A 72,089-nucleotide genomic window follows, 5' to 3' on the forward strand; every position below is an offset into this window, starting at 1 on the left:
AATTTCTTTTTATATTGTGACATTAATGTACATTATTTTCCAATTTTTATCATAACTACCTCATTTTTCTTTCCCTTGCCTTTAGTTTGACTCTTACAAAATCATAAAATGTGAAAAACAATGAAAAATGTAAAAAAAAATCAAACACAATATTAAAAGAAAAACATTAAGATTATTTGAAAGAATATTTGAATAGTCATTAATAACTCATTATAAAACATTTATAAAATATTCACAAGGAGATAGAACTAGGCTACTTACTGAAGATACAGAAATAAAATACTTATTTTCTACCCTCAAAGTACCCAAGTCTAATTGGGAATTATTATAATACAAGCTGAGGCTTTTCTCTCACTAGTCACTACATAATACTCACTTCTATTAATAGACCTAGCTTCTTAATTCCTCTCAGAAATTACATAATTTCTATGTTAACTATTTTATTGTTTTTCTCCTCTCTTAGAGTATAAAACAAATGAAGGCAGGAATTTCATAACCTCCTGTTTCCTCAAAGTCTTTAAGAGTATCTTGAACTCAGTAAAATTTAATAGAATTGATAAAACCTCAATTATAAGAATATTCAGATATTATTTTAACCTATAGAAGGAGCATGTGGCCAAGACTACAGAAAGGTAATTTCATAAGAGAATGACGTATAAGAGTAAGACGGGTTTTAACTAAAGAATAAATAAAGTTGTTTCAGAGGCAACAGCAGAGTAAGTTTCACTTAGAGGCTCACTGTGGCTGATAAGACACCTTCAGAGAACTGCAAACACTTGGAAATTCATAAGGGAGAAAAGCAATGGTGAAAGTTAGGTAGAGAAGTGGGCATGAATGACCTTTTATGGCTTGAGAAGTGGATTAATTTGAGATCAACAGAAAGATATTGAATAATTTTAAACATGAAGAAGCACAATTATCTAATTAATCTTTTAGAAAAATTATTCTAGGAAAAATACAGGGGATGAATTAAAAGCAGAGTGACCATACATCCCAGCTTGCATAAGAGAATTCTAGTTTATCATGTTACTCAATTAAAAGTGTCAAAATATTCAAGTGTAAAACATAAAATAAATTAAACGTGATATATTTATGAGAGGTGGTAAACACGAAAATAAGTTAGTTAGAAATTCAATGCACAAATTCACGTAAGTATTAAAAGCTGACTGAAACATGGGCATTAGTTGTAAAATAAAGTGTGGCATATTGAGTATAATAAAAAAAAATTCTATATGATTGGACCATTAAGTATTGGAAGGGACGAAAGGATGAGGCTGCTGATGTAGGTAGAAACCCAGTCATTGGAGGTTTTGCAAATCAAATGAAAGCATTTAGATTTTAGCTAAGGAAAATGTGAAACCACAAATGGATTTTGAGAATTAGGGGAACATTGTTATGTGTGTGCTTAAAACTAAACACTCAAGTTTCAGTATGGGGGATACATTTATGAGATTAAGACTAGAGTCAGAGAAAATACAGACTTTTGTAGTAAAATATTAAAGTAATTTGGCCGGGCGCGGTGGCCCACGCCTGTAATCCCAGCACTTTGACCGAGGCGGGCAGATCACGAGGTCAGGAGATAGAGACCGTGCTGGCTAACACGGTGAAACCCCGTCACTACTAAAAATACAAAAAATTAGCCGGGCGTAGTGGCGGGCGCCTGTAGTCCCAGCCACTCGGGAGGCTGAGGCAGGAGAATGGCGTGAACCCGGGAGGCGGAGCTTGCAGTGAGCCAAGATCGCGCCACTGCACTCCAGCCTGGGCGACAGAGCGAGACTCCGTCTCAGAAATAAATAAATAAATAAAAATAAATAAATAAATAAATAAAAGTAATTCAGAAAAAAAGGATAATAGACTAATGTTGAAAGAATGGAAACAGAAAGATTTATTCAAATATTTCTTATGAAGTGGAAACACAATGCAGCTTAGTGACAAACTTGAAATCAAATATGAGGGGAGAAGAGGAAATTTCAGATTATCCTTAGAATTCTATTTTGATTAACTAAAGTTTTGTTGAATCATTTAAGGTGGAAACCCTGGAGAAGAATAAATTTTGGGAATAGTTGATAACCTCTGCTTTGATATATGGTATTTAAGATATCTATAAGACATGAACATATATGTATAGAGACAACTGGATATAGAAGTACAGAATTCAGGAGAAAAGTAATGAATAAATATACAGTTTTAAAAAGTTACCAGCATGTGGATTAATACAGAAGTTATATGAATGAAAGAAATTGCTAAATCATGTTTCAAGTGGCACATATTCAATGATAACTGTTTATCATATAAATGACCTGCTAAGATAGACTTAATGTGAAACTCACCAAGTTATTTTACTAAAGTGTGTGTTTACATAAGGTATTCTCAACAAACGGAATTACAGCAACCTGGTTAATAGCCATTCCATGAGTGTATAATCTATGACAGCTCCCACTATACATTATACACTGCTGGTGGAGAATGAAAAATGGCTCCTACAACATTATACAGCCTTATAATGTATAATGTTTCCACCAACAGTGTATAATGGCTCTAATTGCCCCATTTTCTCACTGATATATATCAGTGAGAATATATCAGCCACCCTAACAGTTGTGGGGTAATATCTCATTGCAGCTTTGAATAGCATTTCTCTGATGCTTAGTGATATTGAGCACCTTTTAACAATTCTGATGATGATTTATAGGTCTTCTTTGGAAAAAAAAGTCTATCTATTTTTTGTTGGATTATTTGTTTTTGCTGAAGGAAATTGAAGATCTAAATAACTGGAAATACACTCCATGTCATGGATAGGAGATTAATATTGTAAAGACAGAAATAGTCACCGAAGTGATCTACAGATTCAGTGAAATCTCCAGTAGAATCTCAGCCAAGTTCATTGAAAAAATTGGTGAATGAATTCTAAAATTCATATGGAAATTCAAAGGGTACAGAATAGACAAAAACATCTTGAAAAAGAACAAAAGAGGAATATTCAGTCTTTCTAATTTCAAAACGTACTACAAAGCTGCAGTGTGTGACAGTGTGAAACTGGTATAAAGATAGATATAAAAATCATGTAATAGAATTGAGAGTCTAGAAATAAATTCTTACACTTAGGCAAACTGATATTCTACAAGGGTGTCAAGAAAATATAATCAGAAAAGAACAGTCTTTTCAACAAATGGTGGTGAAACAACTGGAAAGCCATATGCAAAAGAGTGAAGTTGAACCCCTACTTTAAAACATATGTAAAAATTAACTCAAAATGTATCCTATAGGCTTAAATATATGGGTTAAATCTACAAAATTATTAGAAGATACATTGGAGAAAGTATTTGCCTTAGATTAGGCAAAAGCTTCTTATACAACAAAAGCAATAATGACAAAAGAAAAAAATAAATGAATTGCAATTTTTCATTAGGAAAACCTTTTTTGTTACAAAAATTCCATCAAAAAATGTGAAAATATAACCCATCAAATGGGATACAATTCATGTATCTGACAAGACACTTGTATCCACAACGGATAAAGAACTCTTTCAACTCAAAAACAATAAAAAATAAATAGACAAAATGAAAAATGTGCAAAGGATTTGAATAAGTGTTTCTCTAAAAGGGACATATAAATGGCCATGTGCATAAAAAGATGTTCAGCATTATTAGTTATTAGGGAACTGTAAAGCAAAAACATGATTAGGTGTCATTTCATATCCATTAGGATGACTAAAATCAGAACCATCAACAGTAAGAAGGGTCAGTAAAGATGCAAATAAATTGGAAGCCTCAGGTACACTGATGATGGTATTTTAAAGTGGTGCAGGTATTTTGGAAAGCACTTTGGAAGTTTCCTGAAATGTTAAACATGAAGTCATATGATCTAGCCTTTCTACTTCTAGATATAAATCCAAAAAAATTGCAAACATATATTCACCAAAAGATCTATACACAAATGTTTATAGCAGCATTATTCAAAATAACCAAAAGATGGAGAAGAAAAACCTAAATATCCACCACCTGATGGCTGAATAAAAAAAGTCTATCCATACAATAGAATACTTTTTTTTAACAATAAAAAGAATGAAGTAGTGATTCATGCTACAACACAGATGAACCTTAAACACATTATGGTAAATAAAAAAAGCTAGACACAAAAGACCATGTATTTTATTATTTTATTTATTTGAAATATCCAGAATAAGAAAATTCATGAAGACAGATAATAGTAGTTTTGGGGCTGAAGAAGGGGAGAAATGGAGAGTGACTTCTAATGTCTATGAGTCTATGGGGCTTCTTTTTTGGTTGATGAAAATATTTTGGTATGAGAGAGTGATGATGGTTGCACAACACTGAAAGCCCTAAAAACTACATTTGCACTTTAAATGGTAAATTTAATTGTATGTGAGTTATATTTTAATAAAACTGTTTTCTAAATAAAAAATGAAACACTAAAAGTTATTACTGTCTTAACGGAGTCTCCAAATCATCTTTTTTTTTTTTTGACAGGGCCTTGCTCTGTCACAGACCACAGCGGCACAATCATGGCTTACTGCAGCTTTGACTTCCAGGGCTCAAAGGAGCCTCCCACCTCAGCCTCCAAAGTAGCTGGGACTACAGGCATGCACCACCATACCCAAACAATATTTTTAACAACTTTGTAGAGACAGAGTCGTACTGTGATCCCCAGGCTGGTCTCAAATTCCTGGACTCAAGTAATCCTCCTGCCTCAGCCTCCTAACGTGCTGGAATTACAGTCACTGTGCTATGCCACCAAATTATTCCTATGTTCTAACTCTTCAGCTATGCCATCAAATGAATCAGAATAATACAGGATACATATAAAGGTGAAAAACACATGAGTGATGCCTCATATTGACATAATACACATATACTTTCAATTCAAGAAAATGAGATTTACCTGCATTTCCTGAAGCATGAGATTTGTGTTAAAGATTAAGGATCAATAAGTCAATACATATCTCTTTATGCCAGATTATGGGGGACTTTAAATGAAGTTGATCATGTATTAAAATTATTGAATATAGGTGATGGGTACAGGTAATGATACTATTCTGTTTTCATCACCCATTTGAAATTGTCATAATGAAAACTAAAAAGTGTATATTTTTAAACTACTGCTAGACAATGGAGAATATAAAAATAAATAAGCATGTCTTTGGCCCTTAATGAGTTGGGAATTTAACGGAGAAATACCGTACTACATACCCAAAAAGAATTATTTAAAAAGAAAAATTAATCAAAGGATTGTGGTTAAAGAGAGAGAGGTGGGTAGAGAAAGATGGCATCATGCCAAAGTGTTATAAGGAAATGGTATTTAAGCTACGATTTCAATAGACAGAGTTGGGAGTGAAAAGCTGAGAAGACAAAAGGTGACAGGGTAGTTTCATGTTCAGAGCAGAGATTTGCTCTGGAGATAGCCTGAAGAATTTGTCTGAGTGGTAGGAATTACAGAGAAGAAAACCAGCTATAAGGCAATTGCAGTATATCTATAACTGCAATACATAGGGCTGAATAAAGGTGATAGCAGTTTTAAAAAAATAAGCCAGTTTATTAAAATATATTAGAAAGAATACATTCTTAAATAGCAAATGCTTTTGTTTTTCAGTAATAACAATAACAACCACCATCTTGTAATGTAAAGGACCACTAGAAGTCATTTAACCACATACTCATTTTAGGGATAAAACATTAATTTTTGTTCAGTGTGAGCAACTGCTTTGATAAGAACATCAATACTTCCTGTGTTTGTCTATTCCATTCTTAGACACTCTCCTTCAGAACTAAGAAAGCTCACTGAGTCTTAGTTATTCCCTCAGAAATCACAGAATAAACCTTAGCCTCCTCCACATTACTTTCCTTCAATATTTTAGGATGGTCTTCATGTTTGTCATGCTTCACTCTAGAATAAACACCCCCAGTTGCATACAGTTTTCAAATTTAAGTTGAGTATTTATGGCTTACTAAAGGATACTGATACATTCAATCATGTAATCATTTTAGACATTAAGCAAAGGACCTAATAAAATAAACAATAAAAAATGTCCTCTGCAGCTGTAGCCACACTGTATCCATGTGTACTGTGAATGCCATAGTGCTTATTCCAGTAGTGCACAGAATTCACACAAAGAGTTTTGGAAAACATGACTTCATCAATGATACCTTAGAGAAAACATACTGATGTTAAAGGATGTCTTTTTACTTATGTATAAGAAGTGAACCAAAAGATATTTTCATTTTCAGTCATATTGTTTCCTATGACAGAAATTACAAATATCATTTTCTATTTCAATTTATTAAGAGAATAATAATAAAAATATAAATACTAAAAGTAAATATGGCCCTAAGAAATTATTTAATCGAGGCTCTTAGTGCTAAAGCTAATTTCTTTTATTTTCACAGTTGAAATTTTAATGGCCCAGGAAATTGGAGAGACATGATTAAGATTATATCATTAATGAGTTTGGAGGTACCAGGGATCAATTGGGTGAACATGTAGGACCATCGTGTCCCATTTACAATAATTAAATTGTAGCCATGTTTCAATGTTTATTATTATTATTTTTACTTCAGTTCTTAGAAATCCTGTTTTAATTTTAAGTGTTATGATCCTCATTCTATCACTCACCCCTTTACAGTTTTCTTCCCTCCTCTTCCATCTGTGCAGTGGGAAGCCTCTAATATAACACTGAGCTGGAAAATCAGTAGTAGGAAGAAAGAAAAAGATGTCTTCTCTCTTATCCTGCACACTCATGTTCTACTTCAAAGTGAAAAGGCAAGAATATCTTTTAATAGTTTTATTGGCTAAAAAGCATTGTAATGAATCATGTAATTGTATTGCCTCAACATATGCTAAGTATTGCTAAATTTTGCTGTATCGAGTAATCATCTGTAAATGTTAAATATAAGTTGACGTCTAAAGCTGCAGATAACTAATAAATTGATGTAAATTAGCAGTCTTGGTTTGAAAGGTGTTTACAGGAGCGTATTAGTCAGGCTTCTCCAGAGAGACAAAACCAATGGGATATATAGACAGATAATATGAGAGGGGATTTACTAGTGGAATTGGCTGACATAATCACGTATACTGAGAAGTCCCACAACAGGGCAACTGCAGTTGGAGACCCTGGGATTATCATAGTGTGGCTCAGTCTAAGTCCGAAGGCCTGAGAACCAGGGAAGTCAATGGTGTTATTCTAAGGCCAAAGGCCTGAGAACCCAGAGGGCAACTGGTATAAGTCCTGGAGCACCAAGGCCACAGAGCCTGGGGTCCTGATGTCCAAAGTCAGGAAGAGAAGAGTGTCCCAGATCCAGAAGAAAAAGAGAGAGAGAGAGTAAGGCAATGTTTTTCTCTTTTTTCTTCTGTCTGAGCCCCTAGGCAATGGAATGGTGCCTGACCACATTGAAGGTGGATCTTCCCCAGTCAGTTCATTGACTCACACACCAATCTCTTCCGAAAACACCCTCAGAGACACAACCAGAAGTAATGCTTTACCAACTCTCTAGGTGTTACTTAGTCCAGTCAAACTGACACCTAAAATAAACCAAGTCAAGGAGTGACTTGGAAAAATATTCCCTGGTTATATATGTTTGTGAAAATATACAGAGTGCCTACTTCTTGGAGATTCTCAGATCATATTGTTACCATAGCAAAGTTAAAACATTTGACAAACATTTTTCTCTAAAGCATCCTCTTCATTCTTTTTGAAAACATGTCAGTGTGTATATGTGTATGTGTGTGTGTGTGTTTGCATGTGTGTGCATGTAAGATGTGTTGGTTTGTTTGTATGTATGTTTTGTCTGGATTTTTGTTCTATTTTCCCCACATACAAATAACACATAAACATAGGTAAATATGCATGATTAAATAATAACTCATTGACTTTTTAAGAGTTCATAGTATTTGGCTTACCATATGCTTATGCGATTTATTATTATTCTCTCTTTTGACAGTGGCTATATAATATCTAACCTTCAGCTAAGGTACAATTATTTCTCAGATACTTTTGTTTGAATTCAGACATTGTACTTGAAACCAGGAAAACTGCCTTTCAAAAGTAAAGCAAATGATCCATATACTTAGTTATCAAGGAAGGGCAACACCCTATTTAACAATTACTGTTAAAGTGTAATCTGCTAGTCATGTCTAATTTAAGCTTAAAGTCTTTTTATATCTTAAATATTTTTGATAAAAATGTATATAAAATGTATTAAATAATTCTTTATCTCACTAAGGATACAACATAGTTTTATAATTACTTTATGAAAAATTGATAATTTCTAGACATTGGTATAACACAATAGTATCTTCAGAAATAATTGAAATATAAGTATGATTGAATTCAACAAATTTATATTGATAATGACTAAGTTTCTCTTAGCCACTTTGTCTTTATACATGTTTGCTCTTTATATTTTATCAATTTATTTTTATTTAAATGCAACTAAAAATGATAAAAACAGAATATTTAAATTAATGTAGGTGTTACGTTATAGCTGTTTTACCCTAACCACAGAAGCATATAGAAATGTAACAATGGAACAGTTCTGAAATATAGCTCATTAGATGTTTGTCTAATATTAGATTGAAAATACTTGAAATAAAGAATTAGGGAGCTCTCCTATGCATAGGCTATATGCAATACTTAATAACCAATATGGTGTGTGTACTGCCTAATGAACTTGAGCACCAGACACAGCACGGAAGCAGGATTCTGAAACTCTCCATCTGTATATCCTTTGGGTGCAGCATTATTAAGAGGACTGAGGCTTTTGGAGTATAGGCCAAGGGCAGCTGCAACTCTGAAAAGTATTTGAAACCATTTGGAATTCATTCAATAAATTAACAACTACTGTGTTCAAACCATTGTGTACTGGCTGAATATTAAGCCTTTTCCTACAAACGTTAGCATGGGGAATGAGGTTAGTGACATGTATTTTAACTGCTCAAATACACACACACATACACACACACACACACACACACACACATAAACTGCATATATGTGTGTATTAAATGTACATATATTTAATTTTCTTGGCTGGTTCCAGGTGAATTTTGGATTGTACATGTGATGGATAAGAGTTCTTCAGTTATTTTTGCATTTCGAACATCATTTTTAGTATTTAATTTCAAAGAGAAATTCCTGAAAGTTACTCTCTTATTTAATAATTATAATATTGAAAAACATGATTATATCTAGATTATCTTTGAGAGGCAAGAAAGCCTTTATAATTATCTGAACAACTCTTTAATAGTAAGAATTTTCAAAATACTACCTAGGATAAGAAAAATTAGACACATATATTATAATTGAAATAATTATTTAAAATTGTGCTTTGTACAGGGAGGAAATTTATAATAATTAGATAACCATGATTGCCAGTTATTCAGATGAAAATTTTCTACATGATCACTTAGGAGGAGTAAAAGGTAGATAGTTCAAACTGTTGTTATTAAATTCTTTCCTTCTATCTTAAGAAAAGCTTGACACTTTTTTAATATCCCAAAAAGAAGGAATATTCTTTAAGAGTGCCATAGCTTCAAAAGTTGACTAGTTTCTCAGTAGATCACATTGTTCTCTTAGAGATTTTAGTGTCACACTCAACATTGTAACCAGAGTCAAGAAATAAATGGCACAGACTACAAGAACTGTAAGACGTATCTTGCTTTCAAGCCTTGAAGTTAATGAAAAAACACCATCTGTGACTATTCATTAGCATGAACATAATAAATAACTATGATAACAAACAAAAGGTTTTATTTGAATTCCTGTTATCCTGTTTCTACTCTACAGTCTTGCTCACATGCATAAGGAAAAGCTGTCTTGAAAAATATCTCAACCATATTTTATGTATAACCTGTTGACTTAAACTATACAGTTATGAAATTAGTAGAGCTCCAGGGATACAAATTGTCTTGATTTTTAAGAATAGAATTTTTGTTGAGGTTTTAGGTGGTAATATATCAAGCTTTGTCTTTGAAATATACATTTATACATATAGCTCACAGACAGCTCAAATATTTCTCCTCTCTAGTACAAAATATCTAAAACTCAAATTATAAAAATTGTCTAAATAAATATTTAATTTCTATTCATATTTTTTGTCAATGAATGGGCAGTATTTTGCTGATACAAGTATAAACTTCTCATGATCAGATGCTACTTTTTTTCCTCACAAACTTGTTTCACTACATTTTATTATACAACTATTTAATGGTTTTGTTTTTTCTTTTTAAAAATGTAACCTTGGAAACCAATATTTTTGGCTTTTTTTCCCCACAGTTGCCTTGAAACACATAAATCACCAATGTCTTTAAAAAACAGATCAGGAAGAATTCATGTATTTGAAATGAATGCCTATGTGAGGCCTTAATAAATCAATGTAAGTAGAAAAAATAGTTCATTTGTGTGCTTCAAATCTCTTAGACTACTTCTGTGATTGATTTAATGTTACTTATTGAAACCAACAGGTTAATACAATTAAAATGTTATAATCCATTAATGAAGTTTCATAAAAAAACTATAATTTTTAATTACTTGAATGAATAAATTTAGTTTTTATAAATTTAGTACTAATATTTTCATTATATTCTTAAAAACTAAAGCAAAATGTTAAGTTATTTAATTATCATTGCCTAATTTTAAAAAGCATACAATTACAGAAAGAAAAACCTTTTTCCTAATATTGTAATCTAGACCATTTAAATGCATAGCTTGTCATATAAAAGATAGTTACTAATCTACTCGACAATACATTTTACCACAGTTTTACAAAGGACACAAAAATATTCAAGGAAAAATCCTTAGATTATCCTGCCAAAGAATCTGTTTGTAATAAGAAAGAACTCACTGATGCTCTCTGTGAAACCAAAGATGATACTGTCACAAAAGGTATTTTCTAAGGATCAAACCAGACAACTGCTATAGAAGTAAAACAAACAAAATTTAGAAAATATGTTTGAAATACCACATTATTACTCAAGTATCAAATGTTTCAGATGAACTTCTGGCATATTCTAAACTTACACATTAATCCCAACCACATAACCTTGATTTTGCCGACACAATTGAATTCACTATATCCCACTCTCTCTGCTACTCCACATCACTAGAAGATGAGTCTAACTCAAAATGAAAATGTAGAAAGCTGATGTCAGTAAGATGGTAGGATAGGAATCTCTAGATCCCCTTCCCCTCCAACAGAGATACTGATCCAACAATACACAGATTAATTTTCTTTGTGAGAAACAGTGAAAACAGTTAAAAGTCTCCTGAACCCTAGGTGAATGCAAAATCAGCTGCATCAAAGCTGGTAAAAAAATAAATAAATAAAAATAAAATAAAAAACTGTGGCACTCACTCATTAGAGCCCTACCTGCTAGCTCAGTAAAGTCCAATTGAGAAGGAACTTCCAGTTTCTGTCTTCTCCCTGGAAAGGGAAATAAAAGACTGAAACATATGTCCAAAGTCAACACTTTGCAGGGGCCTGCTAGATGAACTAGTTTCTGTTTTGTCTGAATCTAAGCACTCACAAAAAAGGTTTTAGTATGGACAGTCTCTGAGAACAAAGACAAATGTTTAGACTACATAAACTCTCTTGCCAAAGTCTTCCTCATTTCAACTCAGTGCTGAAGGGGTGAGAGAAAATCCTCAACTTGTACCTTCTTCATGGAGAGGGAAAGAGGTAGAATGTATGTCCAACATTCTGGTTTTTTGGAGAGTAGCCCTAGGGACCGGTTTCTGTCTCATCTGTGTCAAAGTGCTGACAGGACCCAGCGTATTCTAGATGTCTGAAGGCCCTTGAGAAGCAAAGAGCACTGAGCTGCCTGCTGCTGCTGCAGAGGATTTGGAATAAGCAGATGGAGGCTGAAACAACTTGATGGGCTCTCTCTCAGTGGGTAAAGAGAAGAATGAAGTGTTTATCCAACTTTCTGACTTTTGCGGACACTGTTTGGGGGACTGTTTGTGTCTCACCTAACTCAGAGTCCTGACAGGACCCAGCATACTCTAGGATCCTGGAAGCTGTTGAGAACAAATGAAAGCTGTGTGGTTTGTGGCAGCTACAAAGAATCCTCAGTGTCATGGGCAAACACCAGAAAGAGCAAGTGATTACAAGGTCCTGAAAAAGAAACTGGCAAACTCCTCTAATTGGGAATTTATACACAGATGTTCAAGGAAGATGCATCTACAGAAAATGTTGGAGAAACCCTCAGAATCTCTAGCTTGGCTGATTGACAAAGGTCTTACCTGTATGATGTCAATCCTCAAAGATGGGGAGAAGTGGTTGTTTTTCAAATGAATGAATTCCAACAAAAAGTTACAAGATGCATGGTAAAAGAATAAAACGTGGTCCATTCCAAACTAAAACTCTAGAAACTGGTCATAAAGAAGTGAAAGTATATAGATTACCTGTGAAAAAATTTAAAATGACAGTCATTAAGGTGTTCAGTGAGCTCAGGAAAATGATACATAATCAAAATGAGAATATCAGCAAAGAGAAATTATAAAATGTGGCCGACTGCCACTACTACTACTTGAGACCGTCATTACAGCAGTTACTACTGTTACTGCTTGAGACTGTCATTACAAGACTGAATGAACGGACGAACGTAGAAATGATAACAGAAAACAAAAGTAACTATTTTAAGGAAAGGCTAGCATGAGGAAGAAGAGAGCTCCCTGTTTCTAGTGAGGAAAGGCAGCCCCTGAGCTTCCACAACCCTTCTTATTGGGTAACAAGAGCAAGAAGGAGGAAGTAAGGATTGGTCAGATGCTTAATTGACCACAGGTTCATATTGTTACTGACAGGCTTCAATTATGCCTCATTATAAGAAACATTTGTGCGGTCTCCAACAGCTGCAAACAGTCAACAAAATGCAAAGGAAGAGAGCAAGAAAAGAAAAGGACTAAAGAGCTACAAGACAGAAACAACTAAGAAAAGGCAATTGTAAGTACTCACTTATCAGTAATCAATTTAAATGTAAATGGTTGAACTCTTTGATCAAGAGAAATAGAATGGCTAAATATATTTAAAAAATAAAAATAAGATTCAACTATGCACTCTCTACAAGAGACCCACGTTATATTTAAAGAAACACATAGGCTGAAAGGGAAAGGAATGGAAAAGGTATTCTATGTAAATGATAATACAAAAGTAGAAATGGCCAAACTTAGACAAAATATACTTTGAATCAAAAAATGTCACAAAAGCAAAGATATCATAGAATAACAAAAAGTCAAATTACTAGGAAGATATAACACATACATTTACTCAGCTTCAGAAAACTCACTTATATATGACAAACACCGACTTAATGGAAGGCAGAAATAAAATGTAACACAATAATACTAGGGGAGTTTCAACCCCGCTTTCAAAAACGGATGGAGCATCCAGACAGAAAATCAACAAGGAAATAGCAGATATGAAAACACTGTAGACCAATGGTACCTAACAGACATATACGGAACATTCCCCTAACAGCAGCAGAACAGGCATCCCTCTCAAGCACACTCAAAGCATTATCCAGGATAAATCACATGTCAGACACAAAAATCAGAACAAATTTAAAAAGCTTTAATCATTCCAGTAATCTTCTCTAATCAAAATAGAATGAGCCAAACAATAAATGCTTGAGGGGATGGAAACCCCATTCTCCATGATGTGCTTATTTCACATTACATAACTGTATCAAAACATCTCAGGTACCCCATAAATATACACACTAGGTACCCATGAAAATTTAATAAAAAAACTAATTTGAAAAGAAATAAATATTGAAAGAAAAACTGAAATTTCACAAATATCTGTTAATTAAATAATACATTTGACCCAAGGAATCACAGAAGATGTCAAAAGGGAAATTAGAAAATATCTTGAAACAAATCATAACAACAAACTTAAGGGTGCAGCGCACCAGCATGGCACATGTATACATATGTAACTTACCTGCACATTGCGCACATGTACCATAAAACCTAAAGTATAATAATAATAATAATAATAATAAAAGAAAAAAAAAAGAAAAAAAAAAAAAAAAAGAATGCAGCAAAAGCGGTACTAAGTGGAAAGTTTATAACAGTATACGGCTATGTTAAAAAATATATATCAGCCGGTCACAGTGGCTCACGCCTGTAATCCCAGAACTTTGGGAGGCCGAGGCTGGCAGATCATGAGGTCAAGAGTTCAAGACCAGCCTGGCCAACATAGTGAAACCTCGTCTCAACTAAAAATACAAAAAAATTAGCCAGGTGTGGTGGTAGGCACCTGTAACCCTAGCTACTCAAGAGGCTGGGACAGGAGAATCCCTTGAACATGGGAGGTGGAGGTTGCAGTGAGCCGAGATTGCGCCACTGCACACCAGCCTGGACGATAGTGCGAGACTTCATCTCAAAACAAACAAACAAACAATCAAAATACTTATCTCAAATAAGTAACCTAATTTTCTATATCATGGAACTAGAAAATGAAGAACGAACTAAGCCGAAAGTTAGCAGAAGGAAGGAAATAATAAAGGTCAGAGAAGAAATAAATGAAATCAAGACTAGAAAACTTAATATAGAAAAATTAATAAAACTATGAGTAGGCTTTTTGGAGAATTTCTTTTAATTGACAAATCTTTAGCTTAAGAAAAGAGAAAGAAGACTTAGATAAATAAAATTATTAGTGAAAGATGCTACAGACATAAAAAGGATTAGTGAAAGATGCTACAGACATAAAAAGGATTATAGAAGCTGTTATTAACAATTATACACCAACAACCTGAACAACTTAGAAATATTACCAATAATAAATCATGAAAAAATAGAAAGTTCTAACAGACCTACAAACAACAAGGAGGTTGAATCATAGTCAAAAGCCTCCCAACAATGAAAAATCCAGGACCAGATTACTTTATTGGAGAATTCTACCAAACATTTAAAGAACTCATACTAATCCTTCTTAAACGCTTCCAGAAAAAAAAGAAGAAGAGGAACATTCCCAAACCCATTTTATTCATCATTACTCTAATACCACAGCCAGCCAAAGACACTATGAGAAAAGAAAACTATAGGCAAATATCCCTGATAAACATAGATGCACACGAAAAGGATCATGCACCATGATCAAGTAAAATAGTTACAGAGATCTGCTGTACAACAATGTTCATCTATTACAGTACATACAGTACAGTACTGTATTGAATAGTTAAAATTGCTAAGGAGGTAGATGTTGTGTTATGTGTTTTCTAACCAAAATAATAATAATAATAATAATAATAATAATAACACCGAAAAGCAAAGAAAAAATGGAGTTGGGGAGGGATTGCTAGGCATTTTTCGTTTAAATAAACAGTAACCTTACCAAAATTTTAAAGCTTGACTTCCACCACTATCAGGAAGCTTTTGGAATTTGACAAATATGCTACATGGTGATTTGGATTTTTAATTCATTAGCATTATACACAATTTCAAGAAGAAAATAATAAAAACATATTAGGTTGTTTTACTTTGAGGAATTACTCAATTTTTAATAAAATACTGTGGTTAAAATCTGATTTGTTTGAGTATGGCTTTATGTATTTCTTCAGTGAGCTGCAAAAGGGAACAGATTTTTGTGCTTTTTCCAGTAATGTATCTTTAAAACAACCAGAATGTGCATATTTACAAGACACAAAACAACTTTTATAGCTGACGGTTTAGCTATAAAATAACTCAACAAATTAGTAAAAAAAGAATCAACTTATTGATACTATTTTATCTATGGTGAGTCTGTAATGTACAGTAGAAAAAACAAGGGCTTTGTTGCAAGACAGACCTAGGGACATCCTGATTAAATATGATCAATTGCAAATTAAGCTTTCCTGAGTTTCAATGTAGAAGGTAACTTTTAGATTGTCTTTAAACTCATTACTACCACTGTCTGAAAAGTACCACTACACACAGGGAAAATCGAAACAGCTATGTGTGTACTGCCTGAACCCGACTTCTTGACCACCATTGTTTGAAATAAAGGTACCTTGGATATTTAGGATTTAATTCATAGAGTTTGAGTACATAAAGAATGTCTGTTTGGAACCGATGTTTTACCATAGATCAGCATAACAGATAAAGTCAGCCAGACACACACAAACAGGTCAAGTGAGGACCCTGAGGATCCTGATAGTTTTCCAGATCTCTCCTGAGATCTCGGACTCTTGTTTTATTTCTGCATAATAAACTTTCTAATTTTCTGCCTCTAATAGATCTTACCCTTCAGTTTCCCAAAACATAAAGAAATAAAAATGTTGCCTTACTACCTTGCAGGGTCAGGCAGTCTTCAGTGCAGTTAGCAGGGGCTCAATAAATGTTAGCTATCATTTTTTTACTTAGGAAGCTAATCAGGTAAAATCAGAACTTGGCTCAAAGCATTTAACACCAGAAGGAATCTTAAAGCTATGAATCTGAGAAGGCTAGAGATAATCTCTTATGCATTATGTATTTCTATAAATAATCACATTTTCTTTGAAAAATATTCTATAATTATAATCTTATCCTCATTCAAAGACAATTTCTGTTAAAGGAAATACAGTTGGCCCTCTATATGCATAGGTATGAATCTATGAATTCAATCAATTGGAGATAAAAAATATTTGGCAAAATAAATTAATGAAAAATAAAAATACAATAAAATAATACAAATAAAATATAGTATGATAACTATTTACATAGCATTTTCATTATATTAGGTATTATAAGTAATCTAGATATTATTTAAAGTATATGGAATAATGAGTGTGGGTTACATGCAAATAATATGCCATTTTACATAAGGAATTGAGCAGTCATGGATTTTGATATCTATCTAGTTCCTAGAACCAATCCCCCACAGATACCAAGGGACAATTGCATACTTCATTTGTTAAAGGATTTTCATCTTTAACTGCTTAATTTTCATCAATATGGGATAGTAAAGGATCACATGTCACTGGAAATTAGGTTTTAACCATTAAAAGAACAAGAATGTGGACTGCGACTTAATTGAGCAATACAATTGACCATCTTTCATTGTATCATCCAGGTACTTGCAACGTAATTCTTATGAAATCTATTTTTCAAAGTGTTAATAGCAGTAATCTCTTTAATGATTCAGTTATGGGTGATTTTATTTTCTTCCTTATCTTTATACTTTGTAACTTATCTTAAAATATAAATGAATATATATTATTTTTGCAATAAAAACATACAATAAAATGAAATGGATAGCTAGGAAGCTGGTAGGTACTCTGGTATAATTAATATTAGAAAGAACTGCTCAATATTAATAATACTAAGATCAAAATATTTGTTCATGGCAAACATTTTTCATGCTCAATGCATAATACTAAATAATCCTAACCAAGAACTCTATTTATTCAATTTTTATGTAAATGAATCAGATGTACCAATTGTCATTTCTTCCATTTATTCTCCAGATATTTATTGCATCCTTGCTGCACACAAAGTATCGATCTAGACCCTCTTTTATTAGTTTCTGCTTTATTTTTTATAGTTTTTAAAATTCGCTATGCTCTAATAATCTTTTCTATATTTTTAACAGTGTCATGATACACAAGAGTGTGAGTATCCATCCATCCGAGTAAAACAAAAATTAAAAATCACAGTAAAATACAAACTCTTGCATGTTATTGATCTATTTTTGTAATTAGAGCAGATCAAAGCTAACATATATAATAATATTATTCTCAATAATGTGTTGATGAAAATCATGTATTTCAGAGTGAGAAGCATGAGTCTGAGTCTCAGCTCTGTCAGTAACTAGTTATGTGACCTTGGACATGTTACTGACCTTTCTGTATGCCTCAGCTTTATCATACCTTAAAAAAGCCATAGGGTTGTTAAGAAGATTAAAATAAATGAGAGTGTAGCTCAGTAAATGTAAAATAACGAATAGGATATGTAATATATACTAAGCACCATATAATAGAAACTATTTTATTATTTTCACCCACTATGGGACTGAGTATTGCCTGAAATGTTAGCAATCTTGGTCATATAAATCATTTGGAAAATGATGAGAATTGTTATTTTCAGACATAGAAATCTAACTTAAGTACTTGTGTAAATCTAAATCTATTACAAATAATTCTAACTCACTTCCCTGTGTATGTGTCATATATAGAATCTCCAAACCTCATGGATGTGAATTTTCAGCTTTATCCTCTGCATAGATGTTAACTCATAAGGATAACTTTCGAACTGATGAATGAAGCCAGGCTGGACAGGAGATACCGTTATTTTTACAATGAGATTAATTATGTATATGAAAGCGTGGTAAAACCCACTGATATTTTTTTTTTTCAAAATTGGCTGGCACAGTACCACTGATAAATGCTATGTGCGGACAGAGGAACATAAACCTGCAAAACACTTTGCCTTTCATTCCTTATCATAACATAAAACTATTTGGAAAATAGGAAAGAACATTTTTATTCTTATAGAAATTTTGATACAGCATCAAGGAAACTATTGTTAAGCATTGTCCTTTATTTAGCTATCCATGAGCAACACAATTCAGTATGTTCGTAACAGAAATCATTCTGCTATCCCAAATCCTGCCCTCACCATGTGTAATCAACCACTTACCCAAGACAGAACTTTGGAAGTAATCCTTGATTCATCTTTCTCAAGCAATATTCCACCTGAATTTAGTCAATTACTCACAAATCCAAAAGGTTTACATTTCTCATGTTCATCCCTTCCATAACCTTTACTTAACCCATATCTCTCCAAGTTCAAAGTCTTTTCCTCCTAATTTACTCTAAAAACCCTCCAGTTGATCTCCCTGACTCTAGTTTTGTCTTTTTCAAATCAATCCTTTATGTGTTTGCCAGAAAAATTTATTTAAAATGTGCTTCATTTATTTGAAACATTTCAACTATTTTCTGCTGTCTACAATACCCTGACCAATTTCATCAATGAAGAAAATAAACCTTTCACCATTTGACACAGACTTTTTAAATCTCCTCAAACAGAAAACTCATTTATAGCCAATGTTGCCTTTCCTGAACCTGCTTCTCCTATGCCTTCCACCAACTACTCTTTCAACATCCAGCTTTATCCCCCAGCTCCCAACTTAATGGGGTACCAATTCTATCTAGTCCAAATATACCTGTGGAAAATCACTATTGCTGCACTAATTAAACTGCATTATGATTATCTGTCTCTCTGTAAACCTAGGTGGTTAACTTTTGTAAAGGGAGTAATATAGGATTAGAGTAAGAACTTTGAGATTAAACAAGCCTTTGTCAAATTTTGGTCAGCAATTTACCACTACATAATGTTGGGCATATATTTAATCTCTCTGTACATCAAATTCTATATTCAAAAAATGAGTTCTTGAGACATATAAGTGAATGTAATATCTGTCATTAATTTTGAAATCTTTCAATATGTACATGATATTTAAATTTGATCAGAAATACACGCCCACCACAGAATGGTAAATTAATATTTGAAATATTCTAGTCAAATGTTCGCATCAGACCTGCAGCTACTCCAATGTTTTCGACCACCTTTGTCTGTGCTAAATATAAAAAGATTCATTATTTACCATTATAAATTATTTAAATGTTATTTAAATAATTTCTTTGCTTGTTTAATAAGATGTTCACTATCTATATGTTAGAAAGATGTTCACTGCCTATACATTAGTTTATTAGTCTGTTTTCATGCTGCTGATAAAGATATATCCAAGACTGGGCAATTTACAAAAAAAAAAAGAGGTTTAATGGACTTTCAGTTCTACATGGCTGAGGAGGACTCACAATCATAGCAGAAGGCGAGGAGGAGCAAGTCACATTTTACGTGGATGGCAGCAGGTAAAGAGAGGACTTATGCAGGGAAACTCTCATTTTTAAAAGCATCAGATCTCATGAGACTCATTCACTATCATGAGAACAGCGTGGAAAAGACCCATCCCATGATTCAATCATCTCCCACCGAGTCCCTACCACAACACGTGGGAATTATGGGAGCTAAAAGATGAGATTTGGGTAGGAACACAGAGCCAAACCATATCATTTAGCCCCGGCCCCTCCTAAATCTCATGTCTTCACATTTGAAAACCAACCATGCCTTCCCAATGGTCCCCCTAAGTCTCAAATCAATTCAGCATTAACTCAACAGTCCATAGTCCAAAGTCTCATCTGACACAAGGCAAGTCATTTCTGCCTATGAGCCTGTAAAATCAAAAGCAAATTAGCTACTTGCTAGATATAGTGGGGCTACAGACACTGGGTAAATGCAACCATTCCAAATTTAGAAATTGGCCAGAACAAAGGGACTACAGGGCCCCTGAAAGTCCAGCGGGGCAGTCAGACTTTGCAGCTCCAAAATGATATCCTTTGACTCCTTGTCTCACATCTGGGTCATGCTGATGTAAGAGGTGGGTTCCCATGGTCTTGGGAAGCCCTACCCTTGTGGTTTTGCAGAATATAGTCTCCCTTTCAGCTGCCTTCATGGGCTGGTGTTGAGTGTCTGTAGCATTTCTGGGTGCACGGTGCAAGCTATCAGTGGATCTACCATTCTGGGGTCTGGAGTACAGTGCCCCTATTCTCACAGTTCCACTAGGCAGTGTCCCAGTAGGGACTCTGTGTGGGGGCTCCCACTCCACATTTCACTTCTGCACTGCCCTAGCAGAGGTTCTCCAAGAGGACCCTACCACAACAGCAAACTTCTGCCTGGGCATCCAGGCATTTTCACACATATTCTGAAATCTAGGCAGAGGTTCCCAAACCTTAATTCTTGACTTCTGTGCACTTGCAGAGTCAACACCACATGGAGGCTGCCAAGGTTTGAGGCTTGCACTCTCTGCAGCCACAGCCCAAGCTCTATGTTGGCACCTTTCAGCCAGGGTTAGAGTGGCTGGGATGCATGTCACCAAATCCCTAGGCTGCATACAGCATAGGGACCCTGGGCCTAGCCCAGGAAACCACTTTTTCCTCCTAGGCCTCCAGGCCTGTGATGGGAAGGGCTGTCATGAAGACCTCTGACATGCCCTGGCCACATTTTCCTCATTGTCTTGGGGATTAACATCTGACTCCTCCTTACTTATTCAAATTTCTGCAGCCTGATTGAATTTCTCCTCAGAAAATGGGATTTTATTTTCTATCACATTGTCAGGCTGCAAAGTTTTTGAACTTTTGTGCTCTGTTTTCCTTTTAAAACTGAATGCCTTTAGCAGCACCCGAGTCACCTCTTGAATGCTTTGCTGCTTAGAAACTTCTTCTGCCAGATACCCTAAATCATCTCTCTCAAGTTCAAAGTTCCACAAATCTCTAGGGCAGGGACAAATGCCACCAGTCTCTTTGCTAAAACATAACAAGTCACCTTTGCTCCAGTTCCCAGCAAGTTATTCATCTCCATCTGATACCACCTCAGCCTAGATTTCATTGTCCATATCATTATTGGCATTTTGGTCAAAGCTATTCAACAACTGTCTAGGGAGTTCCAAACTTTCCCATATTTTCCTGTCTTCTTCTGAGTCCTCCAAACTGTTCCAACATCTGCCTGTTACCCAGTTCCAAAGTTGCCTCTACATTTTTGGGTTTCTTTTCAGCAATGCCCTACTCTACTGGTACTAATTTACTGTATCAGTCCATTTTCACATTGCTGATAAAGATATTCCCAAGACTGGGTAATTTACAAAGAAAGAGGTTTAATGGATTTACATTTCAATGTGGCTGGGGAAGCCATGCAATCATGGCAGAAGGCAAAGAGGAGCAAGTCATATCTTATATGGATGTCAGCAGGCAAAGAGAGGACTTGTGCAGAGAAACTCCCGCTTTTAAAACCATCAGATCTCATGAGATCCATTCAGTATCACATGAACAGCATGGGAAAGACCCACCCCCTGTGATTCAATTATCTCCCACCAAGTCCCTCCCACAACATGTGGGAATTATGGGAGCTACAAGATAAGATTTGGGTGGGGACAGATAGCCAAACTATATCAGTTAGCAAGAATTTTTTTTTTAAGGAATTCTACTTTGTATGTATCAGACAAAAGAACCCAGCGAAACCAGTAACTTATACACTTTAGAAATGCATCCCAAACTTAGGAGTCCAATCATACCTATAATCAAACCTGACAGGAGAGCTTGTTGATATTTCTGCTAGAATATCGTTTCACCTACCAGGAGAAGCATTTTGTGCACAGTGCTGATGAAAGCACGTCAAGGACAGAAAACTAGTTCTTCCTAGAGCTTAGAGAACATGAGGAAGCTTATCACTGGGTTTGCTTGCCAAAAAGATTTTATGTGGACAAACTCTTGTCTGAGACTTGCATTCAATGGAAACATACTTAGTAGCAATGTCATGGGTAAAGAGATATAAAACCTTGTCCATCACTAAGGCTACTGATCTCTTCCAAAGAAATTATATCATAGTGAGTGAAAATATTTCTTAAATAAATGTACATTAATGAAATAACTTTGATTATTCAAAACTATAGAACTTAGTATGTGCAGGCATATCTTGGAGATATGGATTTGATTCCAGACCATCACAATCCAAGGAATACCCCAACAAGGTGAGTTAAAAGAATCTTATGGTTTCTCACTGCATATGAGAGTTATGTTAGCCAGGCGCAGTGGTTCATACCTGTAATCCCAGCAATTTAGGAGGCTGAAGCAGGAGAATTGCTTGAGCTCAGGGGTTTCAGACCAGCCTGGGCAACATGGGAAAATCCCGTCTCTACAAAAAATACAAAAAAAACCAAAAAAAATTAGCTGGGTGTTGTGGTTCATGCCTATATTCCCAGCTACTTGGGAGGCTGAGGTGGGAGGATTGCTTGAGCCCACAAGTCAAGGCTGCAGTGAATCATCATCATGGCACTATACTCCAGCCTGGACAACAGAGCTAGATCTTGTCTCAAAAAAAAAAGAGTTATGTTTAAAGTATACTATAGTCTATTAAGTGTGCAATAGAATTATGTCTAAAAATGTATTACATACTTTAATTTAAAAATACTTTATTGCTAAAAATGCTAATAATTAACTGAGCATTCAGCAAATCCTAATCTTTTTGCTGATGGAAGGTCTTACATCTATGTTGATGACTGCTGACTGTTCAGGGTGATGTTGCTGAAAGTTGAAGTGGCTGTGGAAATTTCTTAAACTAAGACAATTCAGTTTTCCAAATTGACTCTTCCTTTCACAAAAGATCTCTCTGTAGCATGTGATGTGCTTCTTGACAGCATTTTATTCACAGTATAACTTCTTTCAAAATTAGAGTCAATCTTCTCAAGTTCTGCCACAGTTATAAACTAAGTTTATGTATCAACTAAATACTTTGTTATCATTCTGACAATGTTTACAGCATCTTCACCAGAAGCAGATTTCATCTCTGAAGCCCTTTCCTTTGCTCATCCATAGGAAGAAACTTGTCGTTGGTTCAAATGTTACCATGATATTGCAGCAATTCAGTTACATCTTCAGGCTCCAATTCTAATTCTACCTATCTTGCTCTTTCTACCACTTCTGTAGCTCCTTCTTCCATTGAAGACTTGAAGCCCTTAAAGTCATCTAGGAGGATTAGAATCAACTTCTTATAAACTCCTATTCATGTTGCTATTTGACCTCCTATAACTCAGAAATTTTCTTAATGGCATCTAGAATGGTGAAACCCTTCCAGAAAGTTTTCAATTTACTTTAATCCTATCTATCAGAGGAATCACTCTCTATGGCAGCTATATCTGTACAAAATGTATTTATTAAATAATAAAACCCGCCTCGGCCTCCCAAAATGCTGGGATTACAGGTGTGAGCCACCACGCTCAGCCTATCATTTCCAGTTTTTAATTTAACCTAAGAGACAAGCAACTCTTTCATTTGAACATTTAGAGTCCATTGTTGGGCAATGAATTAGTGTACTTTCAATATTGTGTGTCTTAAGGAATAGGAACGTTTGAGGAGGAGAGAGATAGAAGAATGGCTAGTTAGTATTGCAGTCAGAACACATACAATATTCACCCATTAAGTTTGGTGTTTTTTTACGGGTACAGTTATGATGCCCCAACCAACTACCATAATAACAGCAAAGATTCCTGATCAAAAGTAATCACCATTAGTGATAAGACAATAATAAAAGAGTTTGAAATATTGTTAGAATTATCAAAATGTGACACAGAAACACAAAGTAAATGCCTGCTGTTGGAAAAACAATACCAGTAGATTTGCCCACTTGCCATCCACCTTTAATTTGTAAAATCTGCAATATGCAGTATCTATAAAGTGTAGTAAAGTGAAATGCAATAAAACAAAATATGCCTGTAGTACTTACAATTTTTAAATGTATAACTATGTGTTTACTTTATATTTATATCCCTGTTGCCTACAGTTTTTCAGCCTTGGCACTACTTACATTTTGGGCCAGATAATTCTTTGTCTGGAGGCTGAACAGTGCATTGTAACATGTTTAACAATATCCATGGCTTCTACTCAATTGGTATCAGTAGCGCTTCCTAGTTATGACAACCCAAAATGTCTCTAAAGACAACCATATATTCATTAGAGGGACAAAATCACCTGGAGGTGAGATCTATTGCTTGCGCATAACACAGTGCCTGGTATATACTACAGGTTCAATTTTTTTAAATTAGAAGTTTTATATTTCAATGGTTGTTTAGTTCACATGAAGCTAAATTCTTTCAATCCTTGAGGATCCAGAATCCAAAAGTAAAAAGTTCATTAGAGCTTTTTTACTTTTTATGCAACTTTTATCATGACAACAAAATTTTATTGTCAAAATTTTATTTATTATGATCATTCTAGATTAATAATTAGTAAGCTCTAGAGGTAGGAGAGTGTATTTTTCAGAAGGAAATGGAGACAAGGCACACATTTTCTTATTTTCTCTTCTTCTGTATGAATAAAAATTATTTCTGAACTTTTAACTCAAGGAGACTGAAAGAATTGCTAAAAAATGTTTATTAAATGGGATAAGAAAAGTTTTTTTATGTAAGAATTGTATCCTGTAATTGATAGTGTCTTTTTTTCTTACTAAAACAATATGTAAAATAATTACTTACACTTAAAATCATCTAATTTTACTTTTCTGTTGAAAAAGCCCACGCTCGTTCACTCATCAATTTACATATGCCAGGGTGGTAAAATTAGGTACACAGTAAATCCTCATCACACCTCCAAGGTAAGAGATTAATATGTAACTCTTGTGCTATATATAGTCAAAGAAAAAAATACACAAATAATATCTTTTGTGGGCTTAGAATTTAAAGCCTAACTTAAAAACGGTTACTCTACTTATTAAATATTTTGATGTTGAATCTGTGACTACTCTTATGAAAAGAGTGTGGTAACATGATACTACGTTACTCCTGAGATCAGTTCATTTCTAATTAGAGTTTAGAAACTTTTGGAAACTCATAAGATTAATTTCAATTAATATCAACATAAAGATACTCAGCATACTATATTTCACACATTGATAATGTAATCTTTAATTCTTGGAATTTTTATATAATCAAAATCTTATAAAGAGAATAGTTTTGTGTACAACATTTTTATTTACTCCCGAAAGAAAAAATATACATGAATAAATTAACTCCAAAATTATCCAGTTTTGGTATTATCAATAATTTTTTTCTCCCATATACTAGCTCTACAGTTTTTAAGTAATATGTGGTTTAAGAAATGTAACTTTTTAAATATTTGGCTCTTGGCATATCTGTTATTTCCTTCTATATATATATATAAAGTGGCACAAGCCTTTATGTATTTGAAAAACATTTCTTGAATCTCTATTTTGTGGCAAACATTGCACTAATTATGAAAATTGTTGAGCAAGAATATTAGAAATTATATTTGGTCACGAATCATAAAATGGAAATTCTAGTCCATAAATTAACATTGTTAACTACTCTTTATTATATTGGTTTTAGTACCTTCTTTGTGTGAGAACTGTGATTTTAACTCAATGTATTATGTTCATTACATTATTTTGATTCTTATAACAATCCTGTAAGAAATTTATGACCTCTATTTTGAAATAAGAAACTTGGGAAAACAACTTCCCTGAACTTTTTTTTTTTTTTTTTTTTTTTCACCTAGTAATAATGAAAGTAGCTATTTGCAGGGTTGTCATGGAAATCATGTCCAGTCATGGGCAACAGTGGCCCATACAAACCTCAGGTGATATTATTATGATTAATGACATTGAATAGACTTTTTAAGCGCAATAATCCTTTGACAGTTCTACTTCACTTCACCACTTGGATGGCTAATAGACAATTCAGAGGTAATATGTACAAAAACAAATTGTAGAGTTCTGTTCTAATGTTGTCACTTAAATAAATATACTCCTTTCCAAGTCCTCCCACAACTCAGTGGTAGACATTATTACAGTTTCTCAGGCCACAAAAGAGAAATAAAGTATTTTTAAAAAAGAAACACACATGAGAAAACAGAAAACAAAAATCTCCTGGAAACTTTGATCTTATAATCCACATCTATCTATCAGCAAATTATTCCTTCCTTCTATACTTTCTTACATATATACAGATTTCAACCTCTAATGTTACCACCTTATTTCATCAGCTTTGATTATTGCAGTAGCTGCCTATCTATTCTTCTGCTTGAACTCTTACTTTATTTAAATATTTTCTTACATAGGTGTCAGATGTCACTTATCTGCCCTTGAACAAGTTCCTAGCCGCTAAAGTCAGAGTAAAGCCAAAGCCTTTAAAATAGTTTCCACTGACCAGTAGAAGTTACACAACCTCTTTTTCTTTGTTACCTCATCTGTCAACCTCTGTTTTCATTAATCGCACAAGCAAACATCTCCCCAAATCTCATCTTTGTTCTTGAACATTTGGTCTAATTAACCTCTCACCCAGAAACCCAGTTGTCTCATTTTCTGCAAGTCACTGTGCAACGTCATCTTACCAGAGGAACTTCCCCTGTCACTACTTGCCACAGCAGGCATGTGATTATAGAACAGGTCATTTCTAGGTAACTGGGTCACTTAACTTAAAATCACTACCTGAGAATGACCTGTGTGTTGTTTTATATCACAATTTCCAATAGGCAAGTCTAGAAGAAACATTTGGCAGAGTGATTTGGATGAGAAGCTACTTTTTAAATATAAGTAGTCTCTGGGGATTTCCATGATATGAATTCTTATAAATGAGAACAACAATTTTAAAAAAATTGCAGAAGTAGTGGCTAAGCTCAAAATAAGTAAAATTAGAGAATTCAAAAGTAACATATTATCAAAAAAGTAAATCACGTCAACTAGTTTGTAAACTTGCAAAATCTTTAGAAGGTGTTTTAGAGTTAGAAAATGTCATATTCAAATGCGATTATAACTATAAATAAATAATTCTATTCTTACTATGTTGTTATATCTGCTTCTTTGTTTTCACTGACAATCACAATTTAGATAGTCTTTTTTATTAGTGATAAACTTGCTGTACTTACTCACCATTGTACAGGGAGCATTCATACTATTAAAAGACGGACACGATTTAAAAAAGGAACAGTTTCATCTCTAATAAGTGATATTTTTCAAACATAATTATATACTGTTAATAACTATTTTTACCTTTTCTCAATCTTCCATTCCCACTTTGTCTTTATGTTCCTTGTTTCTCTAGGAGCATTTATCAAAAGATTTAAGTGACAAAACGCTTTCATAGAGAATAATGTGGACAAACTTTCATACTTTATGTAAAAGTGCTTGGTAAGGAAGTAATAAAATATTTCATTTTTCAAAAAAACATTAAGTCTATCAGAAAAAGGAATAGCTTGTATCTTTTCTACATTTGATTTCTGAAGGACGATAATAAAGGTCAAGTCCATATTTGAAACTAGAGAAATGTCAAATTAAAATTACGTATAAAACTTCTATGTTACTTTCTTTGATCATTACTAATGCTGAATTGATGGTCAGTCATTTTAAGAGAACACTAGGCGTCAGAAGCTGCTGGTCCTCTGAAGTTTTTGATACATTGATGAGAGACTTTGTATCTTTCGTTATTGGGATCTATAATATAAAAAAATATTATTTTTGATAGACATTTTCTATTTTCCAATGGAGACGTTTATTAATGAAATATAAATATATGTCGCATAATTAGTGTACACAATTAGTAAATTGAAGTAATCTTCTGGAGGAAAATACATTATTAAAAGTATAAGAAACATTGTAATATTTAAGGTTTTTAGTCTGACAGAGACAATGAGTATTTTCTTATTCTCAGGTCAATCTGAAGATTATACAAAAATCTAAATTACTTTTTTGATTAATATAATCATAAGTCTATAGGTTCATATAACCAGAACATTTGAAATAATTTAAATAAATTTTAGTATAAAATAAACATAGTAGCTTGAAAATATGTTGCTTTTCATGGTCTTACAAATTATAATTCTTTCTCTTCAGAATGCATTTACTTTTAAAATTGATGGAGTTTTGTGGCTACTGACAACATTCCCATTGTCTAACATGGGTGAATAAGTATTTACCAATATTTAAATGTAATAACTCAAACTGCTTTTCAATCTCACTCATCATATTTATTTTCAATTTAATTTCTTTTCTGCAAACACTAGACTTAAAACAAGTTTCTAGGCATCATATAGTTTGACATTTTGGAAGTATTCTTTGTTAATTTTCACTTGCAAAATGTAGAGGACAAAAAGATTCATATAATAGGTTGGTGTATATATATATATGTATATATATACATATATATGTATATATATATACACACACACACATATACATATATATATAATAAGTTGTAATATATATATCCCTGATCCAAATAAAGTCAATCTCAGAATGCCAGGAGTCTTAATTTGTTAATGAACTTTTTTAGTAATTTTATACTAAATATTTAAAAATTTATGTTATTTCTATTTTTTATGCTCACTGTCTAGAAAGCATAAGGTGGATACCAATGGGGGTTAATAGAAACATCTGGACCTAGAAAGACAAGAAAAATGTACAGAATTGATACAAAATTAATATATTGTGACATTTATGCAAACATAATTATACTCTATCTGCTAAATAATTGGTGATATATATTTGTGGTAAAAATAGCAGAAAACTAGGAATAAAATATAGATATTCATTGTTGCTAATTCTTGCTGCTAATTCTGTATAATGGATACATCATCTTCTGAAACTAATTTCTTAGCTTAAAATTAACTTGACTTGACAAAATCAATGGCTCTCCGTGGTACTGGAACCAAAACAGAGATATAGACCAATGGAACGGAATAGAGCCCCCGGAAATAATATCACACATCTACAACCAGCTGATCTTTGACAAACCTGACAAAAACAAGAAATGGGGAAAGGATTCCCTATTTAATAAATGGTGCTGGGAAAGCTGGCTAGCCATATGTAGAAAGCTGAAACTGGATCCCTTCCTTACACCTTATACAAAAATTAATTCAACATGGATTAAAGACTTAAATGTTAGACCTAAGACCATAGAAACCCTAGAAGAAAACCTAGGCAATACCATTCAGGACATAGGCATGGGCAAGGACTTCATGACTAAAACACCAAAAGCAATGGCAACAAAAGCCAAAATTTAGAAATGGGATCTAATTAAACTAAAGAGCTTCTGCACAGCAAAAGAAACTATTATCAGAGTGAACAGGCAACCTACAGAATGGGAGAAAATTTTTACAATCTACTCATCTGACAAAGGGCTAATATCCAGAATCTACAAAGAACTTAAACAAATTTACAAGAAAAAATCAAACAACCCCATCAAAAAGTGGGCAAAGGGTATGAACACACACTTCTCAAAAGAAGACATTTATGCAGCCAACAGACATGAAAAAATGCTCATCATCACTGGCCATCAGAGAAATGCAAATCAAAACCACAGTGAGATACCATCTCACACCAGTTAGAATGGCGATCATTAAAAAGTCAGGAAACAACAGGTGCTGGAGTGGATGTGGAGAAATAGGAATGCTTTTACACTGTTGGTGGAACTGTAAACTAGTTCCACCATTGTGGAAGTCAGTGTGGCGATTCCTCGAGGATCTAGAAATAGAAATATCATTTGACCCAGCCATCCCATTACTGGGCATATACCTGAAGGATTATAAATCATGCTGCTATAAAGACACATGCACATGTATGTTTATTGCGGCACTATTCACAATAGCAAAGACTTGGAACCAACCCAAATGTCCATCAATGATAGACTGGATTAAGAAAATGTGGCACATATACACCATGGAATACTATGCAGCCATAAAAAAGGATGAGTTCATGTCCTTTGTAGGGACATGGATGAAGCTGGAAACCATCATTCTGAGTAAACTATCACAAGGACAAAAAACCAAACACTGCATGTTCTCACTCATAGGCGGGAACTGAACAATGAGAACACCTGGACGCAGGGTGGGGAACATCACACACCAGGGCCTGTCGTGGGGTTGGGGGAGGGGGGAGGATTAGCATTAGGAGATATACCTAATGTAAATGATGACTTAACAGGTGCAGCACACCAACATGGCACATGTATACATATGTAACAAGCCTGCACCTTGGGTACATGTACCCTAGAACTTAAAATATATATTAAAAAAAAAAGAATGGGGTCCATTTTCAATCTTCTGCCTATGTCTAGCAGTTATTCCAGCACCATTTATTGAATGGTAATTCCTTTCCCTATTGCTTGTCATTGTCAATTTTGTTGAAGGTCAGATGGTTCTATGTGTGTGGCTTTATTTATGGGCTCTCTAGTCTGTTTCATTGGTCTAGGTGTCTGTTTTTGTACCAGTACCATGCTATTTTAGTTATTCTAGCCTTGTAACGCATTTGAAATCAGGTAGAGTGATGCCTTCAAGTTTTTCTTTTTGCTTAGGATTACTTGGGCTATTTGGTCTCTTTTCTTGGTTCCAAATGCATGTTTAAATAGTTTTTTCTAATTCTAGGAAAAATGTCACTGGTGCTCTGATAGGAATAGCATTGATTTAATAAATTGCTTTGACCATTTTGGGCAGTATGACCATTTTAACAATATTGATTCTTCCTATCCATGAGCATGGAAAGTTTTCCCATTTGTTTGTGTTATCTCTGATTTCTTTCATCAGTGTTTTATAATTCTATTGTAAAGATCTTTCACCTCCCTTGTTAGCTGTATTCTTATATATTTTGTGTGTGTGTGTGTGTGTGTGGCTGCTGTGAATGAGAAGGCGTTCTTGATTCTTGCTCTCAACTTGGATATTGTTGGTATATAGAAATATTACTAATTTTTTACATTGATTTTGTATCGTGAATTTACTGAAATTGTCTATCTGATCTAGGAGCTTTTGGGTGGAGACTATGCAGTTTTATAGATATAAAATCATGTCGTTTGTGAGGGGAGATACATTGACTTCCTCTCTTCTTATTGGATGCCTTTCATTTCTTTCTCTTGTCCAATTGCTCTGGCTAGGACTTCTGGGACTCAGTTAAGGAGGATTGTTGAGAGTGGACATCCTTGTCTTATTCTGCTTCTCAAGGAAAGTGCTGCCAGCTTTTACCCATTAAGTATGATGTTGGCTATGGGTTTGTCACAGATGTCACTTATCATTTTGAACCATCTTCTTTTTTTGTTTTCTGAGACGGAGTCTGGCTCTGTCACCCAGGCTGGAGTGCAGTGGCGTGATCTCTGCTCACTGCAAGCTCCGCCACCTGGATTCACACCATTCTTCTGCCTCAGCCTCCTGAGTAGCTGGGACTACAGGCGTCTGCCACCAGGCCTAGCTAATTTTTTGTATTTTTAGTAGAGTCAGGGTTTCACCGTGTTAGCCAGGATGGTCTTGATCTCCTGACCTCATGATCTGCCCACCTCGGCCACCCAAAGTGCTGGGATTACAGGCATGAGCCACCCCTCCCGGCCAGAAACATGCTCTTTTAATGCCCAGTTGGTTGAGGGTTTTTTTTTTCATGAAGGTATATTGAATTTTATTGAGAGCCTTTTCTGCATCTATTAAGATATTTCTGTGGTTTTGGTTTTGGTTCTGTTTATGTGATTAGTAAAATTTATTGATTTGCATATGTTGAACCAACTTTGCATCCCAGGTATAAAGCCTACTTGATTATTGTGGATTAGCCTTTAGATGTGCTGCTGGATTCGGATCACTCGTATTTTGTTGAGAATTTTTGCATCTATGGTCATCATAGTTATTGGCCTGAAGCTTTCGTTTTTGTTGTTGGGTCTGTACTAGATATTGGTATCAGAATGATGTTTATCGCATAGAATGAGTTAGGTAGGAGTCCCTCCTCCTTAATTTTTTGAAGTATTTCCAATACAATTGATACTAGCTCTTCTTTGTAAGTCTAGTAAGTTTCAGCTGTGAATCCACTTGGTCCAGGGCTTTTTCTGGTTGATAGGCATTTTATTACTGGTTGAATTTTGGGACTCATTATTGATCTATTCAGGCTTTTAATTTCTTCCTCTTTCACTGTTGAGAGATTATTTGTTTCTAGGAATTTATTCATTTCTTCTAGTTTTCTAGTTTGTGTGCATTGAGGTGTTCATAATAATCTCTGAGGATTTTTGTATTTCTGTGGGTTTGGTGATAAGGTCTGCTTTATAATGTCTGACTTACTTATTTGGATCTTCTCTCTCTTTTTCTTTATTATTTAGCTAGTAGTCTATCAATCTTATTTATTTTAAAGAAAACTAGCTTTTGATTTTGTTGATTTATGTATGGTTGTTTTGCATCTCAATTTCATTCAGTTTGGCTCTGAGTTTGGTTATTTATGTTCTTGTGCTACATTTGGGTTTTGTTTGGTCTTGTTTTTCTAGTTCCTCCATATGTGATCTAAGGTTGTTAATGTGAAATTTTTCTAACTTTTTGCTGTAGGTGTTTAGCACTATAAACTTTCCTCTTAACACTGCTTTAGCTGTGTCCCAGAGATTCTGGTATGTTACATTTTTGTTTTTATTTTATATATATTTTTTTAATTTATTTTTTTTAAGACGGAGTTTTGCTCTTATTGCCCAGGCTGGAGTGCAATGGCATGATCTCGGCTCACCGCAACCTCTGCCTCCTGGGTTCAAGCGATCCTCCTGCCTCAGCCTCCCGAGTAGCTGGGATTACAGGCTTTCACCACCAAGCCCAGCTAATTTTGTATTTTTATTAGAGACAGGGTTTCTCCATGTTGGTCAGGCTGGTCTCAAACTCCCGACCTCAGATGATCCACCCACTTCAGCCTCCCAAAGTGCTGGGATTACAGGTGTGAGCCACTGCACCCAGCCACATTTTTGTTTTTATTTAGTTTCAAAAAATTTCTTGATTTCTGCCATAATTTAAATGTTTACCCAAAAGTCATTTAGGATCAGGTTGTGTAATTTCCATGTAATTGTGTGGTTTTGAAAGATCTTCTTAAAATCAATTTCTATTTTTATAGCATATGGTCTGAGGGTGTGATTGGTATGATCTTGGCTTTTTTCAATTTGTTGAGAATTGTTTTATGGCCAATCATATGGGCAACTTTAGACTATGTGCAATGGGTGGCCAATCATATGGTCAACTTTAGACTATGTGCAATGGGTGGATGAGAAGAACATATAATCTGTTGTTGCTGGGTGGAGAGTTCTGTAGATGTCTGTTAGATCTTTTTGGTCACATGTCAAATTCAGGCCTCAAATATCTTTGTTGGTTTTCTGCCTCAATTATCTGTCTAGTAATGTCAGTGTGGTTTTTATGTCTCCCACTATGGTTTTGTAATTATTTAATTGTCTTCATAGGTCTCTAAGAACTTCTACTATGAATCTGAGTGCTCCAGTGTTGCATGCATGTATATTTAGAGAGTTAAGTCTTCTTGTTGAATTGAACCCTTTATTATTATGTGATGCCTTTTTTGACTTTTTTGACAGTTTTTTGTTTAATGCCTGCCATGTCTGAAATTACAATAGCAACTCCTGCTTTTTTCTCTTTTCTGTTTGCTTAGTAGATTCTTCTCCATCCCTTTACTTTGAGCCTATGGGTGTCACTGAAGATGGGTCTCTTAAAGACAGCACACAGCTGAGTCTTGCTTCTTTATCCAATTTGCCACTCTGGGACTTTTAAGTGGGGCCCTTAGCCTGTTTGCATTCAAGGTTAATATTGATATATGCAGATTTAATCCTGTCATTATGCTGTTATCTTGTTGTTATGCAGACTTTATTGCATGGCTGTTTTACATTGTCAATGGTCTGTATACTTCAATGTGTTTTTGTGGTGACTAGTAACAATATTTCATTTCCGTGACTAGCACTCCCTTAAGGACCTCTTTTAAGGCAAATCTAGTGGTAACAAATTCCCATGTCATTTTTTGTCTGAAAAGAATCTTATTTTTCCTTCACTTATGAAGCTTAGTTTGGCTGGATGCAAAATTCTTCATTGGAATTTATTTTCTTTAAAATTCTTTAGTATAGGACTCTGGTTTGTAAAGTTACTGCTAAAAAGTCCACTGTTAGCCTTATGGTGTTCTGCCTTTTCTCCCTTGCTGTCATTGGCGTTTTTTGTGTGTGTGTGTTGACTTTGGAGAATCTGAAGACTATGTGTTTTGAGGATGCTCAACTCTAGTATCTTACAGGCATTCTCTGCACTTCCTGATATTGAATGTCAAGCTTTCTAGTGAGGTTGGGGAAATTTTTGATGGCAATGTCTTCCATATGTTTTCCAAGTTGCTTGTTCTCTCTATCTCTTTTTCAGGGACACTAATGAGTGGTAGGTTTTGTCTCTTTACATAACTCCATATTTCCTGGAGGTTTTGTTTATTCTTTTGTATGCTTTTTATCATTGTTTTTGCCTGACTGAGTTAATTTGAAGAATTAGTCTTCGAGCTCTGAGATTCTTTCCTCAGCTTGGTCTATTCTGCTGTTAATACTTCTGATTGTATTAAAAAATTCTAGTGAGTTTTTCAGCTCTATCAGTTTTGTCTGGTTATTTCATAAAAATGGCTATTTTATCTTTCTGCTTCTGAATTGTTTTACTGCATTTCTTAGATTCCTTGAATTGAATTTCAACTTTCTCCTGAACATCAAGTATCGTCATTCCTACTAAGATTCTGAATTTTATGTCTGTCATGTCAACCATTTCAGCCTGGATAAGAACCATTTCTGGGGAACTAGGGTAGTCATTTGGAGGTTAGAAGACACTCGCATTTTGAGCTGGCACAGTTATTATGCTGGTTCTTTATCATCTGTATGGGCTGATGTGCTTTTAATGTTTGAAGTTGCTGTTCTTTGAATGTTTTTCCTTTTTTTTTTCTTTTATAGTCTTAAATGCCTTTTAGGGTTTGACTGTAGTTAAGGTGGATTCAGTTGACTAGCTTCATTTCTGGAAGATTTTATGGGGCCAAGGCTCAGCTCAACACTTCTGAGCTGCATGCTGTAAACCTGGGCAGTTGGCAGCAGGCTCGTTCCTTTATGCTCTGGCTCCTTGAGGTTAAGCACCTGCTATACTGAAAGGGCTAAAGTGTTCCCAGTGCACTGGAAACAAAACTCCCATGGGAAGTGCCACCCAAAATGCTTTATTGTGGCAATGACAGTGGGGGCCATGTTCACACCTGCATTGCAGCAGTGGTGGTAGCATGGCAGTGTGCATGCACACCGGTCAGGGCAGGGCCCTGGTGGTGGTGGCAGTGCTGCAGGATGCGAAAAGGCACTGGTGGCAGCGGGACAGCAGCATCCTTAACAGAGCAGAGTAGCAGTGTCCACACATGCGGGTGTGCCAATGGCAGTGGCAGCACACACATGCCAGGTGCACAATGTGCTGGGTGCACCCAGATGCCAGCATCCATATGGTGGTGGGGAGGCAGCATGTGCACCCACCTCTGTGCCAGCTGTGGTGGCCAGGCTGGGTGTGCACACATTGGCAGGGATGAGGCACTGACCAGAGTGAGGTGGCAACATCTGTGGGTGCGCTTGTGCCTGTGGTTGCAGGGCAGCAGAGTCCACACACACACTGGCAAATCTGGGGCAGTGAGGTTTGCCCATGTGTATGCACCTGCAAAGTTGTGCAGTGGGTTGGGGGTGCTGTGTTTTGTAGGAAAATGCAGGTCAGTGGGTGCACATTGTCAAGGGACCACATGCTGGAGCTCCTCAATGATCAAGTGCAGTCTTCCAGTCAAGGAGCAATGGCAGCAGCTTTTGGTAAGCACTCAGATTGGGCATCTGGGGCTACACTGCAAGTGGACTCAGACAGGCAGGGACTCTGGGAGAGGGTGGCAGACAGAGTGGCCCCTCAAATCAGACTGGCCCCATCCCAGAGCCAAGACCACCCTGCTGTGTCCAAATCTAACAGTTAACAAAGGCCAAAGCTACCTAGAGTAGCTTGCTGAGCCTTGGAGTATGGGCGTTTATGGATGTGCTCATTGCACCCTTTCCTGTACCAAACCCTCTGGGGTCCACACAGACTGGAGTCTTGTTCCTGCAACCTCTCCAAAATGGTCTCCCTGTCAACTCAGATGTCTGTGGGGGTCAGGGGGTCTTCTGCAGCTAGGATTCGGGAGGTCCCTGGTGAGAGTTGGCCACTTCTTGCCTATTTAACTCACCCCTTTCCCAGGAGACACTGGAGGCCAAGAACGAGTCCTGGTGCTCAGCAGTCTCATAAAGGGCTCCCAGCTTCCTCCTGCATTAAACCAGGATTTGAGTCCTCTCTTCACCCACTCTCAATGATTACCTTCTGAAGTTCTCAAAGTGTGCCAGTCTTCGTGATGGTCTGATCACTCAGTGGGAGATGCCCTTCCTTGGCTGTGTCTAGTTGGCCATCTTGGCTCCCCAGTTGTATTTCTATAAAGTTGCAATAAACAGCCCAAAAATGAAATAAAGAAAACAATTTCATTTACAATAGCAACAAAAATAACACTTATAAATATTTTTATCTTTATTATTGTTTTTAATTGATGCACAATAATTTTACAAATTTATAGATACAGTGTGATATTTTGATACATATATACAATTTGTAATAATCAAGTCAGGATAATTAGCATATCCAATACCTTAAACATTTCTCACTACTTTGTTTTGGGAACATTCAAAACCCTGTATTCTAGCTCTTTGAAAAAGTACAATAGATTATTGTGTACTAGAATCACCTTACAGTTCTATTGAACACTGGAACTTATTCACCTTATCTAGCCATACTTTTGTATTCATTAACCAGCCTCTCTCTATCCCCTTCCCCACTATCCTTTCTAGGCCCTAATAACAACTTTTCTACTGCACTTCTATGATATTTTTAGTTCCCACATACGAGTGAGAACATGCAGTATTTCACTTCCTGTGCTTGGCTTATTTTATTTAATATAATGTCCTCCAAGCTCATCCTCGTTGCCAAAAATGACACAATTTCATTATTTTTCTTATAAATAAATTTAACAAAAGTGTGAAATGTATACTCTTAAAAATATGAAACGCTGTTTAAGTAAATTAAAGAAGATCTAACTATCAGAAAAACATCCCATGTTAATGGATTAGAAGATTTAACATTGTTAAGATGGAAATACTCTCCAAACTAATCGCAAATTCAATGCAATTATCATCAGGACCAAGCAAACTTCTTCGTATAAATTTATGAGCTGATTCTAAAATCCCTATTAAATTACAAAGATCCAAAATAGTCAAAGCAATCTTGAAAAGGAAGAGCAAAGATTGATGACTCATATTTCCTAACTTCAAAACATACTACAAGACAGTAATTAAGACAGCTTAGTAATGGTCCAAAATAAACATGTAGATCAACAGAATAAAAATGAGACTCCAGAAATAAACCCATATATTCATGAACAACTAGTTTTTAACAATAATGATGACTCTATCCAATGTGGGAAAAATAGATTTTTCTACAGATAGAACTTGGACAATTGGATAGCCCCAGGCAAAATAATGAATTTAGACCCATACCTCACACTGCATATAAAAATTAAAAGTCAAAATGAATCAAAACATGAATGTAAGAGCTACAACTATAAATTCTTAAAAAAACTCAATAAGCGTAAGTTTTGTGATCCTGGATTTCACAAATAAGTTTTAGATATGACACCGAAAATATGCAACAAGAAAAAAAATAAATTGGACGCCATCAAAATGTTTTAAAAAATTGTATTTCAAAAGACAGCTTCTAGAATGTAAAAGGATTATCCACAAAATAAGATATTTACAAATCTTATATCTGATAAAGGACTTAAATTCAGAACATCAAATAAATCTTGCAACCTAATAAAAAGGCACCCAATTAAAAACTAACCAAAATATCTACATAAACATTTCTCTAAGGAAGATATACAAATGTCTAATAAGCATATAAAAACACATGTAACATCATGCATCATCAGAAAAATGCAAATCAAAGCCACATTGAGATATCAAACACATCTAAGGTGACTGGAATCAAAAAGTCAGATATTAAAAATATTGACAAGGAAATAAGAACTTCATACACTATAGAATTTTAAAATGACACAGCTGCTTTGGAAAATAGTTTGGTAATCCTCAAATACAATACAAAGTTACCACATGGCCCAGGAATTCCACTTCTAGATATACATTGTATCCATAAAAGTGAAAACATGTCCATACAGAAATATGTACACAAATATTTTTACTAACTTTATTCATAATAGCCAAAAGGTTGAAACAAGGCAAGTGCTCATCAATGTATGAATGTACAAACAAACAAAAGTAGCATACATATTCATTGGAATATTATTTGACCATTAAAAATAATGAAATATTGTTTCATACTACAGTACTGATGATCCTTTAAAATATTATGCTAATGAAAAGAAACTAGTTACAAAATACTGTTTATTATGTGATTCAATTAATAAGACACCCAAAGTTAGGAAATCTATTGAGGCAGAAAGTACATCTGTGGTTGCTAAGGACAGGGGATGGAGAGTGGGGATGGGGCTTGGGAAGAGTTAGCCAAAGGTATGGGGTTTCTTTTAGAAGTGATGAAATGTTCTAAAATCAAGTGCAGTGATGACTTCACACATCTGTGACTATAGAAAAAAACACCAGATAGTACATTTTAAACAAGAGAGTTGTAAGAAATGTAAATTAGATCTCAATGAATGTTAAAATAAAATATGATATCAAAGAACTGGATATAATACTGCTTCATTTTTAATAAAGGAGATATACTTTTCAAGATGTCAGCTTTATAACAGTATGTCATAGTGATTAAATAAATAGGCTAGTTCAGAAACCTGGTTTTCTAATCTAGCTTTACCACCTCCTAAATGTATGACTTTGATAACATTGTTATCTCTTTGAACATTAGTTTCCTCATATCTACTGAGGAATAATAATAGTCCTGGGGTTATAGTGCTATCCAAAAAGAAAGTAAATAACATAAGTCATGCCAAGTTCTTAGCAGAGTACCTAGCAAAAGCTATGTGCTAAATAAATTTAGCTATTTTTATAAAAAATGTGATAGAGAAGACTTCAATTGTTGAATTTTCAGAGCATCTATTATAAAATAATTCTTTTTGTATAAATGGTATGTTTATAATAAAATAAGAACCTCAGTTTATTTTCAGAATCCCTATAGCTAAATCTCCCATGTTTATTATTTTAACCAAAATATAATTTTTAACAACTATTTCCTTAAATTTTACATTATTCTGAGTTCTCTTTTTTCCTTCTTCACTTAGTCATAAATAACTCAACCTCTTGTCTAAGTTTCACCTATCTGCTAGGACAGACCCAGAATCTAACAGACCTCATTGCATAAGACTTGAGGAAGTCGAGTTAGCAGTGACAAGCGTTGGGTCTAATCAGGTAATGAAGAAGCTACTTGAAGAATGAGATTACAGAAAATCTGAGCCAGATGACTAATGCCTGAATAAAATAGCAAGTGAAGACAAAAGGCAATGAAAGAATGTAGTCTACACTAGTTAGAAATCTGAGTGTTGGCCGGGCGTGGTGGCTCACGCCTGCAATCCCAACACTTTGGGAGGCCGAGGCAAGTGGATCACGAGGTCAGGAGTTCAAGACCAGCCTGGCCAAAATGGTGAAACCCTGTCTCTACTAAAAATACAAAAAATAGCCAGGCCTGGTGAGGGGCGCCTGTAATCCCAGCTACTCGGGAAGCTGAGGCAGAGAATTGCTTGAACCCGGGAGGCGGAGGGTTGTAGTGAGCCGAGGTCACACCACTGCACTCCAGCCTGGGCGACAGAGCGAGACTCCATCAAAAAATAAATGAAAAGAAAGACAGACAGAAAGAGACAGAGAGAGAGAGATCAGAGTTTTAAACTCAGGAGAATAATACTTTTCAGAACCCAAAGAGATTCTCTACTAACCCAGTAGCCCAGGGTATTCCCTTAGGCCCCACCACCCTATCACAATACATAAAGGATAATTGCATCTAAAAACTGGAATTTACATAGGCTATAAAAATATCAATCCCATTTCCATTTTCTTTTTTTTTCAGTTCTGTGATTATCCCACAAAAAATGGTGAAAGACATATGTTTTATTTTAGCCCATATATTTGAAATAGAAAAAAATAATGACCACATGGATAGCTTAGCTGAATTACTGCCTAAACACATAAAATCCGTTGACTATTTCTTCAGTATATCTATACAGAAGAGTCTCGGTTTCTAGGAGCCAATTTACTGTGATAAACATAACAACTCTATATGGCAAGCCATCTTTGCAGAATCATGGTATGATATAAAGTCATCAAAGAGAGACTTGGGATAAGGTCTCTATTTTATGTAAAGAAGACTGGGGCTACTTAAAATTTCACTTGAGTATATAATAAGCATCAAAACAATCATTTTCAGTCTGAAAAATACAAAAATGATAACCACAAATATATATTTTTAAGCTAAACACCGTCAAAACTGGTAATATTTAAATTAGGGTACAGTGGCAAGGAGAATATAAAGGCAGTAAATAGGAGAAAAGATTGAAGAAAGCTTATTAAAAACAAAGTCCCATATGCTATGGTAGTCTTCAAGTTCAATCCTGTGCTTTCTGACAACCATATACATTTGCACAATCAACAGTTTCCACAATAGTTGTGTCCCAGGAGTACCATAGCTATTCCTGGAACAAAAACTAAAGACTTTTCTTTCTTTTTATTTTTGCCGCTGTGAACTTTGAAAAAGAGGACATTGTGAAAAATGTTTTCAAACCTGAGAATTAAAACAAGGAGGTTCATAGGACTGTTTCATAGCTCTGTTTGGGTTGATGACATCATATCAAAGTACAGTTTAGAAAAATCTATTCTGCTGGTAGCCATAATGTAGTCCCAGGTATGGAGGTTTTCCTGGAATGGCCTAATTCAACTTTAGAGTACAGATGAATAAAGAGATTACACATGTTTCTAGCATATTCCTAAGTATTATTTTCCTCATCTGAAGACAGATATGTTGTTGATCCTGTACTGCAAGTTGTGTTTTCAAGCCTTAAGTAAGCTAGACTTAGGAATGACAATTTTTTATGAAAATTGAGGTGCCTAAATCCAAGTCTATCCTACATCAACTCAAAACTGAGTGCAGTCTTTCATGGTGCAGAGCTAAGATTTTTTCTCAAAGCAATATTGGATCCTTTTCGGTTTATGGAAAAGATGAAAGGCTGAAGTCCTAAAGTTTTGTGCCTTAACCTATGTTCATAGTAATAACTACTGAAATTTAAGAAAAAAAAATTACCAAATTATTCTCTTGCCCATTAAGAGAGACGTCAACAAATATTTACAGAAAATAAGCAGTTGCTATGAAACCATATCCAGAGTTAAGTAAATACTGAAATTTTAATTATAATTAATTTAAATGTGGAGGAATATCTTCTGAGAAGTTTATCTGTGTATTTGAAATTGTTGATTTGAAAAGAATCTTTTGGGCAGTGGAAATAGCAATGACTTGGTTATTTATTCGTCTTACGTCAAATGTTAAGGTTAAATTACATTGTACTACACTAGGGTTTCTCAACTTTAGCACTAAAATGTTGCTTGAAAGTCAAATTTTACTCAGTTGAGAACTACTATATTATACCAGTTAATGTGAGTTTATTTGCAGTAAAATGATTCATTTAAGTATAACGTTCTTTATAATATTCATTCAATTTAATTTCTCTTTAAATTTTATTTTTTACATTTATTACAACACAGGCACTCAGTGAATGGGTGAAGGTAATACATACATTTAACAAAAAATGAGTATTATGTCCTAATTGTTTTAGAAAATATCTAGAAAAATATATTTTGCTTGAAAATCATTTTTTAAACTGGTTTTACATGTTGAAAAGGGCAGATTATTGTTACTGCTCTATTAAATTAACACACTAATGTAAGTTAACAAATAAGATTTGAATCACGCCAAGTAAATAGGCCAAAACTTCCATTTGTTCATTAACATGAGTTAAGGAATGCAGATACAAAGTGTTATTAGAACTTCAAAAGAACAAAATAAAAGAAACCTCACAGAGTCAGGTTTTTATAATAAGTTGTCATTCTGAACTAAGGCTATCAGAATGAGGATCAAGCAAATAATTCTGAATATTAGCAGTGGACAGTTTTATTGATTTGTTATCAAATCTCTAAGTAAAAAATGTAAACATTCTCATCATGAAGATTAAAATTTGTCATGGCATGAAATAAGGATGCCATGAATAAATCAGTCCAGAAAGGCTTGCTAATTCTTAACAACTGTGATTATAAAATAGAAGGTGCCCCAAACACCGCATATTCTCACTCATAGGTGGGAATTGAACAATGAGAACACATGGACACAGGAAGGGGAACATCACACTCTGGGGACTGTTGTGGGGTGGGAGGAGGGGGGAGGGATAGCATTGGGAGATATACCTAATGCTAGATGACGAGTTGGTGGGTGCAGCGCACCAGCATGGCACATGTATACATATGTAACTTACCTGCACATTGCGCACATGTACCATAAAACCTAAAGTATAATAATAATAATAATAATAATAATAAAAGAAAAAAAAAAAGAAAAAAAAATAAAATAAAATAAAATAAAATAGAAGGTGCATTTACCTGCTTTCCTTTTAATAAACAAAAGAAAGTAGTTTCTTAAATTTTATCTGGGAATCATAAATGAATAAATAAATTCAATTTAGAAAGAAATGTCTTTCAGAAAAAAAGAGCCAGGTGCAGTGGCTCACACCTGTAATTCCAGCCCTTTGGGAGGTCGATGTGAGCAGATCACTTGAGTTCAGGAGTTTGAGACCAACCTGGCCAAAATGGTGAAACTATGTCTCTACTAAAAAATACAAAAATTAGCCAGGCATGGTGACGGGCACCTGTAATCCCAGCTAGTTGGGAAGCTGAGACAGGAGAATCACTTGAACCCTGGAGGTGGAGGCTGCAGTGAGCCCATTCTAGCCTGGGTGACAGACTGAGACTCCTCTTCAAAAAAAAAAAGAAAAAAGAAAATTTTACTAAAAAATAAACAACTTTGAAAACTAAATTAAGTAGTAAACTCCAATTCTCTTTTCAATGGATGGAAGAAAATAAAGTAATCTTTATTTGGAATCTCAACCATGAAAGAAGAGTTTAAATAACTTGATAAATTTTTTTTTCAATATTGCCTCAAGAACATGACATTCTTCTACAGAATGAGAATTAGTGTTTGTTGACTGAGAACAGATTGCTCTATTTTCCTTTCAAAATCTCTCTTTCAAGATCTTTACAGAGAACATATAAAATCTTATAATTGTGAATTAGCATGCAGTTAAATGTGAATACCTAAAAGAACACAGGCACTGCCAATGTTTGAACTTAAAGTTTCTACATATATAGAAACCTACCATCTTAGCTAGTTACTACTATGTTGACACAGAAGCATGATTGCATCATGAAAGGTCTTCTGCATTAAATAATTAACTGATTCACTGAATTGACATGGAATGTGTCCTCCCCATGTGCCTAGTACTAAATCATTACAGATTTCTCATCTTAAGGTACATTTCTCACTCAAGGCTACTAAGAGAGTCAGTTGTATTGTCCTTCAAAAACCAGTACAAATCTTGTATTTATGCAGGACCTACTTTCTAAAACACAAATACTATTAACTCTTTTGGTAAAAAGTATTTAGAAGTACTCCATATTTGCAGGATAAAGCACAAAGTTCATACTTAAATGTACAAAACCCTTAAAAATCTAACTTTCTAGCTATGCCTTCTGCTAATCACCTATATGCCTTCTTCATTCTTATTATGCACATTCACATGTTTGGTTGATTGTTAATTAACATCTTGATAACTTTGTAGCTTTATTTTATGTATTAGTTCAGTGTAGATATATAAACTACAATGTAGACATATAAACACAAAATATGTAAAATAGCATATATAGATTGCAGTAAAGAAGGAAATACAAGGGTGGGGACAAAGTAGAATCAGATATAAGCCTAAAATATATGCTGTTCAATGCCTATACCTTTTATTAGGTATATATTTGGTACCTTTCAACAACTTGAAGAGGGATAATTTTGCATAAATATAAATTTAATTTTTACTGAGATTAAAATATATTAACTATGCAGAATAATTGCATGCACAGGAAAAAGAAGATACCCAGTGATCCCCATAAAAGGCATAAGGTGATATAGTGAAAAAAATCTCTCCTTAACATCTTCTTAACTTTAACGTAGGGCTTAAAACATAGTAATTGGACTCTGTGTAGGCTCATAGTATGCATCAAGGCACATTTTAGAAAAGCTATTCTGAGAGGTAAGGAAATGACTTATACTAACTTATCTGTTTCCCATAACACCCTATTCATCAGACATTTTTGCAGACCTACAAGACTGTACTGCAGTCATTGTTTCCCTTAATTATGTAGCCACTAGACTGCAAGCTCCTTGAAGGAAGTGCTTCTATCTTATCATACTAGGTACCACAAGCATTTGGACAGAGTTGAGAAGACGTTTTATAAGGCTCCAAAAGATACAAAATCTTTGATGTGCAATGTCTGGAATATCTACTTTATAATCACGATAGACTTTGAGTTAAAAGAGAAATACTAATTAATTGAATAACTTATTTTTAAGTCATTTTAATAGCAGAGACTTGCTTTCTATGCCTTGAATTTCAATTCCCCAATTCAGGAAAGATTCTTTTTTATTGATAGAATAAAATACCCTCTATCATTCAATAGCCAACCAATTTTCTTATGATGGGTAAATGAAAATGTTGGTTTCTATCCTATCACTTTTAACTGCCTGCACTTGACCTTTACTAGTCAAAGAACGAGGATAAACTTTCTTTAGCCATGTGGTCAGTGAACTATTTATCTTGCTTAAGACATTTTGTCTCCTCACTCTGTTTAACTACTAAAGACAGTTTAGATTCAGACTCAAGATTTCATCATATATTGTCTCCTAGTAACACTGGGGCATTAAGGAAAATTCCACAAGTTAGTCTCATATTCAAAATGTGTCATATCTATGTGTTTCAGTATATTTTTAAATAAATGATGTTTCAGTAATACATATAGTTTTTTTCCTAACTTCAACCTTCATCAATTCCAAATATTATTTTTCTAAGTAGTTTGGCTTTCCTAGTGAATTTTTAATAGTGTGTGCTATGTATTAAAAGCAATGAACATAGATATTAATTTTTAATTAATTAATTAATTATTCTGGTGTCTACTTCCAAGTGAAAGGTATTAATCTTGAATCCCATATATTTATTCATATTTTTTTCCTGTAACCCTAATAAGGAATACACCCTATTCACTCTCACAAGCTGCCCATGTGCTTTCTCATCTGAAAACAGTGTGAGTAGCTGAAAGTGATTGGACTAGTTTTGTCTAATTGGACTTAAAATGTTCCAAAAAAGAACAGTAACACATATTTGGATAGTGGATTTATTTTTTTAACAATTTTAATTAATTTTATAACTTCTTTATTAGGGAAGATGTGAGATTTTACCTTACTGTGTCACCTCACTTTCCTATCTCCACCTACTTAATTACATGTTTTGGATTATCTCAATATTAGCCCTTCCCATTTCATGTCCATTGTGTCATTTTATCTTCTTATCCTGCTTAATTCCTTAACACCCATTACTACTTGAGTTTGCATTGTATATTAATTTTTATATTTATTTATTTTCTATCATTCCTTCTTATAATGTAAGTTCCATAAGGACAGGGATTTGTCTCCTTCCCTGTTCTGTTTCCAGCACTAAGAAATATCTAAAAAATAATATTCAACAACGTTTTGTTGAAGGACCAAATACAACTTATTGCTAAAACTGAAATTCCATATGATTTAAATTTCTTTTTTATTTTAATATTTTTTTTCCTGGAATATAACATATTTTTTTATTCTGGAGTCAAGAATTCCTTTTTTTCTCCTAATTTTCTTAGGTGCTTATCATGAATTCTTCCCAAACTCTACAAAAGAATTAAAATGCCCATTCAATAAGACTTTCAACATGGTTGAATGTATCAGATAATCTCTCATTACTATTATTATTTACAATATCCTGATGCTCTCCATCTTTGCTCCATATTAAAATCTGATTTTTCAGTAAACCAGATGTACAGTTGTTGTGCTAGGCATACTGGGAACTCCTTTTGCTTATTCCCTGTGTCGTCTTCCTTGTTTGCACCATGAGATATGTTCCTCTTTATTCTCTCGCTTTGTGGAGCACACTCTCCATTTCTTGGAAAAGGGCCATGGTAAGTGTGTTGAACATATTTTAGAATGGTCCCACATGATTTTCATCCCATGATATTTATGCCTTTGTTCAAGGTTCCCTTGAATGTGTGCAGTACCTGTGACTTGCTTTTACCAATGTAATACACAAAAGATATAGGATAGTATTACCTTATTACATAAAACTGAAGCACCAGTCTTGCTGGAGTATCTCTCTTTCCTTGCTGGATTGATGAAGTAAGCAGCCATGTTGGTGAGGCCCACATGGCCAGGAACTGTTGGCAGCTTCTAAGAGGTGAGGTCAGTCTCTGGAAGATAGCCAGAAAAAAATAAAAACAAAAACACCCAAAAAACCCTGAAGTTTTTAATCCTGCAACTACAGCGACTAAATGCTGCCAACAACCACATGACTGGGGAAATGGATCTTTCCCTAGCTGAGCTAACAGATAAGAACCAAGCTCTTGTTAGTCCCTTAATTGGAAATTTGTGAGCCCCTGAGAAGACGGTGAAGCTCAACTGTGCCTGGACTTGCGACCCACAGAAATTGTGAGATAAAGAATGTGTATCGTTGTAAGCTGCTAAATTTGTAGTAATTCTTTAAACAGCCTAGTAAACTAATACTGTAAGTAAGGTTTTGAGTCCTTACGGGTCAGAAAAGTTATTTTTTCTGCACTAATTTTGTTTTGGCTTCACTTAAATTCTATAAAATCATTTTCTCTCAGAATTTTGAATGCATTGCCTCATTGTTTTTTAGTCTCCATTGTTGAAATTCTATTCTAGTATTCAATAATTACTTTATGCTGTCTCCATTTTACTATCAGTAATGGTTTGTTTATTACAACATATCTTCCAAAATTATGTTTATACCTCTCATACAATGTTGTCTCTTCTGTTCAGCTTATTATCATGTGCTTATATATTTTTAACTTCTTTCCTCTTTTGGATTAGAGCGAAGAAAATTAAATGCATTTAATTCCTCTGTTTAAGCTATTTTAGATGCTCCATTTAGATCCTTTTTTAGTTGTCTTCTATGGTTTTTTGGAGACTCTCAATAACTGCATTTTACTAACATTGACTTAACTATTTTCCACACAAATTCCTTATAAACAAGAAAGAGTCAGAGTGCTTCCTTTTAAAAGAAGAGGAGGAAATTTTAATGCCTCATTTATTGTCACTACCTATCATTGGATAATCTTCTTTATACCTTTGTCATTGCTCATCCTGTTCACTTTTATTTGCTTTTTTTTTCTTTTTCTCTGTTTCTGTTTTTATATTGAATATATCTTCCTTTCTCTACTAAGAACAATGAGAGCACATAAGAAGCAATAACTTTATCAAATCAGGTAGAGAATACTAGCACACTCTGAGAACACATTTCTCCAGACATCATTAATAACCACTCTACCACAATAGCTATTCTTCTGAATTCCAATACAATCGGTAATGTAAGACATTCAAAGATGTTAATAGAACGAGATTCTCCAGTTGCTTATTCTGATAACAGAGAAAAAATGATTTTTTAAAATTTGACATTTTACACATTTGATCCAGGTAGTGCACTCTGAAATGTCCATGTTAAATGGAGTAAAGTATATAGCTCTCCTAAATAAAAATATTAGGCAATTAAAGAAATATTACACATAACTTGGTATTCTTCTAGGAATAGCAAGTATTATTTTTTGTGTGCATACCCTTATGATAATGCAAGAAAATAAGGTAAATATATTTATCCGGTGGAGCAAGGAAGTTATTAGTGGTGAATCTGGCAGAGTAGAGGTAGAAATAAGCCATAAATAATTCACTTGTAGAATGTCTAGAGTTACCCATATATGTACTTTAAAAATGTTAATTTGATCATAAGCTTCTAGAAAATAATAATATTCTAAATGGTAGAGATAATCCCCTTTTCTGAAACAATTTCTCCTGAATTCTTTAACTATTTTTTTCATAAATTCAAATAATTATTTGGATGACTGAATGAAAGCTCCCTAATTCTTAAAATAATTTGTGTTCCTTTTAAACAAAAAATATCCTGAAGTGTCGCCAATTGTATTATTTTAATACCTAAGTAATAATGGATGTAATACATGAAAATTTATGTAATATGACTTGAGATCTCCAGAATTGACTTTAGCTTATTAAATTTTGACAGTAGTATTCCACATCTAATGGATTATCCTTTGGTTCCATTTATGTTCATTCCAATCATCAACTTTCCTCATGTTTGACTTTTTTTTTTTTTTAACCATGAACCTAGATTGCATCGCAATATAATTTCAACTATATGGCCTAAAGAACCAATTCACTTTCCCACTGTATTTTGTCAGCATTAAATTAAGAGGTGAAATATTTGATCCACATCACACAGTGAATTATTGAACCAGGCTTAAATCTGTGACTTACCTCCTGAATCACTTTTTCTAACCTTTTAAGCAATACCTAAATACCTTTTAAGCAATACTTAAATACCTCAGACTTTTTAATTCTTCATTCTACTACTTATCTTCCTCAAACATTATCTGTTCCCTATCATTAAGTGCTGTAGATAATTACTACTCTCTACAAAAGTTCTGTTTTACTGTTTTATTTTTTGAAGAAGATTCCATTTGTGGATTGTATTTGATTTTCACTGCTATGACCTTGTCCTTTTTACCATGAATGTGTATATCTGTCATAGTTAATTCTATACCCTTTCTCACCAAATGTATTGCTGTCTTTCTAATTACTTGCTATTGTTAAGGTCATTTCTGAATGTCCTCAAAAGTAATTAGCAGACTAAACAAAATGGTGAAATAAATGAATATATAAATAAATCCTTTTTTCTTCAAAATTTACAAGTAGTAAGAAGACATAAAAGCTGATTTCAAGGTATGAATATTGCATAGCTCAATGTTTCCCATTTTACGTGAACACTGAGTAAATATATAACTACTCCCCTAATTTCTTAGTGTTTGAACTTGCTAAATCCTTAAAATGCTATAAGGTATATATATAAACTACAGTTATATAGAAGAAATAAATGATATGTATTCAAGGTGCTAGATATGCGAATTTTCTTGATTTATTCATTCCATACTGTAGACATATTACAACATCATTGTATACCCAATAATTACATATGAACATAATTTGTTAAAAAATACTTAGTTAAAAAATAAAGTTCTGTAGTTTGGATGTTTGTTTCCTCCAAAACTCATGCTGAAATTTAATTGCCATTGTAACAGAATTAGGAGGTGGAACCTTTAATAGGTGATTAGGTCATGACAGTTTCACCCTTGTGGGTGGGATTGGTACTATATTAAAGACTGTGCTTAGTCCCCTCTTGCTCTCTCTTGGCCCATCTGGGTTTGCCATATGAGCATCCAGCCTTCTTTCTCTCCAGGGAATGCAGAGCGCAAGGTTCCATCTTGAAAAAAGAGAATGGCCTCACCAGACACCACACCTGTGGTACCTTGACCTCGGATTTCCCAGTCCCCAGAACTGTGAGCCAATGCATTTCTGTTATTTACAAATTGCTCTCTCAAGTACTCTGTTATAGCAACATAAATTAGACTAAACCAGAGTGGATCAAGAAACTTAAAATAACTTGTTTATCCTGCTACTGTGTTGCCTTAATTCATAGGCAGACTTAGAATATGAATCACACAAAACATTGTTTAACTGTCACCATGGTATTATTACTCTTTGGTACAGAAAAAAAAAATTTGCCAAAAATAATCTAGAAAGTATTATTATTTTTTCTTCTTCTTAATGCTAGTATTCCCTGTTTTATTTTATTTATTTATTTATTTATTTATTTATTTTTGAGGCAAAGTCTCGCTCTGTCACCCAGGCTGGAGTGCGGTGGCGCGAATATTCCTTGTTATTAATGTGAACATCTCTGCTTGGATTTCAAGGCCATTCTTAATACTTTCCCATCCCATCTAAAAATCATCTCTCCACTTGTATAATATGTACTCTCCACTCCAACGAGGCCAATTTCTAGACACCCCGCTTTCCACCCCACTACACTATAGTGAACATCTGGCTTTCTTTTTTTTTTTTTTTTTTTTTTTGGTCTCTCCAACATCCCCTGCATTGGGGAACTTTATTTTTCTACCTATTTGGGCTACCAATTACGTGGTGCTGGTTTCCCAAAACTGGTCTAGGTACTTGACAAATTAGTTATTCAGTAAATTCTATCCACCTGATCACACTGATTCGTTCATGGATGGTAAACTGATTTAAATTGAGTACATCATTCATCTCCCAAAATTCTTTAATAAAATAAAACACATATTCTGCCATAAAAAATATATTCTGCTTTTTTGTTTTCTGGTTTTTTTTCTGAGATTCTTAACTAAAAGTATAAGAAAAACGTTAAGATACTGTTGACATCTTTTTACTGTTATGCGGAGAAAAACTCACTGAAATAAACCTGAGAAAAACAGGAATGCAAAACGGAAATTAAAAGCAGAAGAAAATAAAGAATTGAAGGCATTTCTTGAGTCTTTAGATCTTTTTCTATATGTTTCTGTTATGGGAATGGATTAATTCATATGTATTATTACAGGCATAAGGAAGCTTAGGTTGTGTTTTGTCACTTACCAAAAAGTCATATTCAATACACTATGCTGATTTACACCTACACTTTTTTTTTTTTGAGACAGAGTCTTGCTCTGTTGCCCAGGCTGGAGTGCAGTGGCGTGATCTCGGCTCACTGCAAACTCCACCTCCCGGGTTCACGCCATTCTCCTGCCTCAGCCTCCCAAGTAGCTGGGACTACAGGCGCCGGCCACCACACTCAGCTAAATTTTTTGTATTTTTAGTAGAGACGGGGTTTCACCATGTTAGCCAAAATGGTCTCGATCTCCTGACCTCATGATCCGCCCGCCTCAGCCTCCCAAAGTGCTGGGACTATAGGCGTGAGCCACTGCGCCTAGCCTACACCTACACTTAGAGTAAACTTAGTTTCTGGTTTGCCTGGGAAAATTCAAGGTAAAAACTGTTGTTTTAGCATCTCATCCCACTTAGTGTTTGTCCCAATATTTTCCATGTATTTAATAAAACTATATTACTAAAAGGTACGTTAACCAACACTAGAAAGAATTTTGTAGACCTCCACTTTGTACTTCCAGTTTTTGTTTTGAATTCAGAGTGAGTACAGTGACCAACATTTGCACATTAATATCTGCTTTAATATGAAAGATAGCCACTGTTACTTGTATCAATTTTTCTTTGTTTTATAGACACAAAGTAATGAAAAAGTTGCACTTTCAAAGACCGAGTATGTACTTGCTGATAAAGTGAATTGTCCACAGATGCAAATGCTTACATTAGAGATAGCCAGCTCATCTGGTCTCAGGTGTTAAAGTAAAGAGCATTCCATACTGCTGCCCTTGCCAGTAACTTCCTGTGATAGAAGTTTATGCTGTGCCCTATGTTATGCCATACAAAATACACAAAACTCCAGATAACATTGGGAAATTACTTTATGTACTTCAGAAGTACATAAAATATGTCATAGAAACGAAGGCTCAGGTTTAGCTACAGAGATTATAGTCCATTTTTTATATAATGTTTTATTATCTACAGTGTTTTTATTGTTATGAAATATATTTCTTAAATAAAAATGATTCAAAATGCTTAGTCACTGAAAAATTATATAATTCTGCAGAATTAAATTTGACAAACATTCAAAGGAATAATTAATTAAGAATCTCACTTGAAAAATTTGGTCTTGTAAAAACATACATGTGAAAGAAAGGCACTCTGAGTGTGGGCAAAAAGAAGTACCGGAGGAAATATTTGAGCTAAAATATTTATGAATTCAATACAAAAAAAAAGAATTAATTATATCCACAGAATTGACCTCGAGTTTACCAAGTTTCTTAGAACCTGTAACAAGAGTATTTTACAAATTAAAAATACTATTCTCTTCAGAAAAAAAAGTCAAAAAATGAATCAATAGTTTCAAATTTAGAAAATAATGTGTATAGTGACCAGATCAGGATATTGAACCTATGCATCCTCTCAAACATTTCTCATTTATTTGTGTTGAGAACACTCAAGATTCTCTTTCTAGCTATCTGAAACTGTTATAGTTATTGTTAACTGTAGTCATCCTACAGTGCTATAGAACATTAGAACTTATTCCTCCTACCTAGCTATAATTTTGTATCCTTTAACAAATGCATTATATTTATGACCACATCATTATGTAACCAATAAAATGTATAATTATTATGTTTCAATTATAAATTTTAAAAATAATTTCTTTAAAATGAAAAGATTAAAAAAGATGAAAGGTATTTTAGGCAGAAAGAATAATGGTATTACAGGATTTTGTCAGTTCTATAAAGTAGCATATTTCAATTTAAAATACATTTCATTTTTTAACTTAGAAAATGTTATATTGAAAAATATTGCAGGGAGTTTTATAACAAATTTAAATGACTGATAGTTAAATTTATGTGTCAGCTTGGCTAGGCTATGGTACTTAGTTGTTTAATAAAACACTAGTCTATATTGTTGCTGTGAAGGTATTTTGTATATGTGATTAACAATGAATTGACATTCAGTAAATAAGATTACTCTTCTAGCATTAGGTATATCTCCCAATGCTATCCCTCCCCCCTCCCCCAACCCCACAACAGTCCCCGAAGTGTGATGTTCCCCTTCCTGTGTCCATGTGTTCTCATTGTTCAATTCCCACCTATGAGTGAGAATATGCGGTGTTTGGTTTTTTGTTCTTGTGATAGTTTACTGAGAATGATGATTTCCAATTTCATCCATGTCCCTACAAAGGACATGAACTCATCATTTTTTATGGCTGCATAGTATTCCATGGTGTATATGTGCCACATTTTCTTAATCCAGTCTATCATTGTTGGACATTTGGGTTGCTTCCAAGTCTTTGCTATTGTGAATAATGCCGAAATAAACATACGTGTGCATGTGTCTTTATAGCAGCATGATTTATAGTCCTTTGGGTATATACCCAGTAATGGGATGGCTGGGTCGAATGGAATTTCTAGTTCTAGATCCCTGAGGAATCGCCACACTGACTTCCACAAGGGTTGAACTAGTTTACAGTCCCACCAACAGTGTAAAAGTGTTCCTATTTCTCCACATCCTCTCCAGCACCTGTTGTTTCCTGACTTTTTAATGATTGCCATTCTAACTGGTGTGAGATGGTATCTCATTGTGGTTTTGATTTGCATTTCTCTGATGGCCAGTGATGATGAGCATTTTTTCATGTGTCTTTTGGCTGCATAAATGTCTTCTTTTGAGAAGTGTCTGTTCATGTCCTTCGCCCACTTTTTGATGGGGTTGTTTGTTTTTTTCTTGTAAATTTGTTGGAGTTCATTGTAGATTCTGGATATTAGCCCTTTGTCAGATGAGTAGGTTGCGAAAATTTTCTCCCATTTTGTAGGTTGCCTGTTCACTCTGATGGTAGTTTCTTTTGCTGTGCAGAAGCTCTTGAGTTTAATTAGATCCCATTTGTCAATTTTGGCTTTTGTTGCCATTGCTTTTGGTGTTTTAGACATGAAGTCCTTGCCCATGCCTATGTCCTGAATGGTAATGCCTAGGTTTTCTTCTAGGGTTTTTATGGTTTTAGGTCTAACATTTAAGTCTTTAATCCATCTTCAATTGATTTTTGTATAAGGTGTAAGGAAGGGATCCAGTTTCAGCTTTCTACATATGGCTAGCCAGTTTTCCCAGCACCATTTATTAAATAGGGAATCCTTTCCCCATTTCTTGTTTTTGTCAGGTTTGTCAAAGATCAGATACTTGTAGATATGTGGCATTATTTCTGATGGCTCTGTTCTGTTCCATTGATCTATATCTCTGAGTTGGTGGGTGCAGCGCACCAGCATGGCACATGTATACATATGTAACTTACCTGCACATTGCGCACATGTACCATAAAACCTAAAGTATAATAATAATAATAATAATAAAAGAAAAAAAAAAGATTACTCTTAATAATGTGAATAGCCCTCATCCAATAATTGAAAGGTGTTAAGAGCTAAATTTGAAGTGTATTGGTGTATGAGCCCATTTTCACACTGCTGATAAAGACATACTCAAGACTGGGCAATTTACAAAGGAAACGGGCTTAATGGAGAACTCACACTTTCACATGGCTGGGGAAGCCTCAGAATCATGGCAGAAGGTGAGAAGGAGCAAGTCATGTCTTACATGGATGGCAGTAGGGAAAGAGAGCTTGGATAGGAAAACTCCCCCTTATACTAACCATCAGGTCTCATGAGATTTACTCGCTATCACGAGAACAGCACAGGAAAGACCTGCCCCCATGATTCAATTACCTCCCACCGGGTCCCTCCCGAAACACATGAGAATTCAAGATGAGATTTGGGTGGGAACAAAGCCAAACCATATCAATTGGAGACAAAGATATTCTGCCTTCAGACTGTAACATAGAAATCCTTTCCCTATTTCCAATTTGATGGCCTGCCCAACAGATCCTCAAATAGACCTCAAGAAGCAAAACAGTTTATTGTATTTGGAATGTATCCAAAGAAAACCTTACAGACATTTTCCATGTCCTAGTATGAAATGAAGAAGCAGAGTGACTCCTATGTTTTTAAACATAGCAAACTATCATAGAGACTAAACAGATCTCAACAAACCAAATGAGAGGAATAAAAAGCACCTACGGGGATACTCTCCTCAACCAAGACCAAGGAAAGGTGGCTGATTGAGCTGATGGCTAAAGGGACAGATGACATCTATTACCAGACAGATCCACTTACAAATGCCTTCATACCATGACAGTCTTGCAAACATAGATCCAGCTTGGGAGAGGACTGAAACTGAAATTGTTGGGAATAGTGTTTTGAACTCAGCCAAAGTAATGGCTCAAAACTAAATATAAGCTTACTTAGAGATAATTCAGTTTTATATTTTAAGGTGAATTTGTAGAGAAGAATTATGTAATCAAACACCTATTCATGATTAAAAAAAAAAAACTTTAAAGAAAACTAGTTATAGTGGGGACCACTTCTTACTTGATAAAGCACAGATAAAGGAAAAAAAAAACAAAGAAGAAAAATACTTGCATATAACATCATACTTAATGGTGAAGAAATGAAGTTTTCCCACTAAAGTGAGGAACAAAGCAAGGATGGCTACTTCACCACTCCTATTTATCATACAGAAAGTCCTGGCTAATGCAATAAAACAAGAAAATAAAATAAAAGTATACAGATTTAGAAGGAAGAAATGAAACTGTCTTTGTTCACAATAATGTGATTGTCTATAAATAAATCAAATATCAAAAGTATCAGATATGTAAAGTATCAATAAAAAGTCTCCTGGAACTAGTAAGTGTTTATAGCAAGACGACAGGATAAAAGTTTAATACACGAAGGCCAATTGCTTCTTACATACCAAAAATAAACAATTGGAATGTAAAATTAAAAACATAATACTGGCCGGGCATGGTGGCTCATGCCTGTAATCCCAGCACTTTGAGAGGCCAAAGCAAGTGGATCCCTTGAGTACAGGAGCTGGTGACCAGCTTAGGCAACATGGCAAAACCCAGTTTCTACCAAAAATAAAAAATTGGCCGGGCATGGTGGTGCACGCCCCCTAGTCCCAGCTAACTGGGAGAATCTCCGAAGCCAAGTAGGTGGAGGCCGTGGTGCGATATGACCACATTACTGTACTCCAGCCTGGGTGACAGAGTGAGACCTTTTCCAAAAGAAACAACAACAACCAAAAATCCCAGAAAACATAAACCATTTATATTCACACAAATGAGATACTAACATATATATATGGCAAATAAAATTTTGTATGAAGAAAACTATAAATCTTTCAAGAAAGAAATAAAAGGCAGGGTGCGATGGCTCATGCCTGTAATTCCTGCACTTTGGGAGGCCGAGGCGGGCGGATCACGCGGTCAGGAGATCAAGAACATCCTGGTTGAAACGATGAAACCCCGTCTCTACTAAAAGTACAAAAAGTTAGCCGGGCATGGTGGCGGGCGCCTGTAGTCCCAGCTACTCTGGAGGCTGAGGCAGGAGAATGGCGTGAACCCAGGGAGCGGAGCTTGCAGTGAGCCGAGATCGCGCCACTGCACTCCAGCCTGGGAGACAGAGAGAGATTCCGTCTCAGAAAAAAAAAGAAAGAAAGAAAGAAAGAAAGAAAGAAAGAAAAAAAAAGGTCTAACAAAATAGAGATATATCCTGTGCTAATGGATGAGAAGGCAATACTGTTAAAATGTCAGTTCTGACCGGGCACGGTGGCTCACGCCCATAATCCCAGCACTATGGGAGGCCGAGGCGGGCAGATCACGAGGTCAGTAGATCGAGACCATCCTGGCTAACATGGTGAAACTCCATCTCTACTAAAAATACAAAAATTTAGCCAGGTGTGGTGGCGGGCACCTATAGTACCAGCTACTCGGGAGGCTGAGGCAGGAGAATGGCCTGAACCTGGGAGGCGGAATTTGCAGTGAGCCGAGATCACGCCACTGCACTCCAGCCTGCGTGACAGAGTGAGACTCTGTCTCAAGAAAAAAAAAAAAAAAAGTCACTTCTTTCCAATTTGATCTACAGACTCAATGCAATCCCAATAAATATTCCAACAATTTTTTTCTTTATATATTTATAAACAGATTCCAAAGTTTATATGGAGAAGCGAAAGACCTGGAATAGCCAATACAATATTGAAGAGAAGAATAAAGTTGGAGGAGTGGTGCAATCCAATTTCAAAATATACTATAAATCTGCAGAAGTCAAGATAGTGTGGTACTGCCGAAAAAACTGGCAAATATATCAAAGGAACAGAACAGCAAGAAATTGACACACTCAAATATAGTCAGCTGATATTTGACAATGTGAGCAAAGGCAATTCAGTGGAGAATAGTCTTTTCAACAAATGGTGTTGGAACAACTGGAATCTGAAAACAAACCAAAACAATCTAGTCACAAGTTTATATATCTTTCACAGAAATTAACTCAAAATGAATTACAGATCTAAATTTAAAATACAAAACTATAAAACTTTTAGAAGATAACATTGGTGAAACTCTAGGTGACATTGTTTTTGGAAGTGACTGTTTATATACAAAACCAAAAGGATGATCCATTAAAGAAAAAACTGATAAATTAGACTTTGTTAACATTAAAACTGCTCTGCAAAAGACAATGTTAAGTGAGGGAAAAGACAAGCCACATACTGAAAGAACATCTTTGAAAAACACATGTCTGATAAAGGACAAGAATAAAAATATACAAATAACTTTTTAAACTTAAAAAAACCTTAGTTAAACATTGGAAAAAAATCTGAACATTCACTTCACCAAAGAAGACATACCAATTGCAAATAAGCATTAGAAAAATCCTAACATCATATGTCATTAGAGAATTGCAAATCAAAATAACAATGAGATACCACTATTCACCCATTGTAAGGGCTATAATCCAAAGCACTGTCAACAACAAATGCAGGATGTAAAACAACAGAAACTTATTCATTTCTTGTGGGAATGCAGAATGGTATCACTTTGGACTACTGTGAGGAGTTTCTTACAACACTAAACATACTCTTACCATATGATCCAGAAATCACATTCCTTGGTATTTGTTCGAATGAGATGAAAACTTATGTCCATGCAAAAACCTGCACACCAATGTTTATAGTGGTTTTATGCCTACTTGCAAAAATTTAGACGCAACCAACATGTCCTTTCATAAAGATGAATGGATAAACAAACTGTGGTACGTCCATACAATGAAATATTTTTCAGCAATAAAAAAAGACATGAATGAACTTTTAGTGCGTATTGTTAAGTGAAAGAATCCCATATGGGAAGGCTAAACGCTATGTAATTCCAATTATTTGACCTTCTGGAAAAGGCAGTAAAAATATCAATCGTTCTTAGGGTTTTGGGGGGAGAGGAAGGAAGAGATGAGCAGGTGGGTCATAGGGGATTTTTAGAGTAGTGAAATAGTGTGTGATACTGTAATAGTAGACAGATAACATTACACATTTTTCAAAACCCATAGAATGTACAACACAAAGAATGTTGTTATTAAGGGTAATAACTTACCCTGTTAGTTAAGGGTAATAACTAACCCTGTTAGTTAAGGGTAATAACTTCAGTTAATAATAATGTAACAATATTGATTCATCAGTTGTAACAAATGTGCCACACTAAGCAAGATGATAATAATAATAACTATATGGTTGTTGTGAGCGTGGGGTAGTGGTGGGGAGGGAAATGGAAACTCTGTACTTTCTACTTAAAGTACTTTTCTATAAATCTAAATCTGCTCTAAAAAGTAAAGTCTCATTTTTAAGTAATAAGAGTATATTATGAACCCCTTATGCCAATAAATTGGAAAACTCCAAAATAAATATATTCTCTCAAAAATATGGCTACAACAACCGGGTGTGGTGGCGGGCACCTGTAGTCCCAGCTACTCGGGAGGCTGAGGCAGGAAAATGGCGTGAACCCAGGAGGTGGAGGTTGCAGTGAGCCCACATGGTGCCACGGCACTCCAGCCTGGGCGACAGACCGAGACTCCGTCTCAAAAAAAGAAAAAAAAAATGGCTACAACAATATGTGTTTATGGAGGGGTGTGGGTGTGTGTATGTGTGTATAACAGGAAGACAGGATAAAGAATAGAGAGATATAGGCCACACTGAGAAGGGCCTTACATGTTCTGCTGAACATACAGAATATAGGCAGAAGCAGTTAATAATCTGTTAAATATTTTAAAGCAACATAATCACATCAGAATATTGTACTTACCTGTATCAAAATTGTATGTAACTATCACTATGTATTTTTCATGAATGTTTTATATGTAAAATAGAATAGAATCATGTTAGCCTTATTACAATTATATTTTTAACTTTTGAGGATACATAAGAAAAGCATCCTCTTCTTCTTACTCTCTTGTTTTAACTAATAACAAAGAAAAAATCACAGGGAATATACAAAAAAAATTTTTTGGAAAGAAACAAGTATAGGCAGGTTGACTGTACCATGGGGCTCCAATTCCCCTCCCCTCTCAGTTTCTTGTCTTTACTACTCACTGCCTCCCAGGATCCCATAGTCAAGGGTACCTGATTTCTGCTTTTTACTGGCAAAATATATGTAAAACAAAATAAATGGAATGCAAAATTATAGAAAACTATCTTATAACATGATAAAACATATAAATATAATCAAATTTATAAAATAAATGTTTTGGATCAGCTTTCTAGGAAATTAAAATGCATTTAGTTCCTGCTTACCAGGATTTTTTTTTTTTTCAAGTAGGCCAAATGGATGTGGATTACTCCTCTGAGGTGAATTGCTGATACATTATAGGTAGTTAGTGGGGACAATAGGAGATTTCATGAGTAGAAAGTAAATATTTGTCTCTGTTATAGCTAGGTGTTTGCGTACATATAAACTGTTAGGGTTTTGTGTCCTGCCTTATCATTTCTATGAAAAGAAAAAGGAGTGTCATCATTTCAAGCTTTAGTACCATTCTGAGCATAGTAGGCCCTCAAAAAATACTTGTGATTGTTGTGTAATATTGAAAGTATGAAACACCTAGACAACAATTATATAGAAACAGATTCGTAATTAACTTGTCGTTTACTTATGACCTTCTTTTCTTTGATTTATGGCTGCTACTAAAAGCCACTGATCCCTAGGTCATATCTCCAAAATAATTAAAAATGAAATTAAAGAGCATGATCTAAATGGTGAATATATGCATAGCAAAATTGGTGAGCGCATACAAATAATTTGTCAGTGATTTATGTCACAAAGCCCAACTGTTTCCTCTTAAAAACACATTGTATTTGCTTCCTAGCACTGTTATAACAAAGTGTCACAAACTAGGTACCTCAGAACAACAGAAATGTATTGTTTCACAATTTCTGGAGATTTGAAACACAAGATCGAAGTATGATAGGACTGGTTCCCTTTCGGGGCTGTGAGGAAGAATCTGCTTTATGCCTGTCTCCTAGATCCTTGTCCTTTGCTGGTTATCTTTGTCACTCTTTGGTTTGTAAGTTCATCACCTTGATCTGTACAATCATATTCACATCACTTTCTCCCTTTATGTAGTAGATATGTGCACGTCTGTCCTTGTATCCAAATTTCCCCCTTTTACAAAGACACCAGTCATAATGGATTAGGGGTCAGCCTAAGACCTCATTTTGTTACAGGACAGGGGTCCCAATCCAGACCCCATGAGAGAGTTCCTGGATCTCGCACAAGAAATAATTCAGGGCGAGTCCGCAGTGCAAAGTGAAAGCAAGTTTAGGAAAGTAAAGGAATGAAAGAATGGCTACTCCATAGACAGAGCAGCCCCGAGGGCTGCTGGTTGCCCATTTTTTGGTTATTTCTTGATGATATGCTAAACAAGGGGTGCCTTCTTCATGCCTCCCCTTTTTAGACCCTACAGGGTAACTTCCTGATGTTGCCATGGCATTTTTAAACTGTCATGGCACTGGTGGATGTGTAACAATGAGAACGACCAGAGGTTACTCTTGTGGCCATTTTGGTTTCGGTGGGTTTTGGCTGGCTCCTTCACTGCAACCTGTTTTACCAGCAAGGTCTGTATGACCTGTATTTTGTGCTAACCTCCTATTTTATCTTGTGACTTAGAATGCCTTAACTGTCTGGGAATGCAGCCCAGTAGATTTCAGCCTCATTTTACCCAGCTCCTGTTTACAATGGAGTTCCTCTGGCTTACATGCCTCTGACATTCCCTCCCTCCCTTTTATAAGAGAACCCTTAATCTTAAGGGTTGTACAGGGATGAAGGTCCATCTTCTGTAGCTTTTTCGGGCTGAATAAGGGTGGTAATATTTCTGCCTAACTATGAGGGTCTCTTGCATTCAGGGTAGAGAGGAGCTCAGTGACAAAGCATCAGTATGGTAAGGTCCATTCATAACTCCTGAGTTTCAACAAAAGGTGATATCTGGAAGATTAATAAGTGTTTAATTTAAGAAAAGATTCAGTAAACTTGTCCTGTATTCCTACACAAAGAGGATAGCAGCAATATATTTCACAAGAGTAAAGCAAAATAAGTAAATTGATTCCAAGTAAGCTAAGGTGTTTCATAAACTAGGCAACTGTTGGAACTAAAGTGATATTGGGTTGTTACCTGATTGTAATGTGCCAGAATTTGAATACTGATCCAGATTTTTACATTACCCATCCCTCTTATTTCTCCTGAGCAACAATCAGAGGTTGCTGGTTGGTTCAAAGGAGTAAGTAGGGTTAGCCCAAATTTCAGAAACAAACTTAGAAACAACTAATAAGACTAGAATTTAATAACAAGTGAACCATAGCTCTTGAAACATAATATTTCTCTCTCTGGTTTCCCATTTTTACTAAAGACAAATCATGGTAAGACTGATTTGCTTTATTATACTTGACCTGATTATTTGTATAAAGTGCAGCAAGAATAATTATTTTTCACATAAGCTCTTTTTAAATTGATTTTGATGGAACTCTGTTCCCTATAAAGAATCTTAGAAAAAACTTTTTTAAAGCTGAGCCTGGCCATGGGTTTGTATCCTCAAATACCTACAAGTTGTGTAAATTTCTTTCCTCCTAAAGTCCCAAGATAACTTGCAGCTCCTAGACCTGTCAGAAAGTGACCTTTATTCACCACAGGTCAGAAACCCTGTACAGGGACTGTTGTAGGCAAGGTATGAGGCCAGTTCCCCACAGGGCTTTTATTGGCTCTATAAGTCAAGTTTAATTCCCTAAAGGAAAACACACTATTCCAGTCAGAGCCTTGGCGAAATAACCAATTTCTCCAATTGTGTGCTGTTACAAAAGAAAACATATTCTTTTCGCACAGCTACTTTTAATAAAAGGAAAGGATGCTTGTCTAACCTTGGGCTAGAGGCCCAACTTAGGAGGGTTAGAGTCCTTTCTAAGATTTAGGGGGTTAGAGGCCCCACTCGGTAAAGTTCCCCCCACCGACTTTTTTTTTTTTTTTTTTTTTTTGAGACGGAGTCTCACTCTGTCCCCCAGGCTAAGTGCAGTGGCACAATCTCGGCTCACTGCAATCTCTGCCTCCCAGGTTCAAGCAATTCTCCTACCTCAGTCTCTCCAGTAGCTGGGACTACAGGCACCTGCCACCATGCCCGGCTAATTTTTGTGTGTTTAGTAGAGACGGGGTTTCACTATGTTGGCCAGGCTGGTCTCGAACTCCTGATCTCGTGAGCCACCTACCTTGGCCTCCCAAAGTGCTGGGATTACAGGCATGAGCCGCTGCACGGGACAGGTAAAGTCCCTTTTAAGAACAGGTCCCGCACTATGGGATGTTCACTGCTATTCTCTTTGGATCAATCTGCCTTGCACTCTTTGCTGAGGGCTGTGGGTGACAGGATTAGGCATGTACAGGATCCTGGGTCATGGGGAGCTTTTTCCTCCCTAAAAGGGGAAACTTGAGAGCTGACAGGATTGCTGGAAAAGATCCCTGCTCCACCGACAGCAGCCGCCTGAACTTTTCAGTGTTGCTGCAACGGGTAGGTCTTCCTCTGGCCTCCCGGATAATTTCGCCTTCCCCACCCTGCCACAGGCAGTGGTTTTACCTCTCTCTCCTTTCCCTTTCTTATCTTTTTCTATTACTCAGGGCGACCATCTTGTCCAGAGACCACGTGTTGTAACTCCTAGTTGGAGGTTGGATTAAAGATGATGGGGTCCATCTGAGGGCAAATTTAAGCCTTCCCAGTCTGATACTGGATGCTAAGCAGAGTGGCTAATGTCTATGTTTTATCACATGTTTTGCTCTGGCCAGAACAAAAAAAAAAAAAGAAAAATCCTTTAGGATGTGGCTTGGCCTCCAGGGCAATGGTGCTGCAAGCAAGATCACTAGAGCCACTCAGGGAAAGGGAACCCAGAACCCTGGCATGCCTGCAAAAGGGTAAGAATTTCTTACCAGTCAGATTTTTGGCTTCTCTCTCGTGCAAACGGTTAAATGAATGGAAAGAAAAAATCAGTGTTTATCTCCTCTGTAATGTTTTGATTAAAGAGAAAAAGAATTTAAGGCTAGTCTTAAGCTGGTGTATTTTGTGCTATGAATTCATTTTTCTGTAAAATGAAATATGGGCTTAGAACACCTGTAAGCCCGCTTTTCAAGATGACCCAGCAAGCTGGTCAGTAACAAACTTGGCTGCAGGCCTCTGAAGCAAAACAAACAAAAAAAACTGGATGAAGCCTTCACTTTGTTTTATGTCCTTGGGAGCTTGACCTTTTAACCAGGTGGTGGTATTTCCTCTTCTTCTCCGCCTTCCAGGAAACAGGAATTTTAGAGTTCATGTCATAGTTAGCTCTAAAAATCATATTAAATGTTGAAAGCCTTTGCAAGCTCAGAATTAACTACTCTAGACTCCTTCTGGGGAAGGAACTAGAGACAGTCCCATGCTGTAGCTCAGTAGTCAAGATTCAATTCCCCACCTAGTAAGTAAGTTGTTAATTTATGTGTGTATTTCTAATTGTTTCTTATTTTTATTATAAGAAATTTTATAGGGTACTCAGATATTATCCAACTGCTAAGGAATGTTTTTACTTCAACTATAATTTTAAACTACTTATTTCTTTTTCTTTTGAACTATATTTGTGGATCATGATGATAAATTAGGAACTATTAGGCAAAAATACTTACTAATTTATATGTTGTTTTAGAGGAAGAAGTATATTTCCTTTCCAACATCTGTACATGCTTGAGTGTGGTTTTTTTTCTTTTTGAATAAGTGACTCTGCTTTAATTATAATTTCAAAAGATTTCTACCGCTATGTATATTTATCCAAATGTTTAAGTAATCATCACATGTAGCCACACTATTTTAAATACGAATCAGATTATATCCTTCTTTTGTTTCGCGTTACAGCTGGAATAAATATATTCTCATATTTACAGCCCCAAATACCTTACCTGAAATGGCCTATGCTTGCCTTAAACACACTGGCCTTTTGAATACTAAGCACCACATACTTGTTCTCATCTCAAGGCTTCCACTGTTCCAGGCTGCTCCAGGATTATTGCATGGTTACCTTCTTCCAGTTATCTATTTATTTCTTGGTTCAAATGCCCTATTGTCCTGATGGCTGGAATTGGATATAAACACCATGTTGTCTTCCATTTTCTCCAACTCTTCATTGCCTATCTGTTCTTTTCACCCAACAGCTAAGGAACAAGACATATTTGTTCAAGCAAGATTCCTGGGACCATTAGCTTGATATTTCAGGCTAAAATGAGGTATTTTACAACATAAAAAGGAAGAAAACAATGGACAACACTTAAATTTTGATGAAAAGAAGAAAATTTAAAAATAATATGCAGTCACTAAACATGAAAATTTTAATGAAACTGAAAAATAACTATCATATAGAAAATAAAATACAGAACACAATAGGTTGTTCATAGTTCCTGTGCACAAGATATAAAAGGAATAACTCTATCTATCTGTCATTTACCTATCATCTGTCTACAATGTGATTAAAATAAAAATATATTAAAAAATAATTGTGATTGTCTCCAGATGAAAGAATTATAGCGGTACCTACTTTTATCAATTTCGATTGTAATAAGTATGCAATACATTGAATATAAAAATTTTAGACTCCCAAAATATATTACAAATCAAAATAGTTTATGTATCTGTCAATCTGTCAAACAAATTTGCATATATATATATATATATAGTTAAGTTAAATATTTAACTTTTCCTTCCAGAATTTTTTCATATGCATGAAATTTAATTGTTATATACATAATATTTGGAGTTTTTCTTCACTTTAGGTCTCAAGATCTTTAAATATTACTTATATTTTTAAAAATGTGTATAACTCTTATTTAACATTGATTTTATTTGCTTCGTATTCTCACGATGAATTCTCAGGGGTGGTATTGCTATGTCAAAGATTATGTAAAATTTAAGGCCATCCATAAACGATCTCAGCTGGATATTTCTCTTTCCCAATGACTTCATGCCCTCTTCCTACTTCGATTTCTACCCAGTTTTCACTTGTCATCATGTTGAGTAACATCTTAACAATCTCTTCTTTCTACAACATTGTGTGAGTAAGTACTGTCTTGCATGAAAAATTCAAAAGTTTCATTTATTAATTGAGAGATAGTATATGGTGTTTCGCTTTGTCCTTAATGCCCTATTTTATGTAGAATATCAATTACATTTTATTGAAATGTGTAGAGTTTCCTTGGAAAATGAATTTCTAGACAATATTTTTTAATATCTTCAAATGTATCCTACATTTTTACCCACCATCTTCAATTTATCATTTGTTAATTGTAACTGAAATGTATTAATTATTTTTATATTGCTTTCTGGTGACTATTCAAAATCAGTCCATTGTTTTTCTGCTTCATAATTTATATAAAACGAAATTTTATATAAATTAACAATTGAGCTTGGAGAGTTCTGTACTTGATCGTTTCTCGGTTTGTGTATATCCTTTAAATTTTTTTTTGCTAAAATTATCAGAAGTTACTATCATACGTTAATAGATGCATTCATTTAATGTTTAATGAATTTCTATGTGCCATTCACTGTTTGCTTTGACCTCATTATAGTCTTTATTTACTACTTGTTTCTACTTCAGTTTTTAATAGATGTGGAATTGAACCTTTATATTTCCTTTACATATTCAGTTCACGTTCTTCTAGAATACACAATTTTATTTCTCTTTTCTTTAGAAAATAATTATTGTATTCTATGTGAATCTTTCCTTCTCTTTTCTTTTGTATTCAGTATACATAAACCATAATCACTATGTATTATGGCATTAGTGATATGGTATTATGGTATTATGGTAAGAGTATTAAACTTCTTATGTCAATCTATTTAGAAATATTTATAAATGTCAACATTTTAGGACCCTCAGAAACAATATAAATTTCTTCTAGAAATAACAGTTTTAGACTTGTAGAAAAGTGAAAAATAGAATTTGTAAATATTTATAGACGAGTGTGTGAATTACTGCTTCCAAGATAAATTAAAAATCCATTTATTTGGTAAATGTCCTCTAATATATAGTTCCTTGTTATCATGATTTAGACTGTATCATGTCTATTCAATGCATTCATTTCTCAGAGGGCTAGTTCCTCAAACTCCAATTCAGAGTTTGAGGAACTAGGTATATAGAGATGAATACAACCATATTCCATGTGTTTATAACCAGTTTCTAAACTCCTGGCTAGTTTTCTGCTTGTAATTTCAATATATATATACAAATTAGAAATAAAATTTAATCTTATACTCTTGCCCAGACATCCCATGAGGAGATCTACAAGGTCAGACCTTTTCCCATGGTTCACCTGCAAGTAATTTCAATAGCAGGGATGCTCATGTGCACACAGAAACACATGAACTTTCTGAATATTAAACAATACACAGCTTTATGTGGCTATGGAACAGAATAGCTTGACCTGATTGTCACTGAACAATGCTGTTACATTATAGAAAAAATAAAATATAAAGACCATGTATATTTTGTTTTCAGTAACAATATTGTCATATTTATTGACCAGTATACCAAATCCCAAGGAATGTTTCAGTTTGTTAGAATATCTAAACTAATGTGACTCTATGATGTTGATAAATATTTTTTTTGCTCAGTAACAAACATAACTTAAAAGTGCGATTTTATAAAGTACTTTAAATACTTTAAAATTACTTTTATTAACATTTATTTATTTGTATATTATTTTCTAAATTTTGGAAAACGTTGGTCATATATGGAAGTAATATTAGCTTTTTCTAATGAGAGATTGAGTGTTGCTTGTTTGGAAATATGTTCCTTAGAAGAGAGAGAGAGGGAGAGGGAGAGAGAAAAGGTGGGAAAATAATCCATGGTTAAATTATCCTAGAAACAAACACACATTAGAGGTAGAGCTAGAAGACAGCACAATCAAACTTCTCTTTCAGAAATCCTGAAAATGTTTAAAAGTTTACTCTTTTAAAATAGATTTCTTCCTTTGTTACAAAAGAAGCACTATTGGAAATATATGTGTATGCCCAGTGAATATGACTCTTCATATATATCATATTGTAACAAATTTCCAAAACAGCATTCAGAGTCAGAGTGAAATTATTGTTTTTATTTCTCAGGGAAATCATTTGAGTCTAACAGATGAAATGCATTATCTAATATTCAATGGTAATGAATGATAGATTTTAATTCAAAATATATTAGTAGTTTGCTATGTAACTTAGAAATATGAAGTCTTAATCTTTTATTTTTAAAAATAGAAAGTAATAAATTTAATAACATATGCTTATACTGTATTGTAAAATAATTATTTCAATCATCATATAATTGTAGCCATAGAAAATCATAATTATAGGGTTTGTCATATATGACTGTGAAAATAATTTGCGTAATCTTGGAAATAAAATAAGATGTTTCAGAAAATGGGGTACCTTGCCTCCTGAAAAATGTATACAACTAAAATCTGAGAATAAGTAAAATTTAAGAAGGAGACTGTACCAATACTTTACTAATTATATTCTTTGAGACAATAGTTTCACTGAAGATGTTATAGAAAATAAATTTTATAAACAAACAAGTTTGGAAATCACTGTGTAAACTAATTTATGTAGATTTCAATGTTTCAGAATTTCACAGTACATTTTGTATTAGTTAAATTTTTAATCTTCATAAAGAGGTTTATACATAAAATTTGTTACATTTTTTGCAGGATCATCTCCTGATAAGTATTTTGACTAACCATTGTTTATAATTTTTGTAGCTATATTTGACTAGACAATTGTTTTTGTGTTTTAGGATCGAAAGTTAAAAAACTATCACATTTTATTACAGAATAAGAAAACAAAAAATGATCTTTTTGTCTTAAATATTTTAACAAATTAATTCTGTATATCTAATTTAGCATTGTATAATATTTTATTGCAAATAAGAGTGACATAAGCAATAATTAGAAATTACTTTTATTGTAAAACCTGATCGTAGCAGATACACCCCAAAAGATAACAATTTTGATTCTCAATCATTTTCAGTATTAATGACTAATCTAATTACTAGTGTTTTAACATGGCAGTTCATTCAGTACTATTGAAATTTTATCATAAATATCTCTGTTCAATATTTCTATTAAGCATTTGCTGTGTTAAGTACAAAATCAACTTTCTCAAACATTGCTAATATATGAATATTCACAATATTAATATAAATAAACATGAGAAAATTAATATTAGCAATATTAATATAAAACAAATATCCTAATCCAAAAAGAAAATGAAGCCTCTTTCTGGACATTTCAGTTCCTTTTTTTCTTTTCCTTCATTATAATTTCTTTACATTTTTCTCTTCTTCTGATATAGATGAACATTACAGTACAAATGCTTTATTTATATTGAAATACATTAACTGCGCAGAATATAAAAGAAGGTGTTAACCATTAGGACTAGCTATAAAATAGGTCTAATTTGAAGTTAAGTTATTTATGCATTTTTGCAGGTCTCTTACTGTTAATGAAATTAAGTCATTTTTTGAATTTCTCTTGGCTTGTTATGAACTTGATAAAGATGAGCAGAATGGTTTTGTATGGAAACTGCTCATGTGAAGTTTGAAAATGCTAATGCTCAGAGAAGGTGGTGATAACAGTTTAGACTCCATTGAATCTTTTGGCTTTCAGTCCACTTTCTTCTCCATCTCATCATTTCATTTCAATAGTTGGATAAAATAGTTGACTTTTCTATTTACTGTGCCTCTCTAATTTTTTTTTCCTCATTTCAACTTGTAATTGTTTACTCCCTTTGACTTTAGACAATGACTCTGTTTCTTCATATCATCTATAACGATCTCGAAAGGTCCTTCTATTCTCCCAAGTCCTAAATATTGAAGTTTCCAAGTTCTATTCTTTGGTCATTGTTTTTTTATATTATATTCTATTCAGAGGTTGTTTCGTTAACAAGTATAATTTTAACCAGTATCCTGGGTAAAAAGTTGGCTTTTAAGCCAGAAATAGCTGGGTTTGAATATTTAACTTCACTTCTAGCTATGTGACTGGACAAGATGCTTGATTACCTTCTACCTAATCCTCTTCTTCCTTGCATATTGATGAAAAAAAATTAAAGGAAGCTTGCTAATTGTAGTAATTGTCTGCTAAATTATCTGTCCAGCAACTTCTCTTCTATACTATGACATTTCCCCCCATTTCCCCACTTCATCATCACAATATCTCAGTTGAAGATATCAACACCTTCCCAGTTACAAAAGTCACATGAGAGAATTACATGAGTATTTGTCTAGCCAGCTCTTCTCCAGACAGAACAAAGACTCCACTGCTAATCCTTCTGATGTGCGGCTTCTGGCAATTGATCATCGCTCTGCAATTCTTTACACTGCTGAAATTCTCATTTCTGCAAAGCAAAAATGTAAGGCAACTATGTCAAAACAGTTTCTAAAAATTCAAAACATACAGATATTAATCTCAGAGCTAGCAGACTCTAATCTCAAGCATAATTACAAATTTTGTGATAGTTTACAGTGCTAAAATTTAAATGCAAATTTTAAAAATATTTAGTAAAGAGAAATATTCCTACAGTAATTCAGAGAAGTGAATATGTGTAGCCACAAGTTAGTGCTGCCTTTTTTAACTATCTAAGCTGCCCAACAGTCTCGCAAGCTCAGAAAAATGAATTTTATCAAGTCAGCACGAGCGGCTTTATCTTTCTCAGGCAATCTGAAAAGTAAGAGTTATAGCCTTCTTTAAATAATTCAAAGGAATTCCTTGAAATTCAAGTCAGAAGTGCAAATATAAAAATCTGAAATGAGATGTCATAAAGCTTTTCATTTGCATTCTTGGTTTGGACAATTCATGAACGACTAGGTTGGTCTATGGCATTGTAATTTACAACTTTGCGGTGGCACAAATTTTAATCATACACATGATGGAAGTCACATGGAGGGGAGGCATTTATTTGGGATATGATCACAGCTTGCTACACAGCATCAAGAGTTCAGCGCAGTTTCCCTCAACTTCATTTGTGTCTGCTCCTTTAATAACGTTAATGTGGGTCTGAAAGAGCTCACCTAAATTTTTCATTTATAGTTTGTATGTATAGAATTTGGAACTTGGAAACTCAGGAAGAGGCTTATAAATTTTCAGTTTTTAGAAAGATGAGAATTAAATAAACCTGTCTCCAAAAATAAACAAATATTCTAACCAGATCATTACAACGTGATAATTTCAGATGAAGCTGTAGTGTGGTAACTCCTATAAATAGAAGACTATATATTGTTATATAATAATATTAGTTATAAAATATATAAGAAGAACAGAAATAAGGATATAAAAGCTTTTGGAATATTGTTCTCTGACCTTAGCACTGAAAATTAAATACTCTATCAAAAACAGTTTTTGGTGTCTCTCAGTATATATAAATATTGAGATCTCCAGAATGGTGTTCATCAAATATAAATAACAGTCATTTCTGGGTGATGTAATTTTGGGTGACTTAAAACATTTTCCTTTTTATAATTATTTGATTTGATTTGAAAATGGCAATGCACTGTATTTTATTTAAATTATAGACAATTACATATGAATTTGGTTCTAATATCTTTAAAATATTGTACTAGACATTCTAAAGATGATTAATTTTTATGATGTGTTTTTATCATACTCTAACCACAATAGAAAGCCCAGATTTCAAGTCAATTACTTTTAACAATGTTTCTCGACTGGGATTGGAGCAGGAAGAAAATGCCCTTCATGAATTATTTTTTTCTATTTCTATAACATCCCCTCTCAAGATATAGCTAGATTTACAGTGTAATCACAGCCTTGCTTCACATCATGTATTTTATATCCAGTTTTCATCTTCTGATAGATAAATTAATTTGTATAATCAGAAAATATTTATTAAGTTTAAATTTATCATTATTGTTATTACTTCTATCTTTCTTTTCTTTTTTTTTTTTTTTTTTCAGAGGCAGGGTCATACTCTGTGGCCCAGGCTGGAGGGCAGTGACATGATCATGTTTCACTGCAGCCTTGAACTCCGGGGCTCAAGTGATCCTTCTACTTCAGCCCCTTGAATAACTGGGGCTACAGGTACATGTCACCATGCCTGGCTAATGTTTTTTTTGTTTGTTTGTTTTTTGTTTTTAATTTTTTGCAGAGACAGTGTCTTGCTGTGTTGCCTAGGTTAGTCTCAAACTCCTGGCCTCAAGTGATCCTCCTGCTTCAGCCTCCCATAATGCTAGGATTACAGGTATGAACCACTGTGCCTGGCCTTATTATTTGTGATAATTATTCCTAATAATAACAGTGACTTCAATTTATTTATAATTTATGCACCAGCTTTGTATTACCTCACAGGTGCGTCTATGTTTTATGACTGAGGAATGTAATGATAGAGGATTCAGTAATTTGGCAAACGTACTCAAATAATAAATGATATAATAATCAGGATTTAAGA

Source organism: Pongo abelii, chromosome 2 (genome assembly GCF_028885655.2).
Source record: "Pongo abelii isolate AG06213 chromosome 2, NHGRI_mPonAbe1-v2.0_pri, whole genome shotgun sequence".
In the NCBI taxonomy this organism is placed as follows: domain Eukaryota; kingdom Metazoa; phylum Chordata; class Mammalia; order Primates; family Hominidae; genus Pongo; species Pongo abelii.